A 72,089-nucleotide genomic window follows, 5' to 3' on the forward strand; every position below is an offset into this window, starting at 1 on the left:
CTCTTCATAGTTTAATGGCAAAATTTTAGAAAACTGGTTCAGTTTTTTACTGGTTCCGTAAAAGTGTACAGCAGAACCCGAGACAGTCTGTTCATCACCATGCACAAGAACTCGGCCTTTCGCAGACTTCAACTTGGCAAATTTTTTGTCAGGATTCGGGCCTACACCCGTACAACATCCAACTGACCCAGAAGCTCAAAGTTCATTACAAGACAGTTTGTTCGTTGAATGGGTTTTCGAATCGTTTGTAATATGACCCAAATTTTGGTGGAAAAAACATCTTTAGTGACCAGCTTATTTTCTTCCATTTCTATAAATCAGAAATTAGTGCATTGAATATTATATTGAATTTATGTTTATCAAAAGTTTGTTGCAAATACTGAACGCGAACTTAAAATGAATCCTTCAAATTTTTGGAATTATGATTAGATTTTAAATTAGAAAAAAAGTATGGGTTTACTGCCGTCATAAAAAAAATAACATAGCTCAATAAATAATTAAAAACCTAAATTTATTATTCTAGAAGAGCTAGCCTGCAAAATTGATATAATTTTTTAACTTCCATATTGTTAAGCAAGAGTATACTTGATTTTGAGTCAGTATTTCGCTACCAAAAGTATTCCTTTTTATTTCCTTTACAAAAGGTTAAGTTCCATTCCACATTCTCGTGCCAAATTTATCCAATCAGCACACCAACTTGTTTTGGTTCGTATTACTTGAAGCGCTGCTATCTTCGGAATTATTATTGATATTATTGCTCATCTTCATAACTCTCAAGATGTAATCGACTTGCATTTTTAGGGTTCGTATGAACAAAGGTGATAACCCTGATTCTAACATAATAACAAAGTTAGGTGTATTTGATGGTAGACTAAAAATTCGTTTAGTAAAGTATCGGAGAAGTTTCTCAACTGTTTCGTATTGTTTCGTTCCCCAAGTTTGTGCTGTGTAAATCATGACATACTCAGATCCGCTTCAAATATCTTGAACTTGCTGCTATGTGCTATACTTTTGTTAGAAAAACATCTTTTCTAAGTGCACCTTTAGCCTTAAATAGTTTCTCTCTTAGATGAATTTCTATGCTCAGTTAAGTGAACTCCAAGGTATTGAAATTCCTTGCCAACTTCAATGACCTCTTTATTATAGAACCATTTTCCTTTCGCCGAATTGCGACCTCCTCCTCGTTTAAAAATACAAATTTTGGACTTATTAATATTCATCATCAAACTCCAAAGCTGAAAATATTGATTCGGGTGATGCTGCCAAAAGAACAATGAAGTCGGCAAACAGTAATACTTTTATTATTAGTCTATGCCACCTGGTAAGAAGTCTGTAAGTTCTTCAATAAAGAAAGCGAACAGACTCGGACTTAATGTACAACCCTGTCTGACTCCCGATTGTGTTTTAAACCCTCTCCACAACTGTTCTCCATTCCATACCTTAGCAATTGTATCTGCATATATGTACATTCTGAATAACTCTTCCGAACTTCCACGACATTCCGTTACTATACAGCTTGTAGATAAGCGCACGTCTATCGATCATATCAAATGCAGATTTAAAATCAACGAAAAACGTATTTGGCTTCTTGTCTTTATTCAGGAATATTTTCGTGATACTTTCAACCTAACCTGTCCTAAAGGCTGTTTCAAACTCCTTCAAGAGCTTGTTGTCTTTTATCCATTTATTGACACGTTTTTGCGTGAATATTTTATAAGAAGCATTTAGAGAGGATATTCCTCTAATTAGACACCTTGGTCAAGCTCTGTTTCTTATGAATCGGGAAATTAATGGACTCCTTGAATTCTGGTGGTATCATTTCGGTTTCAATGACATTGTTATATATAGTTGTCAGTCGGCTGATTAGCTATGCTCTGCCACACTTATAAAATTCTTCTGTTATGCCATTCGGTCCGCATGCTTTTCCATCTTTTAGTTCCATTACAGCTGAAATCACTTCTTGGTGTCTTATTGCAGCATCAAGAGATTCATTTTTAAACCCGGAATACCATATTAAAAAACAAGTTCTATTGGATTCAACAAACTCTGAAAGTGATCTGCCAGCTGAACAGAACCTATACAAAAATGGATTAAAACTTTTTTCCTTTCAGCTGCTATGCCAGGTTCTAAAACTTCCTTCCTTCTAGCTTTTACAAGACGCTATTCTCTTGGATTCAGCTTCGAAGAATGCTGCCTTCTTTAGCTTACATAATGCTTTAAAGGATCTATTAGCCAACAAATATTGATTCTTGAAGTAGCCAACATTCGAATATCTGTATGCTCTAAGCCAGCTATAGGATAATTATCGTGCCTTTCTACAGTCTACATTAAACCATGGCTCTATGAATTTCTCCCGGGCAGCTACAGTTGGATACGACTCCTTGGATATTTTATACAGCTTGGAAATATCACAATTTCTTTGCTTGATATTTCATCTCCTTTGTCGGTTTCCATTTCATTTACGGTAGGGAATTTATAACCTTGGATTCTTGAGCTTCTTTGGAAATCAAAGTTATGATCATAGGGAAGTGTTCTGAATACGGTACAGTCTCTATTTTCATGTCAATCTTAAGTCTATCACAGAGCTTCCCTGACCACTTACAAAAGTTTATTGACCTTCCATATCTTACAAGCTACACAGGTCAATAAGCTTTAAGCCTCTTGCATTGCAGACTAAATCTTTCGATTTGTCTCGATTCCCAGTAAACCGTTCTAATTTTCAGCTTGGCTTCCAGTTCTTGTATTCATGTCACCCACAACAAGCAGATTAGAAGTATTACTTTGAGACATTATTCCTTCCAATTTTTCAAAATTATTCTTCCATTGATTGCAAATTTAACGGGAAATCCTCCAAACATGACATACGACGAAGAAACAAGTCACAACTCTTAAGTACATATTTTTTAAAAGTGGCTATGAAGACCTAATCATGGGTTTAACAATTACTATAAATACGGATCAATTTTTCCACTAAGCTGTATATTAACTATCGTCCTATAAATAAATTTTCTATTTTTCCAAAACTGTTTGAATCTCTAATCTGTGATACTCTTTCTTTAATAGTTCTTTTATTTTCTATATAAATATGGATTTGTAAAAAACAACTGTTACTATTTACTTATATTGATTGGTTATTTACAGATTTTAGCAGTTTTTGAAAAAAACATAGCTTAAAGATACTTTTAAGTAAAATAGAGCCTATCTGACTATCTACATGACAAATAAATAGCTTGGATATCAATTTTTCTTATACTGATACACATCATACTGTTGACTTTAAAAATAAACTATCTAAATCGTTTATTGTTAAGTCTGGTGTACCTCAAGGTAGCCACCTTGGTTCTTTGTTATTTTTTTTCAGACCTAATTTCCTAAACAACGAAACAACAAAATCATTTATTGAACAAATGAACAGCCTCAGATTATAAACAAATAATTTTAGTAATCCAACTCTTTTTACTAATGATATTGCAACACTCTTAGACTTATTCTTTACCCATAATATCGAAAACTTCTGTATGACATGATTTAATTTTTGCTACCTTTGAATTTTGTCCCCCGAACAATAGCTACTACTATTGAATATCGAGATTTTAAAAATATTGACTTGGCGCAACTGGAACACGATCTATTTCAGATTAACTGGCAACAAATATATTTTATTGCTTCCTTCAATGATCAGGTTTTATGCTTAGAAAATTCTATTCGTAGTTTATTCGATAAACATGTGAGGCTCAAAACAAAGTTGGTCAAGCACAAGCACAATTCGTGGTTTTCTCTTGAAATAAAGGAACTGATGAAGCAAAGAGACTTAGCTTGCAAACAAATGGAAACTGAGAAACGATTAACTGAGAATCATAATACTTTTCGTTACTTTCGAAACAAAGTACGCATTAATATAAGGGAAGCCAAAATACATAATTTTTGGAAAAATCTACCTTCTCAAACACTCTGGAGAAATATACAAGATCTTGAAGTAGAACCTTGAAAGAAAAAATACCCAAAAAACATTATTCTTGATATTCTTAATGCTGATTTTCCGAAAGCCCAGTCTGAATCTCTTAATGAGGTAGAAATAGCTAATGAGCTATTTTTAAAATTAAATCTTAAGCCATGGGGTTTGATGAAATGCATCCCTCGTTTATTAAAATAATACTACCTCACAAACTTCAAACCCTTACGGATATTTTCAATACAATCATTACGAAAGCTCTTTTCCTCATACCTGGAAAATTGCAAAAGTAATTCCTGTGATCAATTAACCTGCTACTCGCTTAACATCTCCCGAATACCGACCAATTTCGATTCTTCCATTTATTTCAAAAGTCTTAAAAAAAAAATTACATAGCCAGATCTCGAATTTTTTTTAAAGAACAATCTCTTATGTGTTAACCAATCCGGTTTAAGAATAAATCACAGTTGTGTGTCTGCTATCATTAAAGTAACTGATGATCTAAGATGTAGGTACTGTTGACCATGATCAAGTATCGTTTTTAGGATTACTTGAATTCTCGAAAGGCTTTGATATAGTTTATCACAATGTTCTTATTTCCAAAATAAGAACACTGGATCTTAATTCCGGAGTTCCCCAGGGATCAATACTAGGGCCATTGCTTTTTTTCATGTGTATTAATGTCCTTCCAACCCAGGTGCATTATTTGTCCATTGATTTGTATGCAGGCGATAAACAGTTTCGCCTAAGTTGTGAATTGAAACGGTGCTTACCTACTTGATGAAGACTTGTATAGAATTTATCGTTGGTCAGAGTAGAATAACTTGAGTTTGAACCCAACAAAAACTAAATGCATGGTAATTCATTAACATAAGCTTGATCTCGGTTATTTTCAACCCATATAAATATTGGCAACCAGGTAATCGAGTACGTTGATAAAGTAAAGAACCTTGGTATATGGTTTAATTCCACACTTGGTTGGGATTTTCACATACAACACATTATAGGAAATATTTACGGATGTCTACGCCACCTTTCCTTAACACAGAAGCATACAACTCCCAGTCAGACTATAAAACTCCCTACCTTTAGACCTCTTTTACACAAGACGGTTTCGTCCGTACGGTTAAAATCCGTAAAATTTTTTTCCGTACGGACTTTTTTTGTGCACATAACTTTTTTTTTCCCGTGAATCGTCTACGTTTAATTAAATATCATATTAAAATGCTTTAGTGACCACAAAAATGTATGGCAGACGAATAAAAATCGTGTTTTGTGAATGCGTTAGCGTAGTCAAGTACGCCACTGAAAAACGGCCAACGGCACGGTCGCCGTATATTTCAGTCGTTGAGACGGTCGTCCAGTGTAAAAACTTTAGTTATTATTAGTTCATTATTAATGGCTCACGGATAAAAACCGTACGGTTCCTGTGCTTAGTATCATAAGTAATCGTGTCTTGAAGTTGCTGATCGAACTATGCCGCACGAATAATATCATATGATGTGAAAACGTGAATTTCGTCACGTACGCCACTAAGCTTATTGCGACGTCCGGCTACCGTATACTGTATAGTATTTTCTTCGCGTCTCTAACAAAATGTCGCCGTCCGGTTAATTGCCGTACGGTCAAAACCGAGTAGGTAGTGTGAAACAAGTGTAACTATAGTATATAATAAATGTAACTTTTTCTTCTATAGATTTAGGTCACATGTAAAAGATGAAATGAAATAAACTAGGCATCATCTTGGACTAAAAATTAACTTTTACTGACCATTTTAGCTACATTTAAAAAAAGCAGGTTTTATAAAGAAATTTGCTGGGGAATTCCTAGATATTTACGCCTTCATAGACTTAAAGATGTCCAAAGAAGGTTCTTAAGGATAACTTGTCTTTTTATTTTGATTGACTACAACTTAAAGGTCGCTTACTAATCACCGAACTTTGCCTTATTGTATAGGAATTATGAGTGATCCCATTTATATATTGTTTGTTATTAACGGTTAGTTCTTTCAACGAATAAATTTCATCTAGGTTTACAAGTCACCATACAAAACACGAACTCTCATAATTTAATTCATTATTTGTACATCTTTCCTTCTTTATTTCTTGGATCACCCCTTTCGTAATCCATACAGACTCTTCAAAACAAAATTTTTAAGATAAAAAAACCTCTAAGCCAATGCTCTCGATTTAATTCAACAAACACTTCCGCTTGTTTGATCTTTCCCGTCATTTAAAAGATATCCTTTTTCATTTGCGACGATGACGAAGACGCCAACATCAAAAAACTCATATAAAATCAAAAAACTTGACGGCTAATCAAGGGTAATCCTGCACTATATACTCAAACCATCAAACCAAACTCAAACTCAAACGCATTAAGCATTCCACAGAAAAACGCTTGTCGTATATTCATTATCCTTAAATGAAAAACCCCTTGGAGATTTTTAATAAATAGGTATTAAAAAGAAAACAAGCTACTGGCGTGCGTTTGTGTTATTTTATTTCTGCATGATTTTGTTGTACGCGGCATATAGCATAATGTAAGTTCGCGTGTAAACATCACGAGCGGTCTATAGCCAAGCCATATGAAGCTGTCATACATCAAAACTGTCTATAGAAGATATAAAACATATTTAAAGTATAAGCATAAAAGTAGTCATGTACATATGTATAATGTATATAGCAAAGCGGATAGTAGATATGTGTGTATATTGAATTTTGTGTCCTTTTTATTATGGCTAATCGTTCGAAATAGCGGTGGTATCAGGTTACTCAAAGAAGAAAACTATAAGCGGCTCCGGCTGCAACAAAAAGAGCGATATAAGGGTATCGATGTCAAATTGTTACTGGAACGGCCGACCGACCGGCCGGCCGGTGGACTCACTGTTTTGTCCTGGACATTCTGCGTTTTGTTGTTATAGGTACCAAGTATGTATCACGACGATACCGTATCAAAGATCAAACCGAAAGTGCTGATTAAGTTTTATTTAAGCAAACTTATCGCTTATAACTCCTCCCATAACAATGCGAAAATGTTAGAAGATATTTCTTCAAAACAACATATACTCGTGAGGCGTGAAAATATGACCAAGATAAGGTTAATTAAAATGGAACAACTGCAACAGATCCTAAAATAGTGGCAGTCTTCTGATTTCTGAAACAAAGACAAGTTACAATAACTAAAATTTTCTGATGAAGAAATGGTATCACGAACTTTATGAAAGAAAACTTATTGGTTCGATATTTGTTTGCCAACCTTTTTGAATAGAAGAGTATTTTAAAGAGTTCCTACATAAATAAGGTGATTTGTACAATAAGAGCTTGTCTTTACTTAATTCTTTGTTTGGTAAAGAGTTTTAGTTTGAAATTCAAAATGATTAATTCAACTGACGAAAAGAAATTCGTTTAAAATTGTTTCAACTTTTATTTGTTATGTTTTTTAAATACAAAATCCATATTTACAATAAGAAATCTTTTGAGAGTGAATACTATTTTAAGTTTTTTTTTAAAAAGCAATATATAATAATTGAAAAGAGTATCGAAGGAAATAAGTCTGGAGGAAAAAAAAGTGGAATTGAATATTTTTAAAAAAATAAAAAAATAAATGTAAAGAGATATTTGCAAATTTTGAAATATTCTGCAAACAAGGAAATTTAGTTTAGTTAAGTTTTATTGACTTCAAAAGATACAAGAACAAAACATCATATTCTTGATTGTAAGATTACACAAGTCTTTAAATGGTTTGGCCGAAGGCCGTCTACCATCAGACTGACATTTTTTTTTTATTTATATATACGAAAAAAAGCTAATTAGATACAATACAATAAAATAATCTTTATAATTTTCAAACTTTAAAACCTTGAAAATTTTTCTCAGCTATTCTGGTTTTATAGCGAAAAGCGTTCAATGAGTATTCATACAGAAGGTCGCAACCTAGTTCTCCATTCAAGATGTTGATCGTTCTACTAAACCGAGTATATCTATCCCAAAATAGCGCTTTCGGAACACCTTGAGTATTGGACAAACTCCCAGATAATGGAATATGGCGTTTTTTGCGATTGCATAAATCGCACAATATTGGCAATTCTAGACGGTGAGGAATGTAGTTCAAATTGATGAGTTCACCTCTTACTTTAAATAACAAGCTGATTTTGTGTGTACTGTTTTTGGCCAAGAAGTAGGTGTTGTGGTTTAAGAAATGTTTTACTTTACTGTAGTAAGATTTGTAAATAGATGCTTCAGCTTCACTCATAAACTTATCGTATATCATGTTGCCGACTTTTTTCAGCAAGTCATCAAAATTCAACTTTCCTCGATACTTTCGTCTGCTGATATTGAAAAAGTAGTTGAGCATGCAATTGCCAGTTACTTTCACTCTTTATGACACGAAGCTTCAGAATTGATAGCTTGCGTGAGTACTATTCGCGGAATTCTTTTGTCACCCATCGCCAAAACTCTTGACACGTAGTTGAAATGTAATTTAAGTGTGTCTAAAAAGAGGGGTCCTATTCCTGTTTCAAGATGTAACATATAAAATTTAAAAGTACTTTAAAAAAAAAACAGCGGAACTTTTCCACAGCTTCAAACCATCGATACCCCCATACTTGCGTTCCGTAAAACAGTATTGCAACTGCCGTAGCTCGAAATACTTTGTGATTAGCTATGTGCGAAACGCTATTTCTTAGATTGCAACTTCTACACAGAACACATAGCACACTTTGCTTCCAATAATTTGGATTGCAAATCTTTTTCTAGATTCAAGTTAGATGCAATCAAAGCTCCCAGATACTTGTATTCCTTTACTATTTCTATCGGTTCCTCGTCAAACGTTCACTTCTCTATTCTGAAATATCTCCCACCACGGTTTCTGAATAACATCATTTTTGATTTAGAAAGATTTAGTTCCAGATTCAATGTTTTGCAATAAAGTTAAAGCCTATTTATCAGTAGCTGCATCCCGTCTATAGTTTCAGGTAGGAAAACTAATTCATCCGCGAAAATCAGTCCTGCAATACTCTTTCCTCTTATATTAATACCACCTTTCATCAGTATCAGTAATGTCATTTATGTATAAGATAAATAGAAGAGTACTTAGAACCCATCCTTGCTTAACGCTTATTGACGTACCAAACTCATATGAAAAAGGATTGCAATCCCAAACTCGTGCGACATTTTCTTCGTACATGACTCTAAAGACAGATATAAGTTTAGTTGAGATTCCATATTTATAAAGCTTGTAAAAGAGTGCTTCCCGGGGAATCAAATCGAAGGCTGCTCGAAAATCAGCTATATTTATTAATGAAAAAAATTGGTCAATTGTCGAGTAGTTTTTCCTAAAGCCAGCATGGAATTCGTTTAATATTTGCTCAGATTCGAGACAGTCGTTGAGTCTATTATATAAACCGAGCCAGGGATCTTTATTGCTGTATTAAAAAATGAAATGCCTCTATAATTTGATGGATCTTCAAAATTACCTTTTTTATGTAAAGGAAAAATAATTGCCTTTCGAAAACTCTCGGGGACGTCAGCGGTGTCGAAAATTTAGAAGCAGTAAGAAATTGGTTGAAATATTTTTAAAATATTCATACCATTTCTATCTCCCCTTGGTGCTTTATTTTTTTTGTTTTTTTAATAACTATTTTTACCTCATTTTGGGATGTAGGCGCATCAAGAAAAGAAAGGAAATTTAACAAATTTAGTCTCTGAGAATCTAAACAAATGTGGGCAAAACATTTTTGAACCAATCCTTGTGACGTTTTCAATTGTGCAGCTTGTAGAAGGTTCAAAAATTACAAGTATCTAATTCTCCGTTTGTAACAGTAATTAAGCTTCATCAAAAAATTCTTTTGTTTTGTCTATTTTAGTTTTTCCTAAACTCGATCAGATGTATGTATGTACATAATAAGGTTTGAAAATCATCTTCGTTCGTAACCAACTGTGAGCATTTTCTTACATGATGCAACCTAAATATTTAATAGTTTTTATTTCGCACTTCCTAAGCATCTTTCGATAGTTGATCAATTGGCAAAATCGCTAAATTTTCTATGACGAAGCTAACAGAGAAAACTTAAATGGAAAATACTACAAAACATAAAAAAGGAACCTTTTATGATAACTACTTTTAATAAGGAGAAGACCACTTTTCTAAAAATGTATAAAAACAAATAACATTTGTTGAGAAACTTTTGGACTAGAAGCTAGTTCTTTCTGAAATTTTTAAATTGAAATTGTATAGATTAGATTAGATAAGATTAATTCTTTATTATACAAAATGGTTTACAAATTTCATTTCCTAGAAATACATTTGTATGTTTATTGTTATTAATTTTACACTAGATTTTGATAGCGTTAACTCAATTTTAATATAATTTGAAATGATTTGAAACACAAAAGATATACCAAAAATATAAAAGTATTAACAATTTTAAATTATTTTAAAAGCAAACATTTCACATTTTTTTCAATTTTAAAGTGATTTGGATTACAAAGAAAAATTCTATTTTTAAATGATTTGAAACACAAAAATAGGATGCATTATACTGTAGTAACTGGACTTTTTAAGGATTTAAATATCGAAACTGTTGCGGAAGGTTAAGTTCATTCCTGAAAAAGTCTGGTGATCAAGATTCTTATAAGTGCTCCTAGACAATGTTGAATTCGCTCTAAAATATAATTCTGTTCGTCTATTTTCGCAGTAATCTCCGCAAACATACCCTGTTATTAATCAACATAGTAACAAAAAACACGGTATTTTGACGCGAGATAGAAATCTTGGTTTGCAAAGAACCTAGTCCACATCATACTCAAGACTAATTTTGCTTCATTACTTTTTTGTTTGGCATGTTTTGAAATATTGACATTGTTTGTAATGGAAACACCCAGCTACTTAAATTCTTGCAAACGTCGATGTTTACATTATTGAAAGACCATTTTTCAGCGAGTTGTCTGCTCCTTTGACGTGCTTAAAAAATCACCACCTTTGTAATTGCAGAGTGTAAGTGTTTTAGGCGAGTAGTACTAAGTCATCAGCATATAACAGTAGTTTAATTTGTATATCAGCAAATGATATCCCTCCTGGGAGTATATCACAAATGTCGTCAACAAACAAAGCAAAAAGTAATGGGCTTAAAATACAGCCCTGTGGAACACCTGGACTTGTTTCAAACCATTCCGAGAAGTCCGTTCCATCCCATACAGATGCACTAGATGAAGCAAGAAATTTAGAGTACATGGTCAACAATTTTCGGGAGATTCCTATCGTTGAAAGCTTGTACAGCAAAGTCTGTCTGAAATCTACGAAGCAAGCATATAGTTTTTTTCTTTTTATCAATGGGTTTTCTAGCAATTCTTGTAAAAGCAAATATTTGATCCATGGTTAAGAAACCCGATCGAAAACCAGCTTGGAACATACTTATAAAGTTTTTTTCTTCGATCCATTTGGTAAGCCTTTCGTATAGAATTGAAGTAAGAATCTTACTCAAAGTGCTTAAACTGGAAATTCCTCTGTAGTTTTCGGGTAGGGTGGCATTACCGTTCTAGTGAATTGCAAAAATTATTGCTTTGTTTAAGTTCTGTGGCACATAAGAATCGCTGAATAATCTGTTGAGGTATGATAGAAGGTAATTCTTGAATTGAACTGTGCTATTTTTGTAGAATTCTACTGGAATTCCATCTATGCCAGGAGCTTTATTGTTTTTCATCTTACGAAATGAAGAATCGAGTTCAGACAAAAGATATTGGAAATAATATTATAATAATAATTTCAACTTGTATTGGTAAATGAGCAGAAAAATTTGCTACACTCACTTCGATGTCTGCACATAATTTTTGCCAGTTTGACAAGACTGCACAAACGTCAATAACTGAGTACTGACTGTCCTTGGCTAGTAATGAATGTGAATTCTCCCACGGTATCACTTTTGGTAGCTCCATTAAGCACGAATAGTCCAAGATTTTCAAAAAACTTAATAAGGAGCCTCCCATTGAGTTTCAAATTATTATCTTTTGAGTTTCTCATTTCGAATAATGTATTTTCAGTGTAGATATATTCTGATAATTTCCAATCCGATCATTAAGGTCTCCAATTGTATAATAAATTGTTTTAGTATCAAAAACAATGACAAAAATTACTGTTTCGAAACTTACCTATTTTGTAGTCTACTTTTCTACATTTTTCAATTTATGAAATTTATCATAATAATTTTTTGAGACACTCGAACTCGTTTGGTTACACTATGTGGCGACCCGACGTGCACTTAAAATCGAAGGTGTGATTTTCCTTGCCTTAATCCCTGGTAGAAATAATTTATGAAAAAGTGATTTCTGCGTTGCAATCTGTATATTTCAACACACAGGAAATATTCAAGAAAATAAATGGTGTTGCCTGAAACTAAAAAACAGCCGGAAACTAAAAAACATTCAACAGTATTTAAGATGAACCAAATTCATTAAAAGTTGTCCCTATTCGAAGCATTGTCAAGAAATCTTTTGTCTGTTTCTTTGTCAACGGTCAACTTGGAGAGTCCTTGGCATGTCGAACTATTCTTCATCACAAAAACGCAAGTTTTTTGAAGACGTAAAACGTTGAATTGAAAGGTCATCAATCGTACAGCCAATGACTTCTTCTTGTTTCAAAACATAACAATTAAATATTAGTGAAAAGCGATTTTCTAAACAGGAATTTGATTAAATCATGCTCAATTGGTCTATCACATGAAATGGTTAAAATGTTTCCAGAATTGTTGTTGAGGCAAATGTTCCTGACTCCTGAAGAATATGTTTAAAATCATTAAAACCTTAAATATTATTTTGTTATCATTGTTACTTCGAAAATAAAGAGTTTCTTAATAGAGACGGGTTGATTTTGACAGCTCGTCGTCGCCATATTGTTTCTCTTAGTTTCTGTCAAAATATTTTCTTTTAATCAATCACTTGAGACAAATCATAATGGAAAGTTACGGCGTTGTCGAGCAATAGGCAAATAATAAAACTTTATCATTAAAGTCCTTTTTGTAAGGTACATGGTCATTCTTCCAAGTCGGCTATTTATCGTTTGGGGGAGAAATTCGAGTCCAGTGAACAGTCAGCTAACACCCGTACGTCAACAAAACGCAAGACCTGAGCTAGTAAAACGAATCTTGTGGCGTTAAAAAGAGGAAAAAAGTACAAGTTTCGTATAGACTTTCTTTAATTTAACCGTTTCACCTTCAAACGTCATTCTTGTCAAAACATGCTTATGCATATTTTTTTTGTCTCCCCGAAACAGTAAGAAACCTATAAGAGTCTCAGCCAGTCCTTTTCACCCGATCTATGACATTTGGTGGACTAACGAAAATGAAGGTTTGACTTATCGAACCTCTACATCGTGGTTTGGTGTCGCTAAAAATGTTTGGACGTTGAAATACCGATCAATCCTTAGAAAATAAAAACAATTTTAATCGGTTGTTTAAAAAAAGCCTGTTAATGAGAACAAAAGTTTGTATGATATCTGTACATCTTTGCCTTGAGGAATTTCGGCTATTTTCCTTGTATGTAGCTTCCATCCATACATCAACGAAACTCGTTAAATTATTACAAAGGTATATCGAAAATGTTGATCCTTTTGAATCGATGAAGATGGTTCCTTGCATAACATTTGAATGAATCTGCTTTAGCATATCAGTAGGTATCTTGTACCTACAAAGATGTATAGAAAAAGCATGTATTTGAGTATTTACCTACATATATAGTGAACGGATCCTTCATACTTCCTTTTGGTCTTTCTGTCTCTTTCTTCTCGGTAGATGTGTCTGTCCTGTATGTACCTACGTACATTTAGGTTGCTAATGCCATTAATGGATAAATAATAGATAAGGGACATTTCCAGCATCTCTAATGATTCCATATAAATCGAGGGTAAAAGAAGCTTGATGGAAGTCCTCGTCCTCATCCTCATCCTCATCACACTACTGACATGTGAGAATACCTAAAATCTACATCTCAACCCTAAATATTATTATCATCAGAGAGTGTATGCCCAGGGCTCCTAAGCCCAGAAAATCCCATTCCCATATTGTTGTTGTTGCTTCTGCTCCTACTCCATGCTCCTGCTGCTGATGATGATGATGTTGCTGCTGATGCTGATGCTGAAGCTCCTATAATAGAAGGCCAAAGCCGTAGCCCAAAGGATGACATTGTTAGAACGACGAAGAGGAATACATAAAACCATTTATATTGGAATTCCTGTTATCTGTGTTTTGGTCAAAACGACACTAGGTATAGGAACAAGGATTCATCCAAACTCGGGATATTGTGTGTAGTGTGTACCCGACTCGTAGAGTTTGCAGATAGATACACACACACATACAGCTAACCTAAAACATGCTATGACTCCTCATCCTCATCCTCGGTCCTTTGGTCCTTGGTCCTCAGTGCTGGGTCCTCGTCGATTGTGGCAAGAGGACAGATGAGTAGAGGGTTATGATGATGAGAATCCAAGGGTGTCCTTGTCATCCCGTTCTTGACGTTATTTCGAGTTTCTGCTTCGGCGTTTGAAAGCAGAAGCACAAGCAGCAATGTTTCCATCATCACAGCAAAATAAGGGTTCTGTGTGTCCTTTGTAGGTATGTACGAAACGAACCGTTTGTACATACAAAAGTATATACATATGCTATGCAGGTAGCTGTACAGCATACACAGTACACTGATGCCTAAGCACATACCTAATATTCCTCCTGTGGGTATGATAATATCCTCATAGGACTTGTGTGCGATATGTGTGCACATTTGGCCGGAATATGTCGTCGTCTCCTTTAATGGCGGTGCGATATGTCAACTGAATAATGCCCCGACACAAAGCTATGTATCTTCAGAGTGTAAATATGGGTGGGGCTTAATATTTACCCTTGCACTTATGTTGTTACCCTCGCCAGCCAGGCTTTACACATCCATCAGGACTTTGGTTTCATTATTATAGTGGGTGAAATGGATAGAGACAAACCATCCAACATGAGAAGGGTGAAATGGTGTTACGCGCAATAAGAGACAAAGTTGTTTAGACGACTATAACGAGGACTATACTCTCACTACATACCTACCTAGTACCTATTCTCGTCAACCAGCACAGAACAGTACATCACTAGTGGGAAAAGTGACTTTTCCATGGGTGTCTCGTTTGGAGTGTTTTCAGCTGGTACTTCATTTGGCTGAATTTTTGAGGTTAGATGTTGGAAGGTCCCTATTCCTATCTACATGGGAACCTATCTAAGCATATGGTTGTTTTTTGTCCTTATTGTTTGTTGGTTTTGCCATGTTTTGTGTTATATTTTTTTCTGTTTAATATTTCTTTTATACCCATAAAGCCTATGCCTTCACCTAGCCACCCACCTACACCCATATATTTATTCCTTTTTCATTTGTGTGTGACTGTTGGCAACTTCTCGGCTCTGGACTCAACCTCAACCCTTGGGGTGATTTTACTTATCTATGTAGTCGTGCTCGTTGTCGTCTCGGTCGGTCGTCGCGTTATAGCTGCAACGCCGCGCCCGTCGTCATTTAGATCATCCATCTGGATTATCATGTTTGTTGACAAGCTATAGAACCGTGTTTCAAAAGCTTCAACATAAGAAGTCTTTAGACAATAACAATAGATATGTATATCTATGTCTAGCGTTATATCTATACTTTTCTAAACTTGAAGCTCTTTTCATGCAGAAATTTTTAGTATATACTTGTTCATGGGCGCTTATGCGGATATACCTAGACAAATATCAACAAGGCCGTTGTCATAAAGGTTTTTCTGCGATGGAAATATGAAAGGCGAACTTTGTTTTTTTAAATTCAATAAAAAGCAGATTGGGGTTTTCAGATTTCGTACAGAATTCTGCTAAATATAAACATCTACAATCCAGAACACACCGCTTTCTATTTAAAACACATGCCCTGACTCTTCAACGAACCAAAAGTGTTTCTTTAAGACCCGGGTGTAGATCGAGGAAATTTTCAAAGCTTCTTTTATTTTGTATTAGCTTTATCATCTTATAAGTAAAATTTAAAATTTGTATGTTCCTGCGAAGCCTAAGCTTTTCTCGCCATTTTTAGGTTTGGCCATGCGGTACACCAATCTTGAAGTTAATTGAATCAAGAAGTATTGCTTTAAGAATTGTTGGTAATTTCTTTTCAGCAGAGAGCTGAATTTGTAAACAAAAATTAAAAATCAAAGAGATTTGATTGCATGGAAAGGCTTTACAATTTAATTTTATCCAAAATAATTTATCACTACATATATTTTGAGAATTTGAAAGACTATAAATTTACTATAGACTTATTATTAACTACCCATTAGAAAGAAAAAGTAATCGGTACGATTTGTCAAATTCAATTTGTTGACCGTTATCGACGTTTCAAAGGTCCCCCGCTTGGAGCGTTTAAGTCCATCTTCTCTACATGACCAAGCCGTCGTTATATCTTCTCCTCCATTCGGGACCAAAAATCTCCCGAAGAATTTTTCTCTCACAGCATCCTAAGACGGTCTCATCTTTCTTTAAAAGGGTCCAGGACTCAGCGCCATAAATGAGAACCGGGATGATGAGTGTCTTACAGATGGTTATTTTAGATGCTCGAGAGAGGACTTTACTTCTCAATTGCCTTCTAAGTCCAAAGAAGCAGCGATTTGCAAGTGTTATTCTTCTTTTGATTTCAGCACTGGTGTCGTTTTTTTGAATTTATAGCGGTGCCTAGGTAGCCAAAGCCCTCTACTACCCCAAAGTTATAGGTGTCCATGTTGACATTCTATCCAAGACGTCGTTGTTCAATGTCCTTCTTTAATGACAGCATATATACTTGGTCTTGCCCTCATTGACCACTAAACCCATCTTCTTCGCTTCCGTCGCAATTCTCAAAAACGCTCCACTGACATCACGCTTTGATTTTCCAATTATGTCAATATCATCTGCGTGTCCGAGTAATTGTATTGACCTTTGGAAGATTGTGCCTCTAATGTTGAAGGTTGAGTTTTGCACAATTCTTTCCAGAACGATATTGAAAAAGTCGCATGACAGTGCATTGCCTTGTCTTAAACTCTTTTTCACATCAAATGCATCGGTGAAATTTTTTTCTTACCATTCTCCATCATCATTCTGCACAAACGGATAAGTTTGACAGGGATGCCAATACTAGACATTGCTCTCTAGAGCTCTTCCCTATGGATGCCGTCATAAGCGGCTTCAAAATCGATAAAGAAATGGTGGGTATCGATTTGAAGCTCCTGATGGGTAGTGTTAATATTTGGTCGATGGCAGACTTTCCTGGTCTGAAACCACACTGATAAGGACTTATCAGGTTGTTGACGAACGGCTTCAGAGAATCACATAAAACGGCAGAGAGGATCTTATACGCAAAGTTAAGGAGATTGATGCCTCTGTAGTTGGAGCAGTTTAGAGGGTCTCCTTTTTTATGTATTGGGCAAACTATGCTGAGATTCAACTCATCGGGCATGCTTTCTTCCGACCTTAGTTTGCAGATGAGTAGGTCCATGCTTCCCACGAAATCATCGCTTGCTGCTTTAAATAGTTCGGCAGCAATACCGTCAGCTCCAGCAGCTTTGTTTGACTTCAGTTTGGATATAGCTTACTTCACTTCGGGTAGGCGGAATTGTTGATCTGCGTCGCCTAGGTTGAGTGGTTCCATCTCCCTTACTGCTTACAGCGGAATTCGGTTCGTCATCGCCGTTATATACCTAATTTGGAGAAGTGATCTTTCCATATTCTCAGAATAGTCTGCAGTTCTTCTACGATGTTCCCCTGATCTTCCTTACAGATTCTAAGAATGAACTTCGTTGATTAATTTTGGCTTATTAAGAACACCAACAATTTAAACAATATAATTAAGAAAAAGGTTTTCATTCAGCTTGCATCATATTTGATTATTTCGTAGTTGAAAGATATAAAATGATTAAGTCGCAGTTTTGAAACGATAGTAAAACAGTAGTTGTGAAATTTTAGATGTAGTTTATTGAGGTTTTCAAGCTTGCTAACTATATTAATTTACTTATGGCTTAGCTAATATCGTTCAAATTCTCTAAAAAAATAAAACCAACATTATACTTTCCAATTTATTCGAATTGTAATAAGCTGTACTTTTTTAAATATGTGAATAGTAAACAAAAAAAAGTTGCTTTTTTGCATAAATAGTTGAAATAACATTTTAAAAATACATGCCTTTAAATTTTTAAAATCAAATTTGCACCATTTAATAATTAAAAATTATAATTTTTATAATTTCAAACACGTTTGAGAACAAAACTACTGTTTTTAGATTGTCGAGACTAATGAATCAAAATTTTCGTAGCCGATTCTTATGAAATATGGTATAACTTTTAGATGAACTTTAAAAATTATAACAAAAAATCAAAAATTACCATTTTTGACCTAAAAACCATTAGAAAAATAGATGGAAAATTCAAATTTCTTTCCTGAGGCGGGTCAATTTATGTACTATTTTTTACTATGTTTGTTTTTATCAGTTCAACTAAAAGATATATTTTATATTAACACGCTTAACCTCAAATTTCTGTTTTCAAGTTTCATAATGAATAAGTCTACTTTATCTAATAACTATACATTGATTTTTTTCACTTTTAAGTAAGGCTCTGAAAAAGTGGTCAAAATTCAGTCGGTTATATGTATCGATCCCTTTACTTAAACTTATTTTCAAAACCGAAAGATTTAGGATATCATAATCGAAAATAACAATAAAACTAATTCATGAAATCTCTGATTAATTGTAAATTTACTAAAAGTTGACAAAACTTATAACATTGGCCAGTTAATTTATGTAATTTGTTTTCCTGTTTTCAACTTTGAAAGCTGAAATAGGAATAGGAACCCAAAAAAAGGGGTATGTTCGTAGATTATGGTCTAAATGTGTGTAGATCTTAAGGTGCAACAAATGGCGCTGTATTTATTGATAATAACTTTTTCAAAATAACAAACAAATATTGCAGATAATGTCTATTTCCGTATAATGAAAGAACTTAGTCGAGTAAGCTTACAAAAACAAAAATATATTTGTATTTTATTTTACAATTGATTATAAAAAAAATTACAATACAACATTTGATACGAAGTAGCACCACAATTTTTTAAGGGCTAGTGTGAAAACATTCATGAAATCATTGGTTACTTAAATTATAAAGCTAAGAAAAGAGATTGAATGATGTTGCTTCAAAAACACGTTAGCTTAGGTAGAGGTTACACTTACACGATACAAAACGCAGCGTTCTTCTTATAAAAATGCTTTCGACAGCGTTTTTAATCCTATCGTGTTTTTCTTTCAGATTATAGTTTCGTTGTGGATAAAACATGAAATATCTTAATATTAAAACTTCTTACCATACTCTACGAACATGCCTTCGAGATGAAACTTATTAAATGTACCAACATTAGTATTCGAGACTTGAATAAACTTCAAAATTCTATCTGCAATTGGATCCTACAGCTGCTTTTATTTGCAGTGAAGAGTTTAGCCGTGTTTTTTTGGAAAACCTATAAATTTATTTTAAGGTTTACACGAATAACAAAAACAATATCCGCAGTAAGACTACTATCCATAAAAGTTAAAGTAGAATCTTACTGCGGATGTGTTTTTGACATTTATACGAGTCTCGAATGGTTCTTATGTGATTTCGTTCTCAATTGTTGGTACGATTGATATTGCATTTGTATCTCGATGGCTGTGTTCGTTGAGTAATTGTGCATATGAAATCATGTGTTTTCCATTGGGAAAAAAAGCAGTCTGTTACTGTTGATATTATTTAGTTTTGTTAATGAAAATGGACTAACTGGTCTTATTTTGTAAGAAAAAACAATAGAAAAGATAATTAAGTTTTGCTATCTCAGTTTCGATTAGATAAATCTTGTTGGTGTTTTCCCCGCAGAAGAAGCTTGAAAAATGTTTAAGTTTGACAGCACTTTCTACAATGCAAATGGTGTTTCGATGTTTCGTATGAAGTGCAAGTGAGATAGTTTGATTCGTGTTAAACAATGAAGAACTGAATAATTCAGCACCATATATAAAATATACTACCATTATAACCAACTCCTCCACACAGGTTTTGTTCACAAATTTTGACTCGACTCCGATCCCCGACCGAAATCGAGTCGAATCAAGCTCATTTCAGCTCGATTCAGGTATATAAAGAATTGAGAATTGAAGCTCGCTTCAACACCACATGTAAATGTAGTAGTCTATGAACAAACCCCCTTCTTGAAGTTTTTATTTTATGTCAAAACTGCAATTCTTAAATGACCTTTTTTTATAGAATCCCAATTTGCAGATGTTTTCTTACCATTTCTTCTTAAAAATTGTCATGTTATTAGTTTTTTTTGCTGAAGTAAATTTTAATTTTCACAAAACTTTCTTCTATTAGTGTTTTTGTTTTATTATTATTCTGACAGGTCTTCTTTCAGTTGTATCACTTTTTAAATACAGAAATGTGGCTACTGCCGATCGGTTTTCTTGAGAATTTTCTTTTATACTATTTATAGAATGCCAAAAAACACGAGTTTGTATTTGTAATACGTGTAATATCATACTTTACTACTGATATTTTTGCCAAAAAAACGCACCTAATGGTTACTATAGATTTTTTCTTTCCTTAAGCCTACAAAAATGGATTCAAAGAACGCTCATGTCTTCCAATTTATCCTATTTAAGCAGAAAAGTTTAGTTTTTTCTTAGAATCAGCTCCAAGGTTCTTATTATACAAATTAAGACCGACACAAAACACCAAGCAAGACGTTTTCGTCTTTTACGCTTGAGGAGAGTTTGGTTTGTATATCCTTCGCCTCAAGATGCTTTATGTCTGTACGAGTTTGTATGTCGTCATGGAGTAGCGATATATGTTTGTATAAAACAGTGTTTGTATACCTATACATTTGTGTAGTTATATTATTTTTACAACCCCTAAAGGGGACAAAAGAATATCCAGAAAATCCACCACCAAACAACATTACACCGCGATGTGAACTTGACAAGGGATTTTTGTATTCTTTTTCTTTTTAGTATTTACTTAGTTATACATGCCAACAACATACAACTTATATAAAAAGTGGGCGTTATGTTTGGCAGATACCTACTTACGAAAGGTCTTTCGTCCTTTCGTTTTATATTACTTCCATCATGTTATAAATTTTATGTCAGGGAAAATTCATGGAAGAGGTGGCCCTTAATCTGAATAGAGCATAAACGTTAATGCGAACGAAAAAAAAGTAAAACAAACAAAAATGTCTCCTCATTTCCAGTTCCATTAGTGAACGTAACTTTATTATCATCTTTTTTTTTTGTTTTTTGGCTTTTGTTTCAAAAAATTTACAGATACGCTCATTAAATGTTAGGGAGCCTCTAATGGTCCATTTATGACTTGTTATTGGATTCCTTCTCGGTTTTAAAATGTGAACCTCATTATTATCATCATCAGCATCGGCATTAGCGATGTAACGATACGCATATTTTTTGAAACGTGTATAATTATGAAAAGAATGTTTTTTTTTTTTCTTTCTTTTTTTTTAACAACGACGAATATTAACGTTGATGGTTGTATTTATGTTTAAAAATCAACAACAATAACAACAGCAGAAATAAATCTAAATATAAATCTCCCTCGAAAAGTAGATATACCATCAGGAGTCGTATAACCTCGTATAAAGACGACGACGACGAACGACCCGACGAACGGTGCGGTTTAAGAACAATGCATTGATTTCTTAACGCATCCCATATATATCATCAGGATGTTATTATATTTTCAAATTATTACGCTTAGTCAAGCATGAAGTACATACATCATAATATGTATAATGTGGGGATTAGGAATTGAATGTATTTTCGCATAGTTTTCCAAAAAAAACCGTTTCTTCAAATGATCCAGGGGGTTTCTACACGATGATGGTAGGTATTAGAGCAATTTAAAGAAGTTGAGCAATAAAGACTTAAAGGTTTTATCAAAAATTACCTTCTATACGTTAGTATTACATGCATATTAATAAACTATCACTTGATAAGCTTATTTGTATATATTTATTTATTCATTTTATAAACATAAAGCTTGTATTGAGTGCACCTCAATTATCCAGCTGCAGTGGCCGTATGCGTAGTGCATCGCCTCCGTAAGCTACTTGCTTGGGTTAGAATCTTAATGACGACGACGCACTAAGGAGCATTTTGGCTCGAAAACCGAAAAAAAAATGCAGGGAATAACATGAAAACCAAATACCATTAACACAGAAATATAGTTTTTGGCTTATTGGCTGATTTATTTAAACTGTAAAGTCTTAATGTTTCTTCTAATTCTTCATAATCTGGTTCAAAAAGGTTTCACGTTTCGCTTAAGTAGGGTTGGCGTTTGCTGCATTTTCGTTTTCGTTTACGTTTACAACTTATTAAAGGATCCGATGTAAGAATAAGTCTATTCAAAACATCTTGATTGCACTGAATCCTTGAAAATTTTCTTGAAAATCTTGACGGTATGAACGGAAGTGCTTATTACGGGCCTCGGCAGCCTTCTCGGATAACTGGCCAATAGGGAGGATCGCATATTTCATTATAGCCGAGCTGTGCACAAGTAATTTATGAAGAGTTGGCGTGATTGGATGCCAACCGTAATGCTTTACATACATTCTTGCAGTTTCCTTGCAAAATTCTTCAAACTTCATGGCAATAATTCTACGGATGGATGACATAGCTTTTAGAATACCGTTTAGCTTCATTATAAATTCTTTATTTATACATGTGATTTCAGCGGCTGGATCCGGTTCAGCGAAGAACCTTCGAGGCGTGTTGGGGCAAGAGTTTGAATTCCCAAAGCCAGTTTTTGGCATATCTATTATTAATCCTGTCCTTTCCCTGTATTCCTTTTGGATTCTTTCTTTTCGTTCTTTAACTACTTTCTTTTCTTCTGTAGTTCGGGCTTGCTATTTTCTTCCTTAGTGATATCAGCAGCTTTATATAGAAATCGAATGTGGATTGAGCGGCAAAATCGAGTGGATGAAGGTGTCGGGTTTTGCCATAAAATCTTTTTTTTTTGTCTTTTGTGACTGCAGTCTCAATGGGACTATAGAACTTTGGAATATATTCGAGTCGTCTCCGTCGTGATTATCATCTGAAATCTTTAGTTGATAAGCTGTTTGATGAGAGCCATCACAACCCCATTTTTAAACTAGTTCCAGGTTTTCCAATTCTTCTTCAGCACCGTTTTGGAGAACATCTTCAATATAAAGACCAAGTCTAGAACTAGTGTGATCCAGTAAGTCTTATAGAGCACAACTTCTGCACACGTTTCCGTAACTCTTACTGACTCTAGTTTTAAATAGCATAGTTTCCCTGCTTCTCTAATGAGAGTATAGCAAGGAAAAATACTCTTGTTTGAGTCGTGCAAAAACTCCCACTGTCTCCTTGTAAAGTCGCCTTCAACAAAGATATTTAAAGCTTCTTCGGGTGTGTGTTTTTTTATTTTTGGTTTCTGAGCGGTATCTATCATTTTTATGAGTTTTGTGGCCCTTTTTGGTGAAGAAGTTGCGTCTATTATAAGTTTAGAGGCTTCAACATTTCCCGACATCCTTTGACTAACGATAGCAGCGAAGATTAGCTCTCTAACAGTTATCTGCTCGCTGAGTTCTTTTGTTTCCCGAAGTTTACTGCGATACACTAAACTTTTAATTTTCCTCATGCTTCCCCTAACATTTGAGTAAAATACATACCACGGTCTTCAGAATACATAGCTTAAATGTTTCCACAGTTGACTTCATCCAATAGAAAACACCAACGGCAACTGGGTAAAAAAAGCCCATCGCGAGTAAAAGAGTCCATACTAAACAAAGTCTAGATTCAGACTAGTTGCCTAGCGAGGTGACGGACGTGATGATGATAGTACGGTTATTCAACTAATAAAATTGAGTGAATTTTTTTTTTTCAATTTTGACCGGTTTTTGAGGCTAAATGCTCCTTAGTGCGACAGTAGAAAATTTTGTCTATGAACGAACCAAAGGTTATAAGTAATACAAATAAAGGGAATTGACGACCAAAGAATGTTATCGCTTTTAAAAATATGTTAAGACAGGACAACGTAGATTTTAACCAATTTTGCTCAGCTAAGAAAACTTTTTATCTGAAAAGTCCCGCGCTGCAGTTACATCTCAATGCAAATTCTAGGGAGTACTGGTCCAACGTACGTAGAGAATGCGAAGCTCAGAGTCCAGTCGCTCATTTTAAAACTCTTTTGTCGGCTTAATACCTTCAGCTTTGCGATTGAGTGATTTTCAGCTGGAGCACCAATATCTTTTAACGAATTGGAACGTACCATCATGCAAATAAAAAACAACAAAGCCTCAGGAATCGACGGCATGCCACTTGAATTTTTCTAACACAGTAACGAGAAACTCAAATTCTTGGGCCCTACTATTTTTCGGAACAGCATTTTGTCTTCTGCTAATAGTCATGTCGGATGATATGGTCTAAGTAAGAACATAAATACGTCTTTAGAAAGACGTTCAATTTGCTCCAACCGTTCTTCATTTCCTTGCAATAATAATTCTTGTCCACAAATTTTATGTTTACTTGTTCGAAAGTACAACATTTTTTGAAAACAAGTTGGTACAACTGGCATCCGATTCTACTTTCATACGTAGTACGAATTGAAAGTAGAATCGGAAATGAGTTTCGAATAGTATAAAAAGTAGAGTCGAGTTATATAGTAGGGCCCCTGTGTTTTATGTGTATTTTTCTAAAACGTTAATTTTTGCAATATACAAAAAAAAATCCGACCAACCTGAAAATTGTAGAAGAATTTCTATTCTCAACTTACAAGGAAAATATTTCTTGGGAAAAGGAAGACTTTCTAACCGGATTGAAAGTTATAATCGCATGAGCTGGTTTTCGATCCGGTATTTCTTCAGCTTTTTCTTTGGAGTAGCCTTGCTACGTTCTATGTTTGCTTTCTTGATTTCAATGCTGCACTAGACGCTGAAAACAGACAGGCTCGGGTCCCGTTGAGGAGGGAAGGGGGAACCCCCCCGGGCCCGCGATTTTCCAGGCGCCCGTAAAATTGAAAGCAAAGAGCAGAGTGTTTTTTTTTCAATATATTCTAAATTCATCATCAAAATACCTATTTTTACTTATTTTTAGGAGCCCGAAAATTTCGCATGTTATCAACCAATCTATCAGTCACAAACTTGCCGATCTGGGCCACTGATTATTATTGCCGTACATTTTTGTTAATATTTAATGAAAAATTGGGCAACTATGAAGTATTAAAAAAAAGTGATAATACATTTTTAAGTAAGAATTTAATTTAAATTAAATTTCAAGTTTATTTACAAAATACAAATATTGATTTCGGTTGCTGTTTCTATAAAGTTTCTTTTCTTCTATATTTGTTTCTGAAATTAGAACGTGCCGTATCAGTAGGAATGAACTTTATAAAAAAAACTCCAAATAAATAGAATTCGAATCTTGGAATAAATATGTGTATTAACATCCAGAAAACAAAGACAACGATTTTTTAGAGTCTTTAAAAGAGAGACAACATAAAGAAACCTGACATCTTAAAAATGATACAGATATGGACAATAAAATAGACACAGAGAAAGTAGTTTATATCGGTATTATTAGACCCTAATACAAAATAACATTTTTTGTTTGCTTGTTGATTATTTGGAGATGAAGGCGAAGATTGTGTTTTAGGTGGACATTAAAATAGAAACACATTGGAACACAGACTAGTAGGTATACAAAATATTAATTTTTAATATATTTTTTTTACTTTAAAACAATAAGTTCACTTAAGGAAGTACACTGAAATTATATTAAAAATATTAAAATTAAATCTAAGGAAATATGGGTCGCGGTAAGCATTGTTCTCTAGAAGAAAAGCTGTAATTTTCGTTCTGCCAAGTGAGGGAAAATCTTTAAGGGAAATAGCCACAATAATGAGCAGATCTCTCAAGTTGATTGCAAAATCAATTTGACCGCTGAGAGCCAAAAACCAGCTGAGAAAGCAATGCAAAACAATCCCAAGAGAAGACTGAAATATCATTTGCGCCTCAAAAAAAAGATCCTTACAAGTCTTCAAGAGAAATAAAAAGCAAACTACAGCTTCCAATAACTTTCAGAATTGTTCGTTGAAGACTTGTTAAAGTTAACTTGCTCAGAAGAATCGCAAGAATGGTGCCCTGTCTCAGGAAAAAATATATAACAACGCGGTTTGAATTCGACCACGAAAAGTGGAGGAATGTTTTGTGGATAGACGAAACAAATATAAATTTGTTCGGAAGAGATGGCATTGAAGGAAATACATCATAAAGGCATCCAGAAAACGGTCAAGAATGGTGGCGGCAGTATCATACTATGAGGTTAATTTTCTTGTTATTACGTTGGGCCAATACATTTGATTGAGGGTAAAATGGATCAAAATATGAAGGTGAATATCATGAAGGATACGATGCTGCCTTATGCGGACGAGAACATGCCTCTCAAATGTGTTCTACAGCAGGACAACGACCCTAAGAACACATCCAAATCTGCTCAAAAGTATTTTAAAGACGAAAAAATATGCATATTGGAGTGGCCATCCCAAAATAGGCAATTGGAAAACGTTTTACAAAAAAACAACGCCGAACTGTGGAGGATGGTTCAACAGGAGTGGTACAATATTTTAAATGAAAGATGCTGACGATTTTTTGACTCCATGTACAACAGATGTCGCACTGTAATTAAAGCTTAAGGCCAGGCTACCAGACATTAAAATAATTTTTAAATCCAGATTAGCTTTGCATTTAATTTAATTTTAATTTGTGTATCTATTTTAATGTCCACGAAATTTGTTCCTTTTTTTACATTTATGGATTTAAAATATTTTGAGTTATAATTTTAGTATAAATAATGGGTAGTTTTAGTTTAAAAGAAAAAAAAATAAGAAAATAAACACCAAACTTGAAAAAAAAATCAATAAAAAACTGAATTTTTAAAACGTTGTTTGGTGTTTCTTTTTTAATGTCCATATCTGTATAATTTAAACTGTGCGGGAATTCAAATATCTGTTGACTTGACTTATATCTTAAACTTATTTTTCTAAGCTTTCCTACTTCTTTTAGTTCAATTTTAATTATAAGTATATATTAAACGGAACAGCATGATAAAATGCATAATATTTCGACATCACCCTGATGGTTTCTTATAGAAGCTTCCAACAATCCAAAAACTTAGATGAATTTTATTAATATTGAAACGCAAATTCATTTTAAGCTACTAGTTATAGCTCAGCTTTATTTTGGCACCAAAAAAGAACATATTTAAATCTCTTAATCGCATTTAAATCTAGAAAAAAAAACAACAATTTCAATGATGAAAACCAACTTCGAACTGGTTCTTAAGAGAAGTTTTCAGTTTTCACTATGTAGTATGTATGTATCTGCTTTGGAATAAGTTTAAAGTTTGCACATCAAATTTTAGTGTCTAACCTATAGGAACAAGAAATATTAATTTAAAGTAAGAAAATTAAGCAAAAGTCCCAACATTTTTTTTAGGATTTGGATTTTTGGATCTTAAACATCAGCAACTTTTTTATATTTATAAACTGTTAAGTTCGCTTCGGTCTTTAGTCCAAACAGGTTAAAATAAGCTTTAAAACAACTAATACTAATAATAGAGTCAATATTGAACCCTTTTTAAATTTATTAGTGGGATGAAAATTAATCAATGAAATTTGTTTGAAAATTTGGCTAATTTCAAAGGTGTTTTCCATATTTGTATGTATGTATGTAAGTGACGAAAAATGTCAATACCTATCTAACAAAATGAAGTCGTTATGAATTATTACTATTAAGGATGATCTTTTAAAAGCTATAGGAAAGTTTTTAAAAAAAAAAAAACATAAAATTCAGAAAAATTCATGAAATCTTTGTTTAAGTCGATAGTACCGTCCATATAATTTAAAGTTTGAAGATTATTTCATGTAAATGTTGACCTTAGCTGGTCTATCCGCTAAGTCTAATTTTGGCATATTCTTTCCAACACTTCGGCGGGTATCTAACGAATAAATGCTTCAATGTTGTCTTCCAATGCGTCAATTGAAGCTTGTCTGTTAAGACATGAGCTTTAACATAGCCCCGAAAAAAATAGTCTAAAGGCGTTAAATCGGCCAATTGACCGGTCCCGAACATGAAATAAAATGTTCACCGAACTCGCCTCTCAATATGTTCATTGTTGCGCGTGCTGTGTGGAATGTGGCACCGTCTTGTTGAAATCACATGTCATGTAAGTCAAGCGCTTGCATTTTGGGCAAACAAAAGTTTGATATAATCTCACGGTAGCGCTCACCATTCACAGTTATTTAAGTTAAAATTCACATCATCTTTGAAAACGTACGGTCCAATAACGCCACCAGCCCATAAACCTCACTTTTTTTAGAAGCATTGGTAGTTCTCAATTCTTCTTATTTACGTACCCATTGAGCCAAAGATGACCATCGCCGCTGAACACAATTTTTCGGTAAAATAGTAGATCTTCGCAAACTTTCCAGGAGACCATTCACCAAAAATTTTACGTTGCAGTAGGTCGTTCGGCTTCAACTCTTGCACCAGCTGTATTTTGAAAGGGATCACACATAAATCCTTCCACACAAATTTTCACCTTGTTGAGTAACATAGGCCCAATTGCTGCGAACGGCGACGAATCGATAATTGATGGTCATCATTAATACTGGCCGATACAGCTGTGATATTTTCTTGAGTTCACACTCTACGTAAGCGTGTTGGTGGTTTAATGTCCATTAATTAGTGTCCGACCGAAGGTCGATTTTCAGCCGAAGCCTAAGCCGATTTATTAGGCTGAAAGAAAATCCGAAACGGAAGCCGAAGCCTAAGGTTGAAAAAAGTCAAAAATTCTCTTTTCCAATTAGATAATAATTATATTTTTATTAAAATTTAAACCACGATTTAACAAAACAAAACACAGACGATGCGCAAAAGGTCTCAGGCAAAATTCAAAGATTGAAATTTTGTTCGGTGCCTACTATGATGGCACACATGCGTTTTGAAATTTTTGAATACCCACCGATGAAAAGATTGCAATCTTTTAAAAAATTTAAATTTTTTCCGGCGCCTAGTACGATGCTCGATAGAATAAACAGATTCTTCTAAAATGGCCGAAGCCGAAGGTTTGGCTGAATGTTGTTTTTTTTGGCGGATTCCGGCCGAGCCGAAGGCCTAAGCTCAAGCTTTGGTCGGACACTACCAACAATGTAAATTTAGTGTGAAGTTTAGTCACAATAGCCTGAATAGGCTCTTCAATGGGTCCGGTCGATTAAACTGACCATAAAATGAAATAAGCGCGCGATGAACTTTCTTAACAGAGCACCCCTTTTGATAATAAAATTCAATAACTTGCAAGCGTTTTTCGTTTGTGAGATGATTCATGAAATTATAGACCAAACTGAAGATGTTTGACAGTGAATCAAAACACGAAGCGTAAGTCAGCTGTTTAAACCAGTGTTGCCAAAAAGATACTAGCTAAAAAATCACCCTTTACTTAAATACCTTTAAAATGATCCTATTTGATATGTCAAATATTCAATTTTCAATCAAAAATATCCCACATCTTCGTACCGTAAAATAAATATTTAAGAGTACTCAGTTTAAATTAAAAACACATAATTGCTCTTTCTGGTAAAATGTCAGCATAATTGAATAATTGAAATAATTGAAAAACTCATTTAAAGAAATATATTTAAGTATTTGAATAAGTCATTTTATACTTTTGAGCGTTGTTTTTTTTTGGAATTCTGCCATTCAGAGAGCACTTTCTTGAAATGTTCACAGTTTTTTTTAAAAATATTGAATGTCCATTAAGGAATCTAATGATGTTTTGAAAATTCTACACTGTATGGGACAGTATCCAAGTTTTTAAAAGTTTGGTATTTATTCAATTTATTTTAACTTACCCACTTTTGAAGGTCCCAATAACTTTAAATGTTGCCAAAAAACTTATATGAAGCTAAACAAGAACATTCGTCTATAAAATTGAAATATGAAGTTAACCTTTTTGCTTAAAAGCAACTTGAGTCCCCCTGTGGTGCAAGGAAGGAAGTCCCCGGGAACCTAGTTCACTGAGGGACTTAGTTCCACTCAGTGGGAATAAAATCCACTTTAGAAAAGTGGCCATACTAGGTGGGAACTAACTCCACTTTCTTATGGGAACTTTGTACACGATTAAAAATATCAACATGGAAATTATTTTTGAACAACAGCTAGTTAATAATATTGTATAGAGTGCAGTTTATGAAGACAGTGCGAAATGTCGTGTGGCTACAAGCAATTAATTAAAATCTATTTCGTTTATGCAGAACATGTAAGTATCTCCTCGATATAACAGCTGTATAATAACTTTAATAATTTTTTTTTTTTGTAGCATGATTGTCTTTTTCAAACTACATATATTATTGCATTTCGAAATCAACTGATACTGAAAATAATCAAAATAATAATAATATAGTTTAAAAAAGACGAAAAAAAACTATGCTTTCAAGATTCTGAAAATAATGAAAACAAAAATCGCGCTATTCTCAACAAAAATAAAGACTTAGAACTAGAAATGTCAGAAGAATAGAATAGGATTCCGAGCTAGAGAGCGCAGGGCCTTAACCAAATATTTACAATGATAACAGCGTCTCATTGTGTATCATTTGTTTTTATAGTAGGTACTCGCGGCATTCATGCCATATTACCACGTCAAGATCTGTGGAATTTGTTACCAGACAATGTCAACGAACGCTTCATCTGTAGTATTTCCTTATTATAGAACAATTGTTCTGGGATTTTCGAGAGTGTTTTTGTGAATTATTAAATCATTTCGTTTTTCAATCGTGTTTCCTTTTTAATTTGTTATTTTTGTTGACTAAATTCGACTTCGTCTTTTTACAACTGGGAATTAATTTCACTTTCAGAGGGAACTAAGACTTCACGTTTTTTTCCGGAATTAGTTTCCCACCTAGCATGATAACTAAGGCCACTTTTCTAAATTGGATTTCGGTCTCACTGAGTGGGAACTAAGTCCCTCAGTGGAATACGTTCTTGGGGACTTAATTCCCTGCACCGCTCCTGTTATTAAAATCCTAAATAGTCAAATTACTCGTAGCTATTTTTCAGGATCTCGAATTTTAATCATAAACTATTTATAACATCATAGGTTTTGGGCATTTCCATATCGTTTTAGCATTTGACGAATAGACATAATAGTAAAATTTAACCAAAGCCAGGGCGAATTTTTTAAATTTAGTTTTATAACTTGTGTAAAAGTATAATTTAAAAGCTTGTACAAAAACTAAAGTAACAAAATATCAAGAATACAAAAGACATAGTTATTTACAAGTCAAAGTTACGAAAACCAAAGATTCCAGGAACTAAAGTTATAAAAGATCAAAGTTACGAAAATTTAAGTTCCGCAAAACCAAAGAAACGAATGGCATAGGTACGAAATCCCAGAAGGCTACAGCCTTTCTATAAGTAAGAAAGTACTTATGTATACATACATTATCTGCCCACATATAATATCTATGCCTACATTTGTATGTTAACATGCGATGCATGCGTGTGTAGGTACCAAACCATTATTAAACCCATATTTAGTTTAGATTTAGATCTCTATACCGATATTTATGTATAGGTCTACCTACCTAGCGTTCAAAGAAATAAAAGATCTATTTCAGGTGCTGATTTTATCGCCCCTAAATGAAATCAATACTTTCTTCTTTTTTTATTTTTTTGATTGTCGGGGTTTTGCAATCTGCAACAATCGCAAGTTGCAACTAATCGTTTGGAATGATCAATTTTACCAAATAAATTGGAAAGAAGAGGGTCTCCCATTTATGGATTTTCGTATAGGTAACGATAATAACATTTAGACAGATGTTAGATCCGTCGAATCTCACTTTTATACAATTTCTGAATGGCCTGCACTTCAATCTTTAGAATCTGGGTAGTTATTCTCAGGCTGAGAAAGTTTATCTAAGATTCGACTACCTATAGATACAAAGAAAAATACATATGAATAATTTGAATAATATGTATATCTATGCATTATTCAACTTAAGATCTTTTTCAAAAACCAGCTTTAGCACAAGAATCATCAAAATCCCGCTTATTATAAGCCTGAGCCAAACAAACGATGGGTAAGTTGTGTTCAGTGGAGGCGCACTTGAGTCGGAGCTCGCGCATGACGACGGCAACCTCTACTTCAGCCATTTTCCTTTATATACCAATGGGCTACGGAGGTGTGGCTTTCTTGATTGCACATTGTAATTATATGAGACGGGAAATTTCTTAAAATTAGTTCCTCTATTCGACGCTAGATGCTGTACTAAAAGTTTCTAGACAGTTCCTGTAGATGGCTCTGTCTTTATTGTAGTGCATTTTATTTATTTAAAGAAAATTAATTTACAAGATTGAGCAGTAGTGAGAAAGTAAAGATAAGGTAGATGCAAAAAGCAGTTTTGATGATAAGAGATAAGGGAAAATGGTACAGAATTCAAGATCGATTCGATTAGAAAACAAACAGTAGAATAAACACATAACTAAAGCTAAATAGGATATATTTAGAAGGAAGCTTTACTACATCAATATTAGCATCTCCCCCCCCTGGGCATTACAGTTATTTTTATTGTCAATATTTACTGTGTGCTCTTGCATTTTTGTTAGAATCTATAGTTTTTTGTTAACAAATTAAGATTTAAAAATTAAGTGCTGTTCGGGTCATAGTTTCCTTAAGAAAAAGAACCAGTGATTTTTTAATGTTACAAAATGAAATATTTTGTATGATTTTAAAGTCCAAATCTTTCATTTTTCTCGAAATATTTGAGTCGATAATAATTTGTTACTATTTTTTTAAGTATTAGGTATGTAGTACTTCTTATTAGTTTTTATTGTTTGTAAAAAAGATGTCAGTTTAATTTGTTTCCAAAAATGTAAACCTATGTTAGTTTTGTTTCTAAAAATATTTTTCGAAATTTGGTAGCATTTATAAGAAAAACTGTTGTTTGAGTTTGTCTTAGTTTATATTAATTGTGTCTGATAGCGCCACGGCAGTGATGGTCTAAGTTTCAACTGATGTTTTTTTCTCTTTATAACATCCTTACTTTATTACTTTAAAGTTTTCCCTTAAACCATATTTTTAGGAAATTTTTTTTTTGTATCTAAAAATATTAAGTGTTCACCCATTTTTTTGTTGAAAAATGTATACTTTTGTCTGTTATTTTCCGATGTATGTATAGCAAATTACATTAAACCAAGATTCTAAATTTAAAAATATTTTGACTTAAAAAATGTAATCTTTTCTGCTTGTATCCCAAATTAAACGGTATTTAATATCTTAAAATATACATAGGTACATCAAACTTAGACTTACTGCGTTTGAATTGGATTTTTGGGCCCACGAACATCAGGGGCCCGGGGTGGATTCGACAAATCGAACCAATTTCAATAACTCCCTATGCAAGGGCGGATCCAGACTTTAAATCAGGGGGGGTGGAGGGGGTCAACTCTGATGATTTATAATTACAGCTTAAAAAATGTTCTTTTATGATTTGTAAATGAGAATATCAAAATTTGAATAGCATAATGTGTATCTTAACCTTACATTTACCGATTTTAATTGTCAACTTTAGTGGCAACTTTAGTTATCAAATTATCTTAGAACAATTTTTTACCAGCAAGGTACTCTAACTTAATGACTGATTCGACATCAAATAGTAATGTGCTGATAATACTTGCGAACATGGTCGCAAACTTACTTTAAAGATGCTTTTGTAGATTATAATAAACAGTGATTTTTTAAGAGCTTGAGAACTTTAAAAAAAAAAACGCATAAAATTTGCAAAATCTCATCGATTCTTTATTTGAAACGTTAGATTGGTCCATGACATTTACTTTTTGAAGATAATTTCATTTAAATGTTGACCGCGGCTGCGTCTTAGGTGGTCCATTCGGAAAGTCCAATTTTGGGTAACTTTTTCGAGCATTTCGGCCGGAATAGCCCGAATTTCTTCGGAAATGTTGTCTTCCAAAGCAGGAATAGTTGCTGGCTTATTTGTGTAGACTTTAGACTTGACGTAGCCCCACAAAAAATAGTCTAAAGGCGTCAAATCGCATGATCTTGGTGGCCAACTTACCGGTCCATTCCTTGAGATGAATTGTTCTCCGAAGTTTTCCCTCAAAATGGCCATAGAATCGCGAGCTGTGTGGCATGTAGCGCCATCTTGTTGAAACCACATGTCAACCAAGTTTAGTTCTTTCATTTTTGGCAACAAAAAGTTTGTTAGCATTGAACGATAGCGATCGCCATTCACCGTAACGTTGCGTCCAACAGCATCTTTGAAAAAATACGGTCCAATGATTCCACCATCGTACATACCACACCAAGCAGTGCATTTTTCGGGATGCATGTGCAGTTCTTGAACGGCTTCTAGTTGCTCTTCACTCCAAATGCGGCAATTTTGCTTATTTACCTACGTAGCCATTCAACCAGAAATGAGCCTCATAGCTGAACAAAATTTGTCGATAAAAAAGCGGATTTTCTGCCAACTTTTCTAGGGCCCATTCACTGAAAATTCGACGTTGTGGCAGATCGTTCGGCTTCAGTTCTTGCACGAGCTGTATTTTATACGGTTTTACACCAAGATCTGCTGCGAACGGCGACGAATCGACATTTCACGGTCTTCAGCAACACTCTCAGAAACAGACGCAATATTCTCTTCTGTACGCACTGTACGCATTCGTGTGGTTGGTTTAATGTCCAATAAAGTAAACTGAGTGCGAAACTTGGTCACAATCGCATTAATTGTTTGCTCACTTGGTCGATTATGTAGACCATAAATGGGACGTAAAGCGCGAAACACATTTCGAACCGAACACTGATTTTGGTAATAAAATTCAATGATTTGCAAGCGTTGCTCGTTAGTAAGTCTATTTATGATGAAATGTCAAAGCATACTGAGCATCTTTCTCTTTGACACCATGTCTGAAATCTCGTGTGATCTGTCAAATACTAATGCATGAAAATCCTAACCTCAAAAAAATCACTCTTTACTATTAGTTTTCCTGACTCATCTAAAACTGTATTAAATTTCCTTCACTTAAATTCTATCAATTTTGTTATAAGTGAACTGTCCTTAATAGTATCCTACAAGTTTTAGTCCGACGGTGTACCATCATCCATTTTAAAGAAATGTACCGCGTATTTAGCACACCCGTTTTGTGCTCTTTTCAGCACGTCTTTAAGTGACTCGCTGTTTCCTTTTATTTGGAAAAGGTCCTTTATAATACCAGTACACAAAAAGATCCTAAAAACGAAATAGTGAACTACCGACCTGTTGCTAAACTATCTGTGATACATAAACTGTTTGATTCAATCGTATGTAGCGTCCTTTCTTTTCACGGTAGTTCAATTATGGGTGATTGTGTCATAAAACAGTAATTTAAAAACTATCATAGCAAGGTTTTAACGACTATTTCATAAACTGGATCTCCTCATATTTGGAAGATAGACGTCACACTGTTAAATTTCGTAATAATTGTTTAAGTTCATTTTTTGTGAATTCTGGTATCCCCCAGGGTAGTTATCTTGGTCCTATTCAATTTGTTTTATTTATGAATGACTTGGTTTCGATCATACAAAATTCGTCTGTATTAAAAAATGCTGATGACATTCTTGCAAGAAGACTAACCTTATGTTATTGAGGGAATGGTGCAATAATAATCGTCTTGTTTTAAATGTTGACAAATTTAAAGCCACGAGTTTTACACGTAAAAAAGTTCCAATCGTTTTTAGTTACATGTTTGACTCTTGTCCTTTAAGTAGAGTATATATATTTTCTGACTTGGTTGTTGTCTTACATTCTAAACTAACATTTAATGAACATATTAACTTCATAGTTAAAAAAGCAAACAGAGTTCTAGGTTTCATAAAGATATTTAAACGTGATTTCCGTGACCCATATGTTTTAAAATTACTTTTTCTTTTAATTTGTGGGACCAGTCCTGAAAAATGCCAGTACAATATGGTCACCTTACACGTCACAAGACTCGTTTTTGTCAACGATCCCTTCCGTGGGGTCATGATATCCATACAGTACCGCCTTATTCACAAAGACTTTCTGTTATAAATCTTCCTTCTTTGACAAATCATAGGACGAACTTGCAGTTTTATCACTATCGGTTCTTATTAGTTTAAACTTTAGTTTTAGTCGTTCAAATATAAGGCTCCAGAAACCATTGAATACTAATTTTAGCAGATCAAACTATTGTGTACATAGCCCCTTAAATCAATTGATTGAAATCTATAATAAATTTCACTCTTGTATTTATATACCAAATGATAATTTAAGAAGAATAAATTTCGAATTAATATTTTTCAACAGTCTAAGTTGTTAGATTTTAAGTATATGTATAATATTCCAACAGTCTTCTAAATATGCCATGTTTAAGAGCTTAAACACAACAGTTAATGTAAGAAATTGTTTTAAAACGTTGCTTTTTTTCGAAAAATAAAATATACTTCTCTTGTTTCCATTTCTATTAATGCGAAGAACGCTACAAAAATTTAAGAGAGACGATCTGATATGAAGAACTGTATGGGGCTTTTTTTGACGTAGTTTTTTCGGACTCAGTTTTCGGGAGTCTTTTATTACTATCGCTATCATCAGTCGTAGCTTGACCTAAAAAGAGCAAACAAAACTTAAAAATTGTAGAGAGAAAATTGCTTGGTTCTTGAATTTGAGGACACACTACACATAGATGCATTTAAGTACATAATTTCTCTAAAAAATTAAATTAAAGCAAATTAAGGTAAACAAATAAGTTGGGAAAAAAAACGTTTGTGTGGTACTCACAAATTACACGTTTCAGTATCTCTTTTCACTTTTCACTTCACTCAGGAGATTCAAAGTTTTTATGTCAATAAATATGAAACGTTTACTTTGTTTTTCAATTAGCCATTAGTTTAACAAAAGTGTCACTTTTGCTGTTTTTGGGACATTTATATTATTGAGTTTCGTGTTTAAATATCAGTTCTAGAGCATTGAAAGCAAATTCACTTCAAAAGTAGATTTATTTAATTTTGTAAGCTCTTTTGTATTCAACAGAAAATCAATTTTGAAAGAAATAAAATGCCCAACTGGGTCGCTAGAACTTGCTAATGTCTTTCAAAAAGTCTGTTTTAAGATTGAAAAATGTAACTTTCTTTTTCGAAACTCATTTTTTGAATTTTGTCTTAAAAATATTTTTTTAAAAACACTTAATAAAGAGCTTATCGATATACATTTTATATTTAAATTTCGTTATCGAGTTCTGTTAGCAAAATTAATATTTTTTTTTTAATAAAAAAAATTAACTTTTTGATCATCAAAAGTCATCATCAATTTGATCATTTGATCATCGATAAGAGCTTGTACAGAAAAAGAAGATTATTGAAATTAGTCCATTAAATCATGAGAAACCTTTAAAAAAAGGAAGATTTTATGAGAGGTACCCTTCTGGAGCAATAGCAAAATGTGTTTTTCTTGTAGAAAAGAGCCAAATAATACACATTTTAGAGAAGGTTTTAAAAAAATCACATACATATTTTTAAATTGACAAATTCTTGTTCAAGCTTTTTTTCTTAAGAACCTAAATATTTGCTCTTTTTTTAAAACAAATTTTATGAAAATAATTAAAAGCATGACTAAATTTTTTTCAAATTCTAAATTGAGTGACAAAAAACATTTGAGTTGTTTTGACAGCAAACCGCTTCTTGGTGAATTTCGTTAAATTACTGACAAATCGTTAGATGAAATCTCTACTTATACAAATTGACTGTATAAGCTTAATGGCTTATATGACCCCCCTCCTTTTTCATTTCTTTTGAACTTTCGATTCAATTTTTACGATTGAAAACTTGACAAACAAAAAAGAAGTCATCAGTTGTTTTACAGTTTTCAAATAAAAATAAATAAATAAATAAGGTGGCGCAACAGTCCGTAGAGAACCAGGGCCTATTGACTTACAACTCTCAATTATTCCTGTGTGCGAGCACTGTTGTCAGGGATGGAGGGGACGTGCAGTACTACAGTTGATATGCCGAATCCGAACTACTAACTTAAGAAAGCACTTTTCATGACAAGAATTACTCTTGGAGAATTTGTCAATTCCTCGGAAGAGACTTAATACTAATGCCTTTCGGCCCTAAGATCTATTTTATTGTAATTCATTTTTGTATTTATTAGAAAATTTGAAAGAAAACTAATATCAAGATCCTTTTTTATTTTTACTTAAAGCTGCTTAAAATGAGGTCCCCAGCAGCAAATCTAGGTAACTATCAAACGTTTTTTGTTTTTCGTATTTTGCTGTCTTTTTATTTTTTTTATTAATTTATTATTATTATTTTTTGTATTTTTTATTTTATTTTTTGTATTTTGTATTTTTTTGTGCATATATTTTTTTGTTGTGCCACCATGCCAATTCTACTTAAAACTGAACCCTAAAACTATAAACAAGTATATAAGCCGGCCAAGGCTTAAAACCCCATCCCGACTACCCACTATCAAGTGCCGATGAAGCCACCAAAACTGGTTCTCCTGCTTCAGTTTGGTCCTGTAGGTCACAGCTCTACTAAACCGAAGGAGCTCTGGTCCGCCTTGTGCCATGACGTCCCAATTGTACGGGCGCCGCCTATCCGCGGTTCGTCGTCTGAAGTGGTAGATTAGCAAAACTGCCTATCTATCCTGTATCAGATAGCATCTGTCTAAAAAGAGGAATGCCTCTAGTGGAATGAAGCCGCTCAAGCGTTAACTTTCAAAATGCTCGTCCTTCGGATAGAACGCCCGGTAAATTAAATTGTTGGTCGAAGACATAACTCTTGCAATGCGACCTCGAACGAGTTCTATCACGAAATTGTCAATTCTGTTGATTCGAGCCCCGTTGTATAGGACCTCGTTGGAATAGTAATGCACATAAAAAGATTCGACTGTTCGAATATTCGTCGTAAACACTGCCGCTCGAACACCCGAAACTTCCCCATCTGGGAAGGAGCAACGTTGAACCACACAGGACAACCATAAACCATGTAGCAAATTACCTTCACTCTCGGGTCAAGACGACTGTTGTAAAATAGCCGTTTCGTCAGGCCGAAGGCTCCTCTGGCCCTGGCCAATTTTTGCACGCACGCCTCGTGGTCCTAGCCAACGGAGTCCGAAACAGAATTATCTCGTGGCAATATCGCTGAATTTTGTCGAAATCACGCTGCAAGAGAATTTTAATAACCTCAAACTTTCGGGCCGTTCAGTACGCAATTAGATTGTCGGCGGACGCAATTGCCTTTGTAAGACTACCTACCAGATCGCTGGCTGGTGTAAATAATGAAGAGAATTGGCGAATTCACCGCTCCCTGTTGAAGACCATTTTTAATCAAGAATGTTCTGGTAGAAGTTACATTGACACTTTTGACAACTAACTTTCTACCGTTAAGCATATCATAAAGTATATACAACAATGGCTTGCTTATGCCGAGTCTGCTCAGTTTTAGACAAAGACCCTCTAACCGTACGGTGTCAAAGGCCTTTTCCAAATCAACCGGAACAGCGCCTGTGCTTTGTTGTTTTGATTTATTCCATTGGATATCAGAACCGAGTTTAGACGCAGCATTAATTGTGTCATGACCCGCCTTGAACCCGAACTGTTTATACGACATTATTTTGTTGTCTCCAGCCCACTTAGTCAGAGCCCTATTGATGATTATTCGAAAACTTTGCAGATACTCGGAAGAAGACTTATCTACCGAAGATTTGACGGGTTGGAGTTGTCCTTTCCCTTTTTCGGGAGAGGATGAACCATAGCGGTCTTCCAATGCACTGGATATTATGCATTATTGAAGAGTGTGGTGCAAATGTCAATTGCCTCCATCGGTAAATGTCTCACAACAACGTTGGATACACATCGACACCTGCTGACTTTATGTTTTTTATTGAGTTGAAAATAAGCTGAAGCTCAACCTTCGTTACTAACAAGGGAATTGGTCCCGTTTTCTTGGCGATTATGAACTTTGCTAAGGAATCGTCATTGAACCTCATAAAACCGCGGTTTTCAGATCACCATTATGTCATATCATTTCAAAGGTAAAAGTGATTAAGTAGGGCTCTGTTTTCCAGGTCGTTGTTGGGCGAATGGTAACATTCGCCTTGTACACTTGCTGGAAAGCAGCTTCCACCGCCAATTCAATTATGTAAAAGTCATCATCAAATATAGCTTCTTCTGGATCTATTTGCGCTGTCCTGAGTACGTCTCTGTTCTCTTCAGTTCTTTGGAGTTTTACACACGGTAGGTCACTATCGTTCTTTTTCCTGAATATCTTGTTGATTTTAAGGAACATACTTTCCAAGTCGTATTCTTCAATAGTAGGCAAGCAGAAGTCGGCTATCATATGACAAAACGCTTTGGTCAATTGAGGATGACAGTCGTTCCATCGTCGTTTTCGAAGAAGTAAGGTCAAGTCACACCTCCGGACCGAAGAGCGCGCCAAATAGTGACTTTTTGTAGATGTAAATGCATCTCTTCAATTACTTGAGATTTTTCAGAATCTCAAACACGAAAATTTGGTTTATTAACATACCCACTGAGTGAGAAATGTAATCGAAAATTTCCTTCCACTGCCTGTTCAAGCATCCAATTGACGTATCTATACGCGCGACGTTGTGAATGTTCGGATGGCTTCAGTTGTTGTGTGAGTTGGATCCAAATGCAAAATACGCCATAATGTGCCGTAAGACACTCCTAATTCCTGAGAACAACGAGGAATCGACACATTCTGGTCTTCGCCAACACTTTCATTTACAGCAGATATATTTTCAGTAAGAGCGAAACGATGATACATAGACCTTACAATATCTGTAACTAATTCGGTCTCTTCAAATTTCTTCACGATTTTGCCTAATGCTTTCGTAGTTGGACGATAAAACTACAATCTCTTCTCTAAGCGAGATATGTTTCTGTGACAGAATCCCCATTTTGTAGTAGGTTTTAACAAATTGAATTCGTTGTGCAATAGTTAAGAAGAAATTGGTGTAACAACTTACTTTTGAAGCCACAAATTTCATAATCCGTTATATTCGTATTTCAAAACTTGATGTAATGGACGACTATTCGGTACCTATACAAGAACAAAACTAACCCTCAAACCGTGTTGCCTGTTTTTGTTAAGAACCGTTTAAGCACAAATGGTTTAGCGTTTCTTACACCTTTTTGTAAATCTAACAACTTATGACGATGTGTCGACAATTTTATGAAACAGTATAAATATTATCTTTCAGTGCAAAATATTTGGGAGTTATACTCGACCCTAAACTAAATTGGAAACTAAATATTGAAGTACGGGTTAAGAAGGCCTGTTTTGCCTTCTATACGCCTGCAGCAAAACTTTCGGCAAAAAGTAGGGACTTCAGTCGAAGATGAGTTTATGGACGTACACAGCCGTAGTACGCCCAATCTTAACATATGGTTCGATTGTGTGGTGGCCTGCTCTTTAGCAAAGCCTATACTATTAATAAGCTAAAGATGTTCAGAGAACAGCTTGCGTGGGCACCACAGGGGCCATGCGTACTTGCCCAACGGACGCCTTAAACGGTATTTTGGATCTTCTACCAATCGACCTTTTTATTATATACATAGTTTCCTGCAGCGCTATTATGCTGAAGGAATCAAATAGCTGGTTGTTAAAACCTTATTGTCACAGCAACACTACGAAATTAATTCCCTCAGATATTATCTCGGTAGACACTGACTACTGCACTCCTACTTTGAGGCTTAGTAAGGGTTTTATCGTTATTTTCCTATCCAGAGAAGATTGGGAGGATGACATCGTGTCGATAGGTTTCGACACAACCATCTTTACTGACGGCTCAAAGATGGAGTGCGGAGTTGGTTCTGGTTTTCTGAGTCACTAAATGTAGCCAAATCCTTTAGGCTTCCTGACTTTGCGAGCGTTTTTCAGGCTGAACTGCTGGCAATAAGTGAGGCATGAAGATACTTAAACAAAATCCAAACCAAAACCGAAATGCGGCTATCTTTACAGACAGTCAGGCAGCTGTCAAAGCCATTAACTCGGCCATATCCTCATCTAAATTGGTCCAGCAATACCGCGATGAGCTTGCGAGCCTGAATATTAACCTCGGTGTCACTCTGATCTGGGTTCCGGGCCATAGTGGTATCGTGGGAAATGAACGGGCTGACAAGCTAGCCAGGCAAGGATCGGCCCTTATAGCTCACTTGCGGAAATGGTTAACATTCCTCTTGGTGCTATGAAGGGTAAAATCTTTTCTATCTACCAAACTGAATCAAACCGAAGGTGGAGCAATTTACCCAACTGCATTATATCTAGGAAGATATGGCCCACCTATAACAAAACCCGTACAAACGATCTTCTATGCAGGCCAAGGCAAGACATAGCCAGGATTGTTGCGGTTTGTACCGGACATTGGCCTATATTAGTTCATGCAGAGAAGTTGGGTATCTCTAACAATACCTTTTGCCGTAGTTGTAGTGACCAAAGAGAAAGTGAAACGATAATCCATTTCCTCTGCAAATGTCCTGCTGTGGCAAACACTAGAATGAAATGCTTTGGAAAAGCATTCTTTCAAGAACCTTATGAGCTATCTGAGACAAAGACCTAATCTTTTTTCTCAATGCGACAAAATGGCTCTAACATAATCGCTATGAAGCTTCTCTATCAATCTATCCCTTTCAATCAAAGGTCAAACGAGTTTTTGGTATCAAAACGGTGCACTACAGCGCTAATTGGATATCAGGCTAGGTTGCCTTAAGATCGCCATTTCTACCTCCCTACCTATAAATATTTGAACCAAATATTGAAGAAAGTTAGTATAATTTTGAAAAACCATCACTAATTTTATTGAAAAAAGCTACTTCATGAATTTAGATAGCCTCAAAAAGAATTTTTTCGAATTTTAAAGTGTGAAATCCCAAAAAATTAACATCATAGTGTAATACTGAGGTCGGATTTGAATTGAGATTATCAAAACCCATTGGAAAAAGGCAATTTGATTGCCAGCCACAAAAACCTGTCGCCCAATGTAATTTTCTCGTAAGGACCCTAACGAAGCCGTTTCATTGATCTCAAACTGCAGAAATCTTAAGTATTCTACACGCTATCTTTAATTTTTCTTGTCAATTTCAAACATATCAAAGTTTAACTACTTATTTTTATTGTATATTGCAAGTAAAACAATAAGATAACACACACTTATAACATCTAAAAAAAAATTACAACAACAACCCTCACTCTTACTCAATAAATAACATTTCAATTTTTCAATTGCAACTAACTCTGACTTTGATGAAGAAAGAAAAAAAAACTCAATTCGCATGCAACTAACCAGCAGCCTTAGCGTCAAAATTCAATGAAGAAAAACACCCTCGACTTGGACTGCTGTGCACTGCATTAAACAGAAGTGCTGTATAGTGTAGCATGCTTCATTCTTTCTTCTTCATATTGAAGGTATATACAATTTCGCTGGTCGGGCTTCAATTGAAGCTGAGTGGTCTTAATGAAATTATATGCCCAGCTGTTGCAAAATATTTCTTTATTTTCCAATATGAATGTACGAATATGTAGGCGCGCATTTATAAATAATAATCGAAGTGCTTTGATTGATTTTAATTAATTTTAATCGAAGATGATTGTTTTTATTTTTATTAAGTTGTTTGTTTTTTATTTTTTTAATAAACCAAGAATATTGCACAAAACTAAGAAACACCTAAAAATTAAAAGAAGAGTTGGTTTTAAGTGGAGTGTTCCTTTTATTCTCGAAAACTGACATTTTTTGAAAATCATTTGAAATGTTCAAGCAAATATTGTCATTTATTTATCTGCTGATTGATGAGTAGCATCAAGTTTTCGGGTTTTACGTTTATTGGGATAGAATAACATAAATACAATTTATTCGACCTCTAAATTTAAAGTGTGTTTCCTTCCAATGACAATAAGATCCAGTTCAATGGAACTTATCTCCGTGCGCGTATCACTCTATTCAAAAACAACCATTAAATTACGTATGCAACGGAGGTGTTAAAACGAACACGTCAAGCATTTAAATTCTCACCTTAAACGACCTCAGAAGGCAGAAGCCCAGAAAAAATAAGGCTCGAAACAATCTCAACAATCATTCTGATCAGTGATAAGTTTTCTAAGAGATGTGCACACGACGCGACGCGACGTTTAAAAGTAAACAAACACACAACAATCAATTTCCATGTAATGCTCGTCCATAAAAATAAATGATACAAGATTCTCTATACACCAACTTCTTATAAGCCTTAGAGAAGGGCAAGACGCAAACGTTGCATGCCTTAATATCACAAAAGTACATATCTCGTATGTGCTGGCGTTTTACGTTGTTGTCCGACCTGCGAATGCGCCTGACCTGCTGATGGTGTTGAATGGTCTCCATTTCTAGGAAGTGATTTTTCGTGGTCACCGGTGTTAACACTTTGTCACTCATGATGATATTCAGTTCAAGATGTACCTGATGTCTGCGCTACCGAACGCGTGCATTTTGTTTTTGTTTTATGATGACACTTTGTTTTTGTTTAGATACGTATCCGTTTTTGAGGACAAAAGTTACGTGTGTAAGAAATTTTATTGTTTTGTGAATGAATTTTTATTCCATTCTTAACCGACGCGAACGGCGACGAAGGGGTGAATTTTTCTAAAAATGTAATCCAGTTATAAATCATAAAATTTGAAAGATATTTTCCTTCGTTTTATTACACTTGAAGAGAGGTGTATAGTCGTATTTATACGATCTATGGGAGTAGTGTCCTTTGAAGAGGAAATTTTAATGCAGACGCCATACATATGATTTAACAATAGATGCAGATGCGTGAAAAATTCTCTTTCCTTGATTGAATGGATATTCATACAAATTGGCGCCACACGATTATTTAAAGAAGTATAGGAACTTCTTGATTCTCGGAAGCATTGACATTTCGTTAATGTTCATATTTTAATTTTTATATTAAGGCCCTAACAGGATGTTGGGGTTTGTAATTTCGTTGATACAGCGCTGCGTTGTAAATAACTTCGTATTCAAAACAGTATGCAAGAAAGTAATGGGTGTTATTTTTAGACGTGTGATTTTTAATCTGGGAATACTTTTTCAGAATGGTCTTTTTGACAGCTGTCATTTGATTTATGCTAAGCTAGGTTAGACATTTCATAATGGATTTTGGCTATTGATTTTCGGGATTTTGGTTTTCGGAACTGTCACAGGACTGTTTCCGTCTTCCGCTTTTTCTTATTATGTAATCTGATTTGAGAATCTTGCTAATGCATATATATCTAACTTTTATTTCGTTTCATGTTGATTATTATCCATGGATTTGATTTGGTTAATTTAATATTTTTGTTTTGTTTAATTATTTAAATTTTATTTCAGTTTATATTTTTTATGTCAACAATGAACTTTTTTTCAAACCGCATCACGATAAATCATAATTCTAAAATCTGAGCTCTTTCCTTTCCAGATTGTCCCACATTCACCGCTACAACAACAAAAACAAGAACATCATTAAATCCCAATTAATTTGTAAGGTAAGTTTATAGGTTTCTACTTTAACTTTTAACGAAAAATTCCCTACCATTCGAATTTGTGTTACTTTTTCTTTCGAGTTTAGAGTAACACGTCACGTGACATCAGAACAAAACAAAATAGCAAATAGATTAAGCACTTGAACGATGCTACTTTCATATTGCTTACAAAATTTGTTAATTTAGGGCTCTATGAAGAAATGTTAATGTTAATGTTAATGTTAATGTTAATGTTAATGTTAATGTTAATGTTAATGTTAATGTTAATGTTAATGTTAATGTTAATGTTAATGTTAATGTTAATGTTAATGTTAATGTTAATGTTAATGTTAATGTTAATGTTAATGTTAATGTTAATGTTAATGTTAATGTTAATGTTAATGTTAATGTTAATGTTAATGTTAATGTTAATGTTAATGTTAATGTTAATGTTAATGTTAATGTTAATGTTAATGTTAATGTTAATGTTAATGTTAATGTTAATGTTAATGTTAATGTTAATGTTAATGTTAATGTTAATGTTAATGTTAATGTTAATGTTAATGTTAATGTTAATGTTAATGTTAATGTTAATGTTAATGTTAATGTTAATGTTAATGTTAATGTTAATGTTAATGTTAATGTTAATGTTAATGTTAATGTTAATGTTAATGTTAATGTTAATGTTAATGTTAATGTTAATGTTAATGTTAATGTTAATGTTAATGTTAATGTTAATGTTAATGTTAATGTTAATGTTAATGTTAATGTTAATGTTAATGTTAATGTTAATGTTAATGTTAATGTTAATGTTAATGTTAATGTTAATGTTAATGTTAATGTTAATGTTAATGTTAAACGTTGTAGAGAGACCAGTATCATCCCTTATAAAACACCTAAATACCTGCTATACAATTTGGAAGAAGTTTTAATACTTCATTAATTCTTAATTTCCTTTTGAACTAGAATAAACTTTTCTCAAGTAAGTGTAGAGTTTTTGTCAGTAGGTTGCCCGGATGTCAGACAGACTTAAAGAATTCCGACTTCCAATTTTCTTGTTATGTCTGATGCCAACAAGCAAAAACCTGCAGTTTTCTTTCATCTCTAAATAACACCCGAAGGTATCTTCTTACACACTGTAACATAAGGAAGAGTGCCAATAGCATCCTCTCTTCATGAAGTGCATGCATACACATTTATGTGCCACATCAAAGAGTTTTGTACATCAGAGATGGAATACACTACAAGGACCTTGTCTTTTCTTTTATTTCTTTTTGTTTTCGTTGTTTTGCAACATAGACGTTCTTCTAAATTTTTATTTTGCGGTTCTTCTCTAGACCCTACACACATCAGCCGACTGATTATAATAACCTCTTCAGCATGTCTAAAGGAAGACTTATAGAGTCCTTGATATCTAACTAAGCAGCCGCTTAGTAAAAGGTGCCGAAAATTGCTGCACTATATTATGTATGCATGCGACCAGACTGTTGTGTGTGATATGAGTGTATATGATGGTGAAAGTGTAAACTTTTTCAAAAGAGTGTACTTTTGAAAACCAGGCCGAAATGGTTAGAGTGAAAGATGGGGAGGTTTCTGGATCGTCGTACATATCTTTGAGGGGAACAAAACATATAATAGAACATCCATGGAGAACATACTCGAGTAAGTGTTGGCAGGAAAGTTGAAAAGAAGTGGTAAACAGCTCAAAAAGTGTATTTGAAAGGTGTTGTAAGTCGGCTTTTAAATTTTTTGAGATTAGTTAGGTAGACATACTTGAATAACATATAAGTTTATGTATAAATAAAGAAAGAAGAAGAAACGGAAAAGACGATTCAAATTTATAATATTTAAATAAAATAAAAGAATTACAATTAGGGACAGAGACACTTGTCATAGAACATTGTATGTATTTTTGTTTTCGAACATACATAATGTATATGTTTAGAAAATATCTCTCTAATAAACGATTCAAAGCGTTTTTATATTGAATCTGCAACTGCAAGTATAAGTCTTACAACCAATTGAGATTATAGACCTGCATCCATTTTTATGTTAGATCTATATCGCAATTACACAATGAGTATTTATTTATTTATTTGTCTTCCAAGTTACTATACTTTATGGAGACTACATTAAAATAAAACATTATATTTACAAATTGACAGTGGTAAAACATTGTGTTACAACAAATTTAATAATTCTTTCTTAATATCTAATCTATTTTTTTATTAAAATCAATTACTTACTTACTTACTTACTTAAGGTGGCGCTACAGTCTTGTGTGAACTAGGGCCTCACCCAACAAACTTCTTCATCTAGCTAGATGCTTTCAGTTTCGCGCTCCAAGTTACTGCGCTGTCCTGTGGGTGTGGTTTCGAAGACTTTCCGGGCCGGAGCATTGGTTTCCATGCGCTCTACGTGACCCAGCCATCTTAGTCGTTGAACTTTTACCCTTCTGGCTAAGTCTACGTCACTGCACAGCCCGTACAGCTCGTCGTTCCATCTTCTCCTCCATTCCCCTTAGATGCATACGGGACCGTAGGTCACACGAAGAACTTTTCTCTCGAATCGACCCAAGGTGCTTTCATCCGCTTTAGTCATAGTCCATGCTTCTGTACCGTATAGCAGGACGGGGATGATAAGGGTCTTAAATAACAACACTTTGGTCCCTCGAGAGAAGACTTTACCTCTCAATTGCTTTCTCAGTCCAAAGAAACAGCGCTGCTGTTTTCTGCGTTTACAGCGGAGCCTAGGTAGACGAAGTCCTTGACTACCTCAAAGTTACGTCTGTCGATGGTAACGTTTTGACCAAGACGTCGGTGTTGTATGTCCTTTCTTGACGACAGCATGTACTTTGTTTTGCCCTCATTAACCGTTAAACCCATTTTTGTCGCCTCTGCTTCAATACTCTAAAAAGCCCCTTTGACATCACGCTGAGTCAACATATGTCATCAACATATGCCAGTAATTGGACAGTTTTTTGAAAGATAGTGCCTCTAGTGTTGACGTGTGAGCTCTGAACTATTCTTTCAAGCACGATGTTAAAAAAATCACATGACAGCGCATCAACTTGTTTAACCTTTTTTGACATCGAAAGGTTCTGTTAAGTTGTTTCCAACCTTTATGGAGCAGCGTGAATTCGGACGTGAAAGGACGAGTTTGGCAGGGATGCCAAAACTAGGCATGGGTCTATACAGCTCGTCCCTGTAGATGCTGTCATATGCGCCCTTGAAATCGATAAAAAGATGGTGGGTGTCGATTTGGTGTTCTTGGGTTTTTTCCAGGATGTGCCGTAATGTGAATATTTGATCAACTGTGGACTTTCCTGGTCTAAAACCACACTGATAAGGACCTATCAAGTTGTTGACGATGGGCTTTAGACGTTCACATATTACGGCAGATAAGATTTTATAGGCGATGTTAAGTAGACTTATTCCTCTATAGTTGGTGCAGTTTAGAGGGTCTCCTTTTTTCAGGATCGGGCAAACAATACTGAGGTTCCATTCATCGGGAATGCTTTCCTCCGACCATATCTTACAGATAAGTTGGTGCATGCTCCTAACCAACTTATCTCCAGCTGCTTTAAAGAGCTCGGCATTCAAGCCATCCGCTCCAGCGGCTTTATTAGACTTCAGCTTAGATATGGCAATCTTTACTTCGTCTAAGTCGGGAGGACGGGATTGTTGGCTTTCGTCGTCCATGTTGAATGGATCATCCTGCCTAACAACGGAATTCAGTTCGTCGTCGCCGTTATACAGTCTGCAGAAGTAGTCCTTCCATATCCTCAGCATCGACTGCGGTTCCACTATGATGTTTCCACTTTCGTCTTTGCAGCCTTCGGTTCTAGGTTTATGTACCTGTGAATTTCGTTTCACTTGTTCATAAAACTTTCGAACTTTATTCCTGCTTTTAAACCTCTCAACATCTTCGACCGCATGCTTCTCATGCCCTCTCTTTTTCCTTCTGAGAAGTCGGCGTTCCTCTCGCCTCTTCTGCTCATAGAGCTCATGTGCAGCTCTTGTCCTTTTATGCAGCGCTGCTTTGCGTGCCTGTTGTTTGGCTGCATTTGCCTGCCGACATTCCTCATTAAACCAGGGGTTCCTTGTTTGTGGCTGTTTGAAACCCAGCACATCAGAGGCGGCTTCTCTGATTGCATCTTGGCAATGTTGCCACTGGTTTTCGATACATTGTGTTGGCGGCAAAGAACTTCGAGACAGGTTACTTGTAACTCGGTCGGAAATGGATTTGGCAATCTCTGACGATTGTAGCCGTTCGACGTTGTACCTTCTCCCAGCACCTCCCTGTTTTGCCTTGGGTCTGGAAACTCGAAGTGCTACCTTGGCTACAACGAGGTAGTGGTCCGAGTCGATGTTAGCTCCTCGGAAAGTTCGTACATCCATGATGCGTGTATCTGGCGTCGATCGCAATATGGTCAATCTGGTTGACTGTAGATTGATCTGGAGAAGTCCAAGTACCTTTGTGGATGTTGAGGTGTGGAAAACGCGTACTGGCTACCATGACGTTTCGCCCCGCAGCAAAATCTATGAGCCTGAATCCGTTGTCGGAAGTGTTGTCGTGCAGGCTGTTCTTCCCGATTATTCCACCAAAGATGTCTTCCCTTCGTAGCTTGGCATTAAAATCGCCCAGGACTATTTTAATATCGATGGTAGATTGATCTGGAGAAGTCCAAGTACCTTTGTGGATGTTGAGGTGTGGAAAACGCGTACTGGCTACCATGACGTTTCGCCCCGCATCAAAATCTATGAGCCTGAATCCGTTGTCGGAAGTGTTGTCGTGCAGGCTGTTCTTCCCGATTGTTCCACCAAAGATGTCTTCCCTTCCTAGCTTGGCATTAAAATCGCCCAGGACTATTTTAATATCGTAGCTCATATGTTTTGTCTAGGAGCTCGAAGAACTTATCTTTGGTATTGTCGTCTTTCTCTACTGTGGGGGCGTGCGCGCATTTCAGGCTAATGTTGCCGAATTTAGCCTTGATGCGTATGGTCATGAGGCGCTCATTAATGCACCTATAGCTCAAGAAGTAAATCCGTCCGTATCCGATGCTTGCTGGTGCTTCGCAACTATGAAAGCTTTTACGTGGCCAGGAAGTCACCCCGACGGCACAACCCCCAACCTGGAGGGCCAGATCCTAAGTATAACTACAAGAATGGGGAGCCGGATAAAACCGCTCCTTACAGGTCTGGGCTCCGAATAAGTCGAAGAAGTCCTTTAAGGTGTTCACTAAGTAGTTCAACCTTACTGGAACTGTAGACGCCACCGTTGATTCCATCTCGGGAATTCCCCCGCTGCCGTCTGGATAAGCAGAGGTGCCTTAGTGGAAACACCTCTCCCCACCTCTCTCGTTTCTGCGCCCAACAACTTTCCACTTTGGTTGGAACTGGGGTACCTCTCCAGTTGAGGTACTAGGCACCCGATGTTCACCACGGGAAGGTGAGAGTAGGAGTTGATAGACAGATGTTGGTTTTGAGAAAAACCTGTAGACGCTTGTGTCCTTTTGAATGCACATGTCTACCATTTAAACATTAACATCAACATTAAAATCAATAACAAACTCAAATTCGTTAAAAGCAATACAAGAAGCAATTATTGGATTGTTTTTCGCATAATTTGTGCTATGAAGAGGAACATGTAGAAAATTTACCATTTCTAGGACGCAAATTCCGAGATGGAACATTATCAATTTTTGAGAAAAAATCATATTCGAGTCAAAAATCACACCAAGATCATTTTGATTTGTTAACCTCATTAAGAACTGATTCTCGATTTTGTTATCAAAACATATCGGATCCTTTGTTTTAGAAAACGTTACAATAATACACTTTTTAACATTAAAATTTAAACCATTTATGAAACACCACTCAATATCAATCAATATCCAATTGAATTTTACTAGCATCTGATGAAGAACTAACAGTATTAAAAATCTTGAGATCATCAGCATATTTAAGACATCTATAACTTTTAATACAATTCCGTAAATAATTTATAAATAAAATGAAAAGGAGTGGACGAAGATGACTACCTTGTGGTACACCGGAAAAAATTTGTATTTCATTGGAAAGAACATCACCAACTTTAACATTTTGTCTTAGTCCAACCAAAAGGCTTCTGATCCATTTTAGGAGATTCGAGTGAAAGCCAAGCAATTCAAGTTTTTTCAAGAGAACATTATGTTGTACCTTATCAAACGCCTGGGAAAATTCGGTATAGATCACATCTACTTGAGTAGGATTTGTAAAAATTTCTAAATGTGTTGCAGTAGATCTCCCACTCATAGAAGTAGAACAGTCAAAACCGAATATTTGTAAGAAATGTGAAAACATTTCTTCATAATTGGAATCATCAAAACAACCCTAAATTCTTAACAAAACTAAAACAATACCCGTGTTTTTTGGCATTCTATAAATAATATAGTAGATAATTCCCAAGAAAACCCATCGGCAGTAGCCAGATTTTTGCATTTAAAAATTGGTATACAACTGAAGGAAGACCTGTCAGAATAATAATACAAAAAAAAGCACAAATAGAAGAAGTAACTTCAGAAAAAAATAACTAAAACTAATAAAATGGACAATTTTGAGGAATAAATGGTAAGAAAACATCTGGAAATTGAGATTCTATAAAAAAAGTTCATTTAACAATTGCATTTTTGACATAAAATAAAAACATCAAGAAGTGGGTTTGTTCGTAGATTTTCCAGCAAAACACGGGTAATATAAAAAAAAATATTTAAATGTCATTAATAGCATTTTTGTCTCTTTGAACTTTATTAATTTCTTTTCAATTGATTTTATAAAGTTTTAAGAAAAAGTCTTAGTTTTAGTTATGAAATATTTGAATCTGCTTTAACTTCAGATACGAGATCTCAACTGGTTAAATCCTTTTTTTATCCTTCGCTTCGGGTATTGTGTCGTTTATGCGGGTAACAATGTGTAAGTCTGTACAGTGCATCAAAATAAAACTCGTACGAAGATCTTATATTTTGTTTTCAATTCCAATAACTTTCAATATGATAAAACTCATTTATGTTGTTCAAAAATAATTCAATTTAAAATTTATCTGTTAATAAGAAAATTCAAATCAAAGTTTAACTCTTACACGACACACTGTGTGTTAGGAGACCCTTATTGTCCTTATCAGCTTTTAACATGTTTTTAATAGATTCCTCAAATCCCTTTCAGTACCTTTCTAAGGTCTTCCAAGTAACTTTATACAATTTCAACTGAGTAAATTTTTAGTAAATGCGGAGCGGTCTCAAATACTTTCGGACAAGAATGCAGTTTCTGAACTTGAATGATGGGGTTGGGAATGTTATCTTGATATAATAATTGGAAACGATCAATTATAATAAGTCTTTCGGCACTAGCATGTTTATTTGTACTTGAATATTGAGGCTCATGTTTTGGTTTACTCCTCAGTTTGTAAGTACTTATTTTGGAATTTTCCTTAAACCTTCAAGTCAAATATTCGGACTATTTGTGTCTTGATTTCGCACCAAATTTACCTTGTTGAACATTTACTTTTATGTAGAGTGCGAACTAAGGAAAATGTCAAAGCGTTAATTATCGATTCGTGCCTCTGTTACTCTACTACGTGAATTTTCCGGAAGGATATAGTTACTTTAAATTCTCAAACGATGCTCAATACCTTGGTCTTGGTTTAGATAAAAAACTAAATTGCAAACGCAATGTACAGGAAAGAGTTAAAAAAGCTACTGTAGCTCTCTTTTCTTGCAAAATAGCTATTGGTAATAAATGGGGCTTATAAACTCTGCTATTCGCCTCAAAGCTTCGTCGCAGTGGACTAATAACAATTTTGGCCACTCCGTAATTCTAAGGTATTTAGAATCAATTCCGAAACACACAGACTACACTATCCCCCAACTGAAATTCGACAGAAACTTCCAGATTTCTATACCTCCCAGATCTTTTTGGGAGGATAGGACATTCTTGGAGGATGAGTCAATCCATTTTTACACAGATGGGTCAAAAACAAAAGACGGGGTTGGTGGAGGTGTGTACTGTACACGACTGACATTAAGTCTCTCATTCCGCCTTCCCAATCATTGTAGCGTGTTCCAGGCGGAACTTTTGGCGACAAAAGAAATGTTGTCCTGGCTTAAAGAAAACTTTATATCAAATTCTGATATCCGTATTTTCTCAGATAGTCAGGCTGCTATCAAATCTCTGGACTCTGTCTCTACAAAGTCTACAACAGTCCATAACTGTCGATCATCTCTTATGTAGATGGCACAACAGTTTAATATTCACCTTTGCTGGGTGCCGGGCCATAGACACATTCCAGGTAACTGTGAGGCAGATGAACTAGCCAGGAACAGTACAGTACAGCCCATCCTACCACGTTTGGCACACACTGGCATACCAATCGCTACTTGTGAATTGTTGCTAATGCAAGACGCTATGAAGAAGGCAAACACTATGTGGAACAACATCACCACGTGTCAGGTCACGAAAAAGCTCGATAATAGGTGTCAAAACCGGACTAAAAGGAAAGACCGCCAAGCGACTTAGCGTATTCTAAAAACTTCGCAGAAACTGTGTAAACAAGGAAAAGAAGAAAACAGTTCTTCACCTTCTCTGTAATTGCCCTGCTCTAGCTCAAAAACGCACGAATTACCTAGGAGAATTTTTCTTTAACGATCTACCTATAAATCATATTAACATAATCAGCCTCTCACGTTTGTTAAGAGACTCAAACTGGTTCCATTCAGCTTAGGAGGAAGGCTCAAGGTTCATGTAGTATCACAATGGGCCATTAAACTAGCCTAAGTGTGTCCGATTTCATCACGGACAGCCAATCCAACCTAACCCTAACCATAGTTACGCTTTTTAAAGTCCTATAGCTGGTGAAAGAATTGAAGCCGAACCACCTAACACAACGCTGAATTTTTGGTGAATCGAATCTTCTTAAAAATCTGGTCGAAGATCCCCTTTTATATTAAAAAAAAATTACCACGAGAAGATAATTTGTAGTTGAATCTAAACTTGAACCAGAAGAACTATGCATCCAAAAAAGTCGCTCCGCAAAGTCTCATGTCTTTGAATGTTGTATCGATATTTTTCATACAAAATGGTCTAATGGAATAGCCAGTTGCATTTCTCCTTTAAAAAAATTCAGTACTCATCAGTTTACCCTTAAGCCCAATTTCGGACGTTCGGTAAAGTACTAGGATTCTTTTTTAGCTTCACTACATGAATGTGGAATGTTTTACCAGGCTTAATAGTTCCAACTCATTTCAATGTGCAGATATTAAAAACCAATGTTGACCGGTAACTCATTTCAATCCTATCATCCTTTCCTAATTGCTCGGCACAAAGTTTAAAAATTTTAAGAGTATTCATAACCTCTTGAGTGCGCGCACAATTAACAAAAAAAAACTACAAGGGACTGTTTAACCTGTATAATATCTATATAACAATATTTTATTTAATGTCTTAACAATTAATGGTACGACTTTTGTTTTGATACACTGTATCCTTATGTTTTCTAAAAAAATGAGGGTCATCATATAAATATTCAATCCTCACACAATTGTTCTTCAACCAAAGAAATTATACACATACAAAAAAGCATCCAGACTTTATTTTGCTTTGGGATATGCGTTTTTATGTTGATGTCGCATTTGTCCCCATCACCCACAACCACCTTCTCACAATCTACCACTTCATACCACTGGTATCAATGGCAGTGACCTGCATGTGTTCAATTCCAGCACTGGCCAATTTAATTTTCTCGCCCGACCCGCTTTTTTCAGATGATTTAACAGTGTTGGACCTGCTACCGTGAATTGAAGTTTGCTCATGGACCTGGGACTTTCTATACCAGCGACATCGACTGCTCTTCCCGTTCGCCAGTCTACCCGTCCGCCCGTGTGTCGTTGCCACATATATTTGGTCCAAATTATTGGGGGCATTCTTATGTGACATTTCATAACCATGCTTGGGCAGTTTTACGCTCCATTAAGCTCAGCTTGTTTCGGGCATTATTATTACAATAATCCTCACATCCTTTAGTCAAATGCGCCTCCGTCGTCCGCCTGGAATATGTACCGCATACGTTGGCTTGGCAGTCAATGTGTGTGCACTCATGGTGGGTAAATATGTAGAAGGAAAGTCACAAGCCCACCCCCTCTTCGAGACGTCTATTTGCTTGTCCAAAGCAATTATTTGCGTCAATATGCGTTCTAAAATGTAGATGAGGAATCGTAAGTCGTAACCATTGCACCGGCGTGTTTCTGTTTATTGCGAGTTGCAGTTGGATTTCTGTTTTTAATTTTGATTTTTCTTTTTCAACCAAATGCAATAAATATTCACGAATCAATTGCGAACTTATTCCAATTGATTGTCACAAGAAATTTTCCAATCTTCATCACGAGGTATACCTACGACTAGGCTGGGAGTAAGTATAGGCAAGGCACATACGATTCGCAATCGCGTAACGCGCAATCATTTCGTCACTGAAATTGCTTGGTGTTTCTTATTATAAATTGCTTGCATTGAGTGCCGCTGTCAGTGACGTGCTGCTATTGCTATCAAAACTCACGCATTTTGTAAAAGTATTTTCTTTTTCTAATTCAATTTTACAAGACAAAGAAAACACAGAATAAAATAAGAAAAAAAAGCAATACTAATTCCTCACGTTTTGGGAATTTATAAAAGTGTGTAACTATCGTAGGCCTATTGATTTTCTCAGAACCCATGGAAAATCGTTCCATTCTTGAGCTATAATACAATGGTAACGATGTGTATCAGGTGCGGCTGTGTGAAGGGGACTTTTCAGTGACAATAGTTTTTGAGTTGTATTAATCCAGGCTAAAGCTTAAAGCTACTCAGAACTAATGTCAAATAGTGACAACTTAAAGTGTTCAGGTGTGTTTCAAAAATAATTCTAAGAGGACAGAACAAGCTTCGTTCAGAGGACGCCATAAGCATGTTTGATATGTTCAAATTCAGACTCCTTTCAAAACTCTTTTTTTACACTTTTGAAGAAAAATATTCTGGCCCAGTTCTATCTTGTTTCCGTAGGCTTATGTTCCATAACAGGAAATTGCTCCCCAGACCATGACACTGTCTTCACAGCTACACAGACGGCTTAGATAATTGTCTTCTTTGCAAAGGTCATGAAAGTACTGAAGCCATCTGGACATTCTAAGTTCAATAGATTTCCAAAACACATAAATGTCATGGCCATACATATTCAGATATTCTTCAAGTCAGATAGGAAAAACAGTAAAGAGCGTAAAATGTGTAGTATTCCTATCTTTAAAGTTATTTAGAGGACTTTGGTCGAACTGCAGATATCTAAAACTCTCGTTATCAGTTTTGAGGTGCTCATTTTTGCTCCGTGTATTGTGTTCTTGAGGCTTCATCCAAACGAGCTATAAGCCGATACAAATTGACTTCCAAGAGGCAAGGTTATTATAGTTTAGGTCAACATCCACCTGCTCGGATATCCAGTCTTTAAACCATCCACTTCGAGATTGGATTGTTTGAAGAACTACTTTCTTTGGGAGACGATTACTTGGCATATCCAGAAGTTTAAGGATGTACGAGTAAGTAAGCTTGTAAGCTTGAAAGTTTTTATAAATAAAGGTGATAAACCCGTTGCCAGCATGATCATGTAGTTTGGAGTATTCAAAATAAGGTGGAAAATCCGTTTTATGTAAAATATGAGCAGTTTTTAACTTGTTCACATTTCCGACCTCCCCAAGCTTATACGACGCATAAAACATAACTCATTCCGATACAGCTTTGAAGACCCTAAATATAGTGGTGTGCGTAATTCCCTTATTATTGAAGCACTGCTTGCATGCTAGATATTTGTATTCTCTTTCACCAACTCTACGCTTTCACCATTATAGTGCCAATGCTCACTTGCACCCGATCTTCCACCGCCATTCTTAAAAAATATCACTTTGGATTTATTAAAATTTACCACTAGGTTCCACCTTTTACAATATTCAGCAAGCTTATTGATCATTAGCTGAAGGAACTGCGGAGTATACGCGATCAGAACAATGTCGTCAGCGAAAAGAAGAGCTTTAATGTTAACGCCTACTTACTCGATTCCAGCTGATAATGCTTTGACTATATCATCAATGAAGAGTGCAAACAAGCTTGGACTGAGTGCACAGTGCATTAGCCATTCAACACTGATGCTTTAGTAGTCTTGTATAAATTTTGCAATACTGTACCGAACTTAAGCAACATTCAAATCAAATGGGGTGGCGCAACACTCCGTTGTGAACCAGGGCCTAGTGACTTACAACTCGCAACCATTCCTGTGTGCGAGTACTGTTGTCAGGAATGGAAGGGACCTACAAGTTTAGGCCGAATCCGAACGGCTAGTTTGAGAAAGCACTTTTTCATGACAAGAATTACTCTTGAAGGATTTGTCAATTCCTCGCGAAAATTATTTTTTTTAAATTAAGGTGGCACAGGCAGGGATTGAACCCAAGACCCCTTGCATCATGACAGTCCAACGCACTAACCATCATGCCACGGGTACTACACTTAAGCAACATTAATATCTGAAAAAGCTTGTAAAACAGGCCATTGCGATCCACGGTGTCGAAAGCAGCTTTAAAATCAACGAAAAATGCAAATAGTTTCAGCAATCGAGCGGAGTACAAAAATGTTATTGACGATGACCATCTTGGAACTCGCTAAGCAGATTATTAGAATGTAGCCAATCACTTAAACGACTGAGCAGAATCGACGTAAATATCTTATATGACGAGTTCAAAAATGAGATTCCTCTGTATTTTCAGAAACTTCAGTGATTCACTTCTTGTGGTTTGGGAAAATCAAGGCATCGCTGAACTGATTTGGGATGGTTCCTTCCTCAAAGATCTGGTTGAATACTGTTGTTAGAGAGCCCGCAGCCTTTCGATCTTTTTGGTTGTCTATCGATATAAACACTTCTGTCTTTGAAATGGGAGCATCTAAAATATTATTTTTGAAGCCAGGGTTGGCATACTGATTCAAAAACTTATTTGGCGCATCTGGGTTTAACAACTGCTCGAAATATGTTTGCAGTCTATTTGAATTAAGATCCAAGTCCAAGCTAATAGTTAATTTTGTTCCATTAAATTTTCGGACCAGGTTCCAAAACTCAGATGAATTGTTACACTTTTCAAGCTGGCTCTGCTCTGCTTCCGAATAGTCTTTTTTCGGCAGAGAAGTTTATAATTCTGATTATACTCCATGTAACGGTCTTTTGAAAAATTAGTATTATTTCTACTTCCAAAATTCCTTCAGCCAATCGTAAGAAAGGCCTCTCGCCTGCATGCATTCCTTGTCAAAGCAAGATTCTCTATATTCAGTTTTTCTTTGACTGATATTCGGTATATGGTATGCTCCTTTAATGTTTTTATCAATCTGGTTCAGGCTTACGTCGTATCGTTCCATCATCAGAAGTGCATCTAAACGTGTTCTAAAATTGGATGAAGATTCGTTTTAACAGCGTGATTTGATAATCAGTTGCATTTGTGCATTGGCTTCATTTTTGTCTTCCCCGTTAGTAAAGGATATACAAAGAGACATGTGGTCTGAAAACGGTTTCTTTTCTATTTCCCGATTTTTAACTTTAGTCAGACCGAACTTTCTTGTTTTCCCACGAATGTAAATTCACCCAATTTATCATCATCACTTGTACCGTTCATTACACGGAGGCCGAAAGTGTTGAAAAGTTCAAGCAATTGACTTCTTCTTGCATTCTTTTGTCTTTTGAATTTCTTGTTTTACCGAGTCTTGCATTCTTAACCCCATCTTCAATCCATATTCTTGCGTTTAGGTCACCCACCAGTAATATTTTCTCAACATCACCTCACGTTAAGAAATCCTTGATATTTTCGAAGTCAGTGTTTTAGTGATGCAGTTGACAAACATATGCTAGGCCAAGTAAGTCAAAACTCCAATCTGTTTAAATTCACAATTTATGCCTTTCAGGTCTTTTTTTTTGTACTCGAATACATTTTTAGTAATTACATCATATAATATAAATGGGCTTGAACGGTGCCAAGAAGCATTAAGCTTGGGGTCGTTGAAGAGAGAGAGAAAACTCTTTTTAAGAAGAACAGAAGAGTTTTTTTTTAATATCTTTACATAATTTATAGTCGCACACCTGCTCTAAATAAAGCACATTCGATTTGGCCACTGCTTGAAACTCTAAGGGATAGCTTTGTTGGTGACGGATTTTTTCCATTAAATATACAATGGAGCTTTGGTTTCCTGAAGTAGCTTTGAAGTGCTTTTCATGGAAAGATTACTAGTTATAGTTACACGATAGAACTATAATCGAAACAAGCTCGATTGAAAGTAAGTTTGTAGTGCTTTACAAACATTTCGTGAGATTGGGTGCCAATGGGCAACACTTATATGATCGTGTGTCGATCCTCATAGACGAGAATTTGTTTGCGGGTCCAAAAGTGTGAAATTTCATTCACAGTTTAGGCTCAGAAAACCCGCATTTTACTGTTGAGGAACCAATGCACCAACAAAGAATTATGGTTTGTGGCATCTTACTTACTTACTTAAGGTGACGCTACAGTCCTGTGTGAACTAGGGCCTCACCCAACAAACTTCTCCATCTAGCTCGGTCCCTAGCTAGATGTCTCGCGCTCTAAGTTGGGTGAGGTCACTTTCAACTTGTGCGTGCCAACTGATCCGCGGTCTTCCTCTACTCTGCTGTCCTGTGGGTGTGGATTCGAAGACTTTCCGTGCCGGAGCATTGGTTTCCATGCCCTCTACGTGACCCAGCCATCTTAGTCGTTGGTCACTTTACAGCCCGTACAGCTCGTCGTTCCATGTTCTTCTCCACTCCCCTTTGATGCATACGGAACCGTAGATCACACGAAGAACTTTGCTCTCGAACCGATCCAAGGTGCTTTCATCCGCTTTTGTCATAGTCCATGCTTCTGCACCAGCAGGACGGGAATTATGTATAAGGATCTTATATAGCGACCTTCGAGAGAGGACTTTTCCATTCAATAGCTTTCTTAGCCCAAAGAAACAGCGGCTAGCAAGAGTTATTCTTCGCTTGATCCTAGCGCTGGTGTTGTTTTCTGCGTTTGTAGCGGAGCCTAGGTAGACGAAGTCCTTGACTACGTCAAAGTTACGTCTGTCGATGGTGACGTTTTGTCGTAAGTCCTTTCTTGACGGCAGCATGTACTTTGTTTTGCCCTCATTAACCGTTAAACCCATTTTAGCAGCATCTGTCTCAATACTCACAAACGGCCCATTGACATCACGCTGAGCTCTTCCGATTATGTCAATGGAATCAGCATATGATAGTAATTGGACAGACTTTTGAAAGATAGTGCCTCTAGTGTTGACGTGTGAGCTCTGAACTGTATCTTTTAAGCACGATGTTAAAAAAAATCACATGAGAGCGCTTCACTTTGTCTAAAACCTTTTTTGACATCGAAAGGTTCTGTTAAGTTGTTTCCAACCTTTATGGAGCAGCGTGAATTCTCCATCCTGCACAAACGGACGAGTCTGGCAGGGATGTCAAAACTAGACATGGCTCAATACAGCTCGTCCCTGTAGATGCTGTCATATGCGGCCTTAAATCGATGAAAAGATGGTGGGTGTCGATTCGGTGTTCTTGGGTTTTTCCAGGATCTGCCGTAATGTGAATATTTGATCGACTGTGGACTTTCCTGGTCTTAATCCACACTGATAAGGATCTATCAGGTTGTTGACGATGGGCTTTAGACGTTCACATATTACGGCAGAGAAGATTTTATAGGCGATGTTAAGTAGACTGATTTCTCTATAGTTGGTGCAGTTTAGAGGGTCTCCTTTTTTCAGGATCGGACAAACAATACTGATGAGATTCCATTCATCGGGAATGCTTTCTTCCTACCATATCTTACAGATAAATTTGTGCATGTGGCATCATTATACCATTTATTTTTTCAAAAATAAGTCCTGTCTCTAAGAATAAACGTTTGATCAACAGTGGTCGTAACAGAGCCATGCTAATATATTTTTAGGCATGATTGTGGTCGACCTCTTGCTCATGCAGAATGGTGCGCTAAGTCGCGAAATCAGACTTTTTTTGTGAGAACCCGTAAAGTTTTGATGTTATGCCAACAAACCGGGAACTATTCAAATAATTAACGCCAATATCATCGAAACAATCAGTATTTTCATGCCGAAACCATCAGTTATTTCTTGAAAGATCGGAGTGACAGAATGCACTACTGTGAAGTCATCTGAAACAGACACCTGAAGGACATAAAGAACGGAGATGTTTTCTCAAATTTACCTTCACCCAACTCTTTCTTATTTAAATTTTTATATTTTTTAAGCTAAAAGCACCTTTTTTACGCATAATATAAGTCACTTCATTTCATTAAGGATGACCATAATTATATTCTCTTATCTCTTTCTAATTCTATTAGAACTTTTAAAATCATAATTTATGGCGCACCTACATATATAGCTCTAAAAATAAACCTTTTTCAAAGCCGCCCCTGACTTATTTTCAATATCAATTCTCATCGCAAGCGCTTCTGCTTCTTGATGGACTTACGCTAACATGTGCCCGTTTTATTGTGGACGACAGAAGACATAAAAAGAAGAGAAACACAACAAAATAAACGGTGGCAATCAGCAGTAGTCTTGGCCTTGATTGATGACAGACAAGAAAATTGAGATGTGTGTAAAGTTGAGAAATCACTTTGTACTTGGGACCCTAATGTCGGTATACTAGGTAATCATATAATCTCGTACTCGTACCTTCTTTTATTTATACCAGAGAGAACATATTTATGGATTCTTTGATAACTTTCTGTTTCTACAAAATTGTATGTTATTTAGAGCTCAAACACACAATTGTCAGGGATACCATTTTATTTCAATTTCTTTCGTTTTCGACAGGATTTAAATACATGCATTAATTAAAAATTACGATATTTTATTTTTCTACTACATAACCTGACGGTTTTTTAACTTTAGTTTGAATCTTTTGCAGCTTGTGACATAGTGCAATGTGGTTTTATGTCCTGGAACGTTGAAATCAATCTGTCAATTCTTATATGATTTTGATTTGTGATTTTAACGTATAATAAATAGCGTTTTTGTGGAAACGTTGCTTTATTCCAATGACGGATAGGTCCGCTTCAAACCAATCTAATTCTTGGTTCGAAATGAGAACCAAGACTTCTATATTCTACTCCAACGTATATACTCGTATGCTTACCAATCCGAAGTATTGCGTGAGGAAATCCAGCTGATGAGTGTCTATGAACTGGACTCCGTTCACTTTTGAAGCACAAAATCCCATAGCGTTCAACATCAGCTTTCTCATCTCATCTAGGCTCTATTCGGAGCTATTTTAATCCTTTCTTTTTATTGCGAATGCGAAATAGTTGCTTTTACGAGAATGCTACAATATATATCGGTTGATATAATAAAAAATGGAGTAATTGACTTAAATAACTAAGCGTAGGTTCAACATCGCGCTGCACAAAGCAATTTTTAATCGAGTAATCACTTTGACGGCTATATGCGGTAGCATAGGTTAAGTATTGTATTGCTCCAACATCTCTTCATCCCGGATGAGGACGTTAACGCAGACGCAGACTTGGACGAAGACGCGGACACGGACACCAAACGTATAACGGACGTCATGTGCTTTTCCTAAATTAAGATCTCAACATATATGTATGTATGTAAGCTTACATAACATCCATAAGACAAACGACACATTGTAAATTGTATACCTATACTCGTAGGTATAGCATCATAAGGACCGAGACGGAGACCGAGGTACACCGAGAGGTATTATTGTCCATTTTTGGTCAACAATTTCGCTGTGACATGGTTGCGATTGGATTGCGCGCAGCCGCATGATGAGCTCGCACTAAGTACAAAATCAATTTGCGCCGATCAATCGATTCGAATTCGAAGCAAGAAAAACGTGCAATGCGATCGAAATGCCTTGAAACTAGTGACGATCGAAGTGAGAATTAGTGAGGAATTTTCAGAGATGGTTTGGTGTTTTGTTTAGTTTTTTGTTGTTGGTTTGTTGGCAAGTTATCGTTGTATACTCGTATTGTTAAGTATGGAAGAACACTTTGACATGTGGAAAGAATGTCCTTTTGGACCATGAAAAGAGGGAGCTTGGAGGGTAACTTGATGCTATTGCATTTTTTTGCCTGCAAAATTATATCAGACAGAATAGAAATACGAGTAGTGAAAAAAAAAAAATTAATTTTCTTCCTAGTTACACAAACTATAGACTGAACCAGGATTAATAAAAAGGGACAAGTTTGTTGATGTGATTAGAACTTGTTTTCCTATAGTCTTTCCTTTCCATACTCAGTAGTTAGATGAACCCCAAACTTCCTTTTTAGTCTTTCGAGTTTCTAAACTCATGTTGATAGGAGAGTTTTGAAATAATGCCTGGAAGACATATTTTTAACTTTTAAATGTCAATTTGTTTAATAAGCTAACACCAGTGTATCATTTTCAAATTCTAAAAATGCTAAAAGAGTCTTGTGATTGTCAATTTTACGAATTTAGTGTTTTAGAAGATTGGGAAATTTCGATCGTAGCGTGTACATATTTTCGTTCGTGAAAATTAATTGGAACATTTAAATGCATTTGAGAAAACGCTAATCAGACTGTAAGTATTCATTTATTGATTCGTTGTTTTGATACATTTGTTAACAATTGAATGCATTGAAAGCTATGACATTGCCGTCAGCTCGGTTAGCAATTTGATATAAATGTATATAATAAGTTCTTTTCATTGCAAAATAATAAATAAGTATAACTATTCAAATTCAGATATTAGCAACATCCTATACTTGGAAATATTTTTTAAGAATGATGCGAGGGGTTTCCAGTTCGTTTCGTTCAAAAGTTTTATTGTTTCTTGCATTGTTAATGTTCCTTGTCCGCCATACGATATCCGTTGAGATGCAAAAATTGAACATATACTGATAAAATGAAAGCAGTCTTCTGTGGATTTAAGATTACATAAGGAACAAAATTGGTTGAAACTTCCATTGTAGGATTTCGTTGAAGCTCAGTGAGTCTTGGAAGTACTTTTCTTGATTTAAGCTCATATTGAGTTGGGAGTACAACACTCTACTGATAGACTGGCGAGCAGTAGCTTTAAAACCATCCCGAACAGAGTTTTCGTTCTTTCCAATTATGCGATAGAGCTGCTCCTTCAAATCAACCAAGTTTCTTTCTTCCATCAAAAATTCTTCATTAAAACTGATTGCCATATGTTTCCATTTCCTCATCCACCAATCCGCATTTCTTATTTCGTACGCAGCATTTTTTTGGATAGGAGCTCATCTGGTTGATTACAAATTTTTACTATATAATCCACCTGAGTCTTTAATGTACTGGTAAACAGTTTAGAAAGACTTGTTTCTATTTTGTTTGAGAAAACATTTGTCCATGATATATTTAGCATACTTTGGTTTTCTTAACTAAATGTTCGTTAAAGTACATTTTTGTATTAAGTTTCACTCCTAAGTATTTATATTCGTTAACCACTTCTAACAGGTTACCATTGAAGTACCAATTATAACGAATCTGACTCCTAGAAGATCTGGAAAATAGCATGATCTTGGATTTATCAGTGTTTATAAGAAGATCCCATTTGCAGCAATATTCTGATTATCAGTTGTAAAACATGGGGTGACTCTGAATGTAAAACCAAATCGTCGGCATACAACAGTACATTTATTGACATACCAGCGATCCGAATTCCACCAGGAAGAAAATTCCTTATGTCATTGATGAAAAGTGAAAACAAAAGGGCACTGAAGAGTCGCTAATCAGACTGTTGCGAAAGAATGCTTGCATGAATTTATTTCATTACACTTGTGATAAAATCGGTCTTGCAGTTTTAAACCAACGTTAGCCAATCTTTAATTGATATGTTTTAACAAGTTCTGTAGAATATATGTTGGGGACAGATTAGTTGAGGCTCATATCAGATTTTATACATGATGTTATTTCTCGTTCGTTTGATTTTAATTTTAAAAGACTTAAACATTTCGAAAGATCAATGAAAATGATTTGTCCAATGTGCATCAAAACATAAATAGATATAGACTCTTTTATATTGATTCGAAAGTTTATCTACTTAAGCAAATAACTGTCGATCTCTATGAGGCATAGGTGCCAGTAGTTACATAAGTCTTAAAGTTGTCTATATTTCACTCCTCAAATTAAATACAAAAAAAAAAAAAATAATGAAAAGTCTTTTTCCTAGCTTAAATCCAAAGACCCTCTAAAAAAATTTAAGAAACAACGGTGTTATATGTATGTCTTGTTCTAGACTTGTTTAAGGCAATGTCTCTTGAACGTAAAGAATTTTTCGCTGGTGACTGTTTTAGATGTGGGTATGCAAGTAATTTGTTTGTTGAAAAATGCCAAAATTATTCCAATCCCAAAAAATACTAACACCAAAAGTCCTTCGAAATTCAGGTCAATCAGTCTTTTTCCACTTTTTAGAAGATATTTGAAAAAGTTGTGAATCAGCTGTTCTAAAAGTAACTTCTGAGTTAATTAATGGATCGTACCGAAATCAGTATAATAGTGATGAGCGATTTTTTAAAAGCCTTTGTTTGCATTTTAAACTCAACTTTCATGTGTACGCTTAAACATCACTTTTATTTATCGTGCTTCTTCATTAAACTAATGTCTTCTTATTAACGAAATCGTTAATTAAGAGTTGAAACAGAATTTGGAATCCCTAATCCAATTCTTGCCAACATAGGTGTCCCGCAAGGATCTGTTTTAGGCACTATTCTTTTCTAAATCATTTTAAATAACCCCCTAGTGATATTTTAAATTTTAATGTGTATAAAGATTATACAAATGATGTAAAAATATACATATCTATATGAAAACCTGGGTTGTTGGAGAATTGCGTAGCTCGAGTAAATGAAGTCTTTACATATTTAAAGACAAGCTAAGTTAAATAATATAAAATTGAACCTGTTCAAATCGTTTGGAATTATATGTTCGAGAAGTGAAACATCAGTAGTGTTTGTAGTGATGTCATATTTTAAACTTTATTAGCAAACAAAATTTTATCCGAAAAATAAATTTCAAATGAGTAATTCAGATTTTCGGACAACGTCTCGGCACGATAGCAGTCTTGTTGTTTAGTATAGCAGCCGTTATATCTTCTATGTAAGATATTTTAAAATTCGAAAATTTACCATACTAAATTTGGTTAAAAAATAAAGAGGTACTTTTTTTTACAATTTTTTGATAACTAGCGGCTCGTCCCGGCTTCGCACGGGTATACATAAATCGGTACACATACTTAAGTTATTAGTATGTTAGTTAAAACGACCATGAATCACTAAATTAGAAAAAATGTTATGCTTATCTTAAAGCCTCCCTGTACACTACGTTAGCTGTGGTATTTGTAGGTGGCAACACAGCGTATTGTTTTCCAGGAAATCCTACTCTAAAAGGGCCACATACAATTGCCTGTCGGAAAAAGACTCTTTCCTTAAGTCGATACCAACTATTTTTTGATCAATAGTCTTGTACCATTACACATATTAAGAGGGCTTAAATTGCATAACAGGCGTACCTATTTTTATTTTTAGTTCATGAGGTGGCAAGCCAGCAGGATTGAGGGAATTTAAAAATTCCTGTGGATAGTGCACTTCCATGTTGCACACTGTGTCAACAGATTTGTAACATTTAAAATCACTTTTTCAATAAAATAATAATTTTTATCTCATTTACTGAGTCGTTTTTGGGTGACAATATAGTATATATATAGTAAATAAGTAGTAAATTTTCCGTCTCCTAATTTAAGTATATTTTCTGAGAAATTACCACTGTTATTGCATAAATGTGCTCTCATGTTTATGCTTAAATTGAGAATTTTAATTGATAGCCACATAGGTGAGGATTCGAGGCACGCTTTAATATCGTCGGCTCGTGTACCTCTTGTTACAACTCGTAGAGTTTGGCGAAAGTCTCCAGCGGAAACAAAAGTTACGCCACCCATCATATTACTTGAGTTTCTTATATCTTTTAATGTGCGGTCCACTGCTTCTACATGACCTCTCATCAGGTATTGAGACAGTCTGGAATAATAAATTATTTATTCGGATACAAATCTATAAATGGTATGGATAACACGGTCTGATTTTAGTCGGCATTTCCATCGATTTGTTAAATGCAGAAAAGTAGTTATAGTTCCGTAACTACAATAGTTAGACATATGGCCTCGCGAAGTTTTTTGTAGATGTTGATACATTCTATAATATTGTCAAACATTTTTTTGTCTTATCAACATTTTTGGCTAATTTTTTTACACTTTCCGTTGGTTTTAATAGGAATTTCTTAGATTTCTATAGTAATCTTGTACATAGGCTATATGTTACTCAGTGATAATGAAAAAAGAATTATTAAAATCGGTCCAGTACTTTTTGAATTAATTCGTTACATACAAAAATACAAATCTTTCCTCTTTAAAATATTATAATATTACATAGTGTAGATAAAAGTAATGTAGTCAAAATCGTTTTTTTTTTTAATTTCCCCAAAAACACTCTGTACAGTGTACACTCTGTAGGTACACGAACCCTACTATACCTTTGAACATGTTTCTTAAACAAATTACACTTACTTACTTACTAAAGGTTACGCTACAGTCCGCAACCAATATGCATCTTCAGTCAGCTAGGTTTCAGTTTCGCACATCAAGTTGGTTAAGGTCTTCACCCACCTGAGTCGCGGATTTCATCTACTGCGCCGTCCTAGGGAAGTAGTCGTTGTTCAATGTCCTTTTTTGATGACAGTATATACTTGGTCTTGCCCTCATTGACCACTAAACCCATATTCTTCGTTTCCGTGCCTCTAGTGTTGACGGTTGAGTTTTGCACAATTCTTTCCAGAACGATATTAAAGAAGTTGCATGACAGTGCATCGCCTTGTCTAAAACATTTTTGACCTTGATAGATTAGCGTCCCTTCTCCGTCGTTATTCTGCACAAACGGATAAGTTTGACAGGGATGCCAAAACTAGACATTGCTCTGTAGAGCTCTTTTATATAGATACTGTCATACGCGGCTTTAAAATCGATAAATAGATGGTGGGTATCGATTTGAAGCTCCTGGATTTTTTTCAAGATCTGCCGTAGAGTGAATTTGGCGATAGTGTACTTCCCTGGTCTGAAGCCACACTGATTAGGACCTATGAGGTTGTTAACGAACGGCTTCAGACGTTCACATAATACGGCAGAAAGGATCTTATATGCAATGTTAAGCAGACTGATGCCTCTGTAGTTGGAGCAATTTAGAGGGTCTCTTTTTTTATGTATCGGGCAATCTATGCTGAGATTCCACTCACCGGGCATGCTTTCTTTCGACCATATTTTGCAGATGAGTTGGTGCATGCTCCCTACCAAGTAATCGCCTGCTGCTTTGAATAGTTCGGCAGCGATGCCGTCAGCTCCAGCAACTTTGTTCGACTTCAGTTTAGATATAGCTATTCTCACTTCGTTGAGGTTGCACATGCGTTTCAGACTGAATATCCAAGTCTACATATAATATTTTTGAGGAAACTGCCCCCTTAAAGACTTTTCGAACAATATTAAAAATTCGTCATAATAACTGATATCTTTCAATACAATGACATAACAAAAAACATTAAAAAACATAACTCTATATCTTGAGTAGCAAAGGTGAAGTTAACACACAGTTTTCCAATACTAACTTGTTTCAAAAAACTGATGCTTAGTGTTGTCAATTAAAGGCTTACTAAAAGAACGCCTAGGTATTTCTATAATCCCGCACAAAACTAAAAAGAAAACTCCTTAGACATTTGTTTTCATTCACAACCACAATCACTCTAATCAAACACCTACCAACTCCGCCGCCGAGGTAATCATCACAGGCGAGGTGATTTAATACAATTATTATAGTCGGATGGAAAATCCACCCATTCAAGACCAACATTATCACCACCACCACCACCACCCCAATTCCATTCAAACGCATTAACTTTGTTATAAGCAAAACTTTTCTTTCCCATATCCAGAGAACATTCGTATAAAGATATCTTGGAATCCCTGTGGTTTTCCGGATATAGCGGATACAGAAAAACGCACAACTCAAGGCGACTAAGAAAACGAATTCGAAAACGAACAAAAAAGAAAAATAGCAATGAAACCGCAAATTTACAATAAATTATCCCCAAAATCACATCCTCCCTGTAATTTGTTGCCGCAGCATTAAGAAAGGATTCTGCTTACTCTTTTCTGTATTTAGTTTTTTTTTTTGTTTTTAAATATTATTCTGGAAGTGGCGGGATTTTATTGTTGTTGTTGCAAAACGCACTCACTCGGTGTGCGATTATTTCCGAAACTTGTCTACAAATTTTTAATGTAAGTTCATTGGGTGTTTTGTTGGCGTTGACAACCGCGCCGCATCACATTTTATAGAAGGCCGAAGACGCATCACACCACAGGGGAGGGCGTTTTTGTTTTTGTGAAATTATTGCCGACTACAGGATCACGGTTCATAAATTCGCAGCAGGTGGCAAGCGGTTAACTTGATATTGAACTGCAGATCTTTAGTCTTTAAAGAAATCGTTGGGGATAGTCTCTACACTCACTCGTAACGTTCGTCGCTTCGTCTTCGTATGTTGTGTCGTGTTGTTGCTGTTATTTAGCGAGAATGATTAAAGATGCCCAGTTCATGTTGTTCTTATTCGGTCTTCAAAATCACTATAGTCTTCAAGAGTAGTAAGTAAAGTATACCTACCTACCTACTCAGTTTACTTTTATGGATAAGTGACATTAAAATGGGCGCATATAATAAAAAAGAAATGAGATTTAAATTAAATCACAGTTCCGCTTGAGCGACATTTGAGTGTATGCAATCATAATTTCCTATTAACTGTCAAATGACAATTCGTTATGTATGTGAAATTTAAATTGGGCAAGACAACGCCCATCATCAGGAGTGAAACAAATGTGCTTACATATTAGAGGTTCACTTTTCTGCTCGTGGGTCGTAGATATATGAGGTATTGGAAGACTGGTACTTCCCAAATCCACACCTTCAACTCCAACGACCACGAATCAAGATTCTTTTATGATGATTGCACATGGATATCTGTTAGTGCGTAACTGGTAGCCTCAAAACATTCAAAAAGAAACACTTTTGTCTGCACGGGACTGGGAGTGTTGTTGTGGAAAAGACTCTTTAGTTGCTGTCAAGATTCTGTGAAACACAATAAATTATTTGTTTTATTATATTTGGTAACTGATGTGGCGCAGTGGAAATATAGAATGTAAAAGATCCTTCTTGTGGAGTTACTTCATTACAGCTTAGCTTTTCAGGGGAATGTCATCGAACAATATAGTTATGAATTGTTTGCTCCAGTAGTGTGACATAAAATGTATCGAAATGACATATAAAACGTACGGGTAGTGCTTTTCGAACGTCTTGAATTTCTTTGGAGTATTGATAACTTTTTTCAAAAATCATCAAGCTTCCAATTCTTTTCCTCTTACGCAGTGCCAAATTTTAATATTAAATTTTTACTATTTAAGACTGCTCTCTCTATGATAAAAATCGGTACTTGTCAAGTGAATACTTAATGTCTGAAACACAAACACGCTTCAGCTTCGGCTTCGCCTGACGTTTATGGGTTCAGCCATAGGAATTCAATGCATTCTATCACAATGAAGCTTTGACCTCACGTTTCGTTTGACATTCGTAAGGAAAGAACGTATTGTTACGCAATGTGACTGTAAACAAAGTCAACAAACAATGGAGTAATAACAATATTGGTTATTCAAAAAGGTTAAAATGTAAGTTATTGAAATATACATAAAATAACTGTAAAATTTGTTCATGAAAAATTTTTATAATAGAATAGTAGAACCGAAAATGAGTTTCGAAGAACTCCTCATAGATTGAAGAACTCCGTAGATTGAGCTCCCGGACCCACAAAAGTCTGTCAGTCTGCTCTTCTTCTTGCTCCATGAGCTGAACATACCCATGATAGACTGTGTAAGCTACTTCCACGATAAATTCAATTTCCAAATTCGTATCGTTTACTGCACGAAAAATAAAAAACAAACTTTTGAAAACAAATAACAGCTGCTAATGATAGAAGTGTCATTTTAGAAATGTCATATTAGAAATGTCATTCAAAGCAACCTCGAATCAGACCCATCGTAAAGCAGACAAAGCCGAAGCTGAAGCGTGTTTGTATTTTAGCCATACATATTTCGCGGTTGTCCTACTAAGTTTTGTGTGACAATACAATTCACATTCATTTCTTCTCGTAGTTTCTTTATGAACAATTTTTAAATTAAATTAATTAAAAATCATCAAAAAAATTAATTTTCAAGTGGTTTCCAAAGCCGTAAAATTAATCGGTTACTAAAAAGATTTATTTTTGATAGGAAAAAAAAGCTGACCGAGAGAAATTGTTATCTTT

Source organism: Eupeodes corollae, chromosome 1, assembly GCF_945859685.1.
Source record: "Eupeodes corollae chromosome 1, idEupCoro1.1, whole genome shotgun sequence".
Taxonomy (NCBI): domain Eukaryota; kingdom Metazoa; phylum Arthropoda; class Insecta; order Diptera; family Syrphidae; genus Eupeodes; species Eupeodes corollae.